This window comes from Alligator mississippiensis, chromosome 3, assembly GCF_030867095.1.
Source record: "Alligator mississippiensis isolate rAllMis1 chromosome 3, rAllMis1, whole genome shotgun sequence".
Taxonomy (NCBI): domain Eukaryota; kingdom Metazoa; phylum Chordata; order Crocodylia; family Alligatoridae; genus Alligator; species Alligator mississippiensis.
Window position 1 is genome coordinate 99,903,076 of NC_081826.1, and position 72,089 is coordinate 99,975,164.

Below are 72,089 nucleotides of genomic sequence, written 5' to 3' on the forward strand. Positions count from 1 at the left end.
GCTGCAGTCCCTGGTGCACGTGTAAAAGCTATTCTTGGGCAGCTGACTCTGGTGTAAACTGCACTGGAGTTTATTGTTGCACCTTAATAGCATGTATAGATGCACCCACTGAAGTCAATTTTAAGACTCCAATCAATTTCAGTGAGAGCAAAGTTAGGTCGATGTGGAAAACTTATGGAAAGCCTGGCCACTATTTTCAAAACAATTTGAGCCTCCATTTCTGATACATATAAGCTCCTATTGACTTCTTAGACCCCTTCTCCCCCCATGCTAAATTCTAATATCCTGGAACAATGCTTGCAGCTTACTAGTATAGGAGACAGAGAGTTTCAGCCAAAGTGTGCTCTTGGGAGAGAGTCCAAGAAATGGCACTGGTTTCTGCTGCCTCTTTCCTCAATCCAAGAAGCTGAACTGTAACTTCAGACTTCCCTATTTAGCTAATAATTTTACAGGTGTTATAGGCAGGAGGTTTTGATTTAGGGTTCGCATTTTGAATGGATGGATTTTATTTTATTTTATTTTTTGCATTTGGTTTAACTTGGATATATACAATGTGGGGGAAGACTGGTTTTGCCTTTGCTTTCTTGTAGTTTAAGGCAAAGGTCAAGGACACCTAGGGACAAGTATTTTCTGTCTGTTCCTAAAATGAAAGGATTTACCATTGAAAAAAGGGATTAACACATGTAACCTACCCTCCCCACCCTCTTCACATACATATACATGCAAGGAACAAATACTGTCAGTAGAAAAGGAAAAGGAAATAAGGTATATTAGGTTGTAGGTTTCCAATGTACTCACATCTTAATATATTTGGTTTCTCATCAGTTCTAAGCCTTTTTTTTTAAGTCTTTGGAAACAATTCAAAATCTATTGGGGTCAACAGAAATCTTTCTATGGTTTTCAATAAGATTTGGATCAGGCCTTTCAGCATGAGGCAAAAATGAAACAAAATATTCCTGTATTAAGGAGGTATACTAGTGACATGGGTGTGCTTGTCCACATAATCTCAACTGATTCTCAACTGACGTATGCAGGGACATGCATCATTTCCACATCCTGTCTATTCTTTCAACTGTCATAATGAAAGAGGTAGCTGACTTCCAGACAAAGCCTTGCACAGGGATAAATAAGAATCAAGAAATTCTAATCGAATAAAAGGGGCTGAGGGGAAAAATAGTAACCTGATTTCCTTTATATCTCTACAACATATTTGCTATATATGTGTGTAAAATACAGGTCAGAAGCAGCTATAATTTCTGCCTATGTATGTAGGTTAATTCTTCATGTTGTTTACTTGTGACCTTCAAAAACTGCTTTGAATGCTCTAAAGGGAGCTTCATTCTGGAATATTCAATGTGCCCCAAGGTTTGTATCTCTATTAAAGCACTGCCTGCACTGAATCCAGTCAGATCAAATGCTTACAGCACTTGCTGATGCATATATTTTAAAGACAACAATGACAATGAATTCATAAATATTTTTATAATGATGTTTAGCTTCCTTTAAACCTTGCAGACACCAAAATACTGATAACAAGCTAACATTTGTGAATGAGAGCTTTAGGAACAGGAAACAATTCCATTTTTTAATAGTATGCTATTTCTTATTTAATATTATAAGGCAATGTAGTATTAGGACCTTTTATACTGAACTGGACAATTTTTTACTACATTGTTATACATCATAATGAATGATGCAGAATCACAAAATAAAAGTTTCAGACAGTATTTGGAAACAGTTATGGTGGTATTCTCTCTCTCTTATCTAAGTAATTCAGTATCTAAAGCCATTATCAGTGCTAAATGCTACTGTGAACCATTCAATAACTTAGTCATTAGACAAACTTTCATCACAAAGCAAATCCCAGATAATCTCTTCACATCATTTTGTCAAAGGGCCAATCCTTATCAAATCGTTTAAGCGCAGAGGGATCTTTGCTTTCTATGTGATGAACAGAGAATATTCTAATGCCCATTTGATTTTGAATTTGTTGCATTTCTGACTAGCAACAGCTTTTCCCCTTTATAATCAAAACATCTAACAACAGAATCCTCAGGCAAGAAACCTATTGCAGGAACCTGGCTTGGATGGACTGAACTGGGTGGAGATCAATTCTATGAGAAAATCCAGTAATTTAAGATTTTTTGAATAATATAAAAATAACATGTCTGAAAGATACCAGCAGAATGTATTGTTCCATTTTTGTATATCTTTTATAGTAGGTGAGGCATAGAAAAGAACGGGGGGGGGGGGGGTGTGAGTTGCATAAAGATAATGGGATTACATTGAGTAATTAAAATAATTTGATATATTTTGGAGGAAATTCAGTCTTCTCTGTAGTGTACAGATGTTATAAATAGAGGTTCAGTGATCTAAAAACTCTTTTGCTATATTCAGTGGAGTATGGACTTGCCTAGTCTTAAATTTTAGCCAATAGCATATCTGAACCATGAGAAGCATTAGTATAGACAGCAGAGTTATAAAGAATTATATAACTTGAATAATAAAAGGAATTAACACCAACAGACAAAACTTGTGGCAGCATAAGTTTCTCAAAAGGAAACAATATTTTTATGTTCCTGTTTCTGAGTCTCTTATGTACAGGATCCTACCTTTTGCCCTTGACAGACTAACAAGCATGATCAGATCTTCATCATTATATACTTCCTACTATTTTCCATGCAAAATATCAGTGCATAACATCAGGAGAGATGTGTAGGGGGTGCCCATGGGTGCATGTGCACTCCCTGAGCATGGCAGTGCACCCCCTACAAAAAGGCACCACCGGGTGGTTGCTGCTCACCATCCTGCTGCTGACACAGCTGGCAGCACCTGCAGGTGGTCTGCGATCCTCAGTGGCCACCTCTGCCGCTGTCAGCAGTGTCTCCGGGTGGTCACCAACCCCTGGTCGGTGCTTGCCAACCTCCCCCCACTGCCAAAAGCACCAGCGGGTCTGTGGGAGCTTCCCTGCTTACCACCACCATGATCGCACTGCCACCACCATGCTCCCACTGCTGCTGTGCCCCACCAGCCATCGGGAGCACCCATCATTCATGCAAGACATTGTGCTTTCTCTTTGAAAGTAGATGTAAAGCCTTCTGTGCTTTGTATGATGTATACACCTGATAGTCATCTTCTTGGCCAACATCAAGGACCAAACATGATACCTCCAATTAAAACCAGATACTTTAGAAGCTTGAACTAAAAAAAAAAATGAGGTGGGAGTGGGGGGAGGGGCTCTAAAGATGCCAGATTTAATGGGATCACATCTTCAATTGATCACATCTTCAATCTTCAATTGATAAAGTAGGGAGAGAGACACAAATGCAAAATGATTAGCTGGTTATAGGGAACTCAGAATTTATTCCCATGCTAATACAGGGTCTTCATAAAGTCCTTGTGCACTTTTAAACTTTAATAACTTAGGTTGTAGGTATGATAGAAACAATGTAAATGGCATTTAAAAGCAAATTTATTAAAGTTTTAAAAAATCACCATATGGCACACTACAGTGATGTAGCAATCATGTGGGTCTACGTGTGATCAGCAGCTGTGTCACCATTGCAGCGTCCTCCCCCGTTATAGTGCACTGCTATGGCTTCATAGCACCGAAATCTAACTGTGTGTTGTACGCACGGCACAGTAACTACTGGCTTCCAACCAGCTTCTGTAACCAACCACTTCCAAAGAGAAATACCAATGCACATCACCATAGCAATGTCACTGTATGGCGATGTGTAGACACACCCACAACGTAGGAAGTCAGTCCATGGGTGACCTATGTTAGTGTCCTGCTAACCTGGAAAATTGGCTATTGAATGGGAGATTGCAGTCAGAAAATATGAGCTATGTTACACTTTCTCAGTGCTGTTGGTAATTTTTTTGAGATGCATAAACATCCCTAGTTTTGTCACTTTATATCTTTGCTATGGTTGCTATCAGGTCCACTATATGGAGCACAGGGGAATGGTTTATTCCCATTTCTCTTTCTTACGGAAAGCCATTGCATTTCTCTATCTGTCATCAAGCATTCAACATACAAACACACACAAATAAATTGGCAATAAAAATACTCCAAATGAGTACAAGTTACCTTGCAGCTAAAGTGTCAGCAGCAGCAGCAGCTCTTGCTATTCCTTACTGTCACGTTTTTGAAGGATGAAGAGGAGAAAGCTAACACAACTAAGGGACAATTGATTCTCTATATTCTATTTTTCCAGGTAGCTTTCTGCAAAAGAACTATTGATCTACACTTTTTGGTATATTTATCAAAGCTCCTTCTTTGCAGCATCAATAATATTTTATACTGTGAAATCAAAAGGAACTAATACCAAGAATGGACCAAATCCAATTTCCAACCTATGACTGCCCTGTGAACACAGCAGTGAGTATGTTTTGAATCCTTGAGACAGTTTTACCTGTTGTATAAGTAGTCTACCTAGTTCATGAAACAGTACCAGAAACCTCCCTATAAAAGGTCCCTTCTCAAAATTTTGTCTTACACCAATATATCCAAAGAAGATATCAAAGCCTTAACTGGTATTGATGTTTTCAGACTTCAATAATGTACTTCTATAAGTAATATTGAAATGGTATCCTGGTAGCAATGTGGTATATTCCAGTAACTAGAGATTATCTAGCTTTAAGGAAATTAGTTATTTTGGAACACCTATGGGCAAAAAAACCAAAACAGGTAAAGTGGAAAAGCTAATGTTATATCAGATGAATCAATAAATTAACTGAATTTGCAGTCCTGCCTGTGGGATACTATGTGGCTGTATTCCCTTCCTCTCTGAAAAAAGAAATCAGGTAGACTTAGCAATTGGATTTTGTTTATGCACTCTATAAATAGCCTAGTTACTATATAGCAGATAGAACAAGAATATTTTAAAATAATGCAAGGTAAATATGAGTGCCCTAAAAGCTCAGAAGAGAAGTAAAAGCTTTTAGGGGCTTACCTGCACTGTTCTAAATTATGATACTTTCTGAAAACTATCTTAACTGGAAGAGCCAACTTAGCTTGATCTAGAGTAGTGATACTAGCACAGTTATTAGCCCATTCTTGTGTTACAATTAATTTTGTGGAGCAGAGAGTTTGTTAGGTAAGCAACTATATCCCATAATGAAAATCCCAGTGTGTTGCTACTCAGGCAGTGCACATAGAAAACAGAGAATTTACAGTTGTTTAACATCTTAAAGGCTTGTCAAAAGTCACGGAAACTTCAAAAGCATCTGTTTTCTAGCAGTACACTTAGCAGTATAACTTTTTGTTATTTTTTCCTTTGTAGTTTTGCTGACTGTTACAGCTTTTATTCCTGAAAAATATCAAAGAAGATAGATAACATAAGCCAAAGGAAGTACATTTAGAATGGTATTTAAATGTCGTGTACAACACAATTTAAAAAAAATATCTCATTCCTTCATTCCTTGCAAATGAATTTTATATCTTTCCCTAAAATACAGTTTTCTTTTAATTAGATAAAAGATGACAAAAAGCGGACTCGGTTAGATAAGAGTCAGGGAAAATAAAATCAGAATCTCAATGGAATAAGTGTCTGTATAAAGTTATCTCCTGACTTCAAGGGTACTAAATCAAAGTGTACAGAATAATCCTTTCTGTCTCTCAATATACATAGGAGGCACCCAATATACATAGGGGATACTTTTCCAAACTGCAGCTTATGAACATTGATTACCATCTATAATGCATAGGAACAAAATGGTCAAGAGTCCTCAAAGTGACATTACAAACACACTGTGGAGAACATGGTAATGCTTTCCTATACATGTACTTCAGGCTACTGATTGCAGCTGGCACAATCACATGCCTCATTGTATAGCTATAAATCCAGCCAGTATAGGTCCAGTTGAAGTGAACCGGACAGCTTAAATGAACAAATGGCTTCATAGTCAGGTCTCATATGTAGGTAGCACTGAACATTGTCACCTTGGGGACACAGTACTGAGACTTGTGAATTAATCTCCCTTGTTACTTCACGTTGTTTTGAAAGCTCAAGAGACCATAACGTGTTACAACAGAAACTGGGACAGATCCTTAATATATATGAACTGACATAAGATTGAAATAGATAGAGTGATGCTTACAAGGGCTGTTCAAAAAGTATCGAGACTGATGCTATAGGAAACAAAGTTTATTTACAGGGGGTTTGGATCAACCTCTGTTAAAGTATGCTCCTTCAGCAGCCACACACTTCTCCCAATGTTTGTGCCACTGTTGGAAGCACCTCTGATAAGCAATTTGTGGAATTGCTAAAAGCTGCTCAGTTGCATTTTGTTTAATGGTTTCCACATCACAACATCTTCTTCCTTTCCAGGTTTTTATTAGTTAAGGGAAGAGAAAAAGGTTGCATGGGGCCATATCAGGTGAATATGGAGGCTGCGGCACTTGTGGGATATGGTGTTTGGCTAAAATTTGGCTAAAAATTGCTTCACAAGCTGTGCTGAGGGGGCAGGCGCGTTGTCGTGGTGAAGCATCCAAGAGTTGGACACCCAGTTTTCTGGTCATTTTTCTGGTCATTTCTCCCAAATTGCTGGTTAGAATTGAATGACATGAACCAAGAGAAATTCCAACTTCTGCTCTCTCTCAGATAGTCAGTCGCCTATCATTTTGAACCAAACTGTGAACCGCTGCCACATTTTCATCATTTTGTGATGTTGAAGGGCGTCTGGACTGCTCATCATTTTCGACTGATGATCGTCCTTCTTTAAACCGATGATACCACTCAAGAACTCTTGCACGGCTCATAGATTCATAGATTTCATAAACATTAGGGCTGGAAGGGACCTCAGGAGATCATCGAGTCCAGCCCCCTGCCCCAAGGGCAGGAAGTCAGCTGGGGTCAAAGGATCCCAGCAAGATAAGTATCCAAACATTTCTTAAAGGAGTCCAGAGTAGGTGCTTGCACCACCTCTAGAGGGAGCCTATTCCAGACCTTGTGGGCTCGGACAGTAAAGACATTTTTCCTTATGCCCAGCCTAAGACGGTCTTGGAGGAGTTTGTGACCATTGGTCTTTGACATCCCAGGGGGCGCTCTGGTGAACAGACATTCTCCCAGATCCTGATGCACACCCTGATGTACTTATAGGTTGCCACTGGGTCTCCCCTGAGCCTGTGCTTTTCCAGCCTGAAGAGTCCCATTGCTCTCAGCCTCTCTTCATAAGGCCTATTTCCCTGCCCTCTGATCATGTGCATGGCTCTCATCTGGACTCTCTCAAGATTTTCCACATCCTTCCTGAATTGTGGAGCCCAGAATTGGGTGCAGTACTCCAGCTGAGGCCTCGCCAAGGCCAAGTACAGTGGGAGGATGACATCCTGAGATTTACTTGAGAATTATCTATAGATGCAAGCTACAGTTTGGTTTGCTTTACCAGCTGTGATATCATATTGGTGGCTCATGTTCATCTTGGGGTCAGTTGTGACCCCCAAGTCCCTTTCAGCCATGGTGCTAGTGAACATAGCACTGCCAAGCCTATTAGCATGCTGAGGGATTTTTTTCCCCAAGGTGGAGCACCTTACATTTGTCAGTATTGAAAGTATTGAAGTTTGTATCCGCCCACTTTTTCAGCCTATCCAAGTCAGCCTGGATCACCGGCCTATCTTCCAGAGTAGACTCTCTACCCAGAAGTTTGGTGTCATCGGCAAACTTGGCAAGTCCACTTCTGACACCTGTATCCACTTTGTTGATAAAGGTGTTGAAGAGAACAGGTCCAAGGACAGAGCCTTGGGGGACACCACTGGTCATAGAGCTCCATGATGATTCACTTTCATTGACCACCACTCTCTACGTCCGACCTCAGAGCCTATTCTCCAGCCATCAGACTGTGATGTAGCCAAGACCACAGTTGGCCAATTTTTTCCAAGAGGAGATCATGAGACACCAGATCAAAGGCTTTTTTGAAGTCCAGATATATGACGTCAATCTCTTCTCCCTTCCTTAAGTGCTATGTCACCTGGTCATAGAAGGAGATGAGATTGGTCAGGCAAGACCTACCTGCAACAAACCGATGCTGGCTGTCCCTCAGGATGTTGCCATCAGCCAGCTTGTTAAGAATGGACTCTGATTTTTTCCAGAATCTTTCCAGGGATTGAGGTCAAGCTGATTAGCCTGTATTTCCCCAGATCTACTTTCCTCCCTTTCTTGAAGATGGGCACCACACTGGCCTTCTTTCAATCTTCAGGTAATTCACTTGAGCACCAAGAGTTTTTGAAAATCATGGCCAGTGCTTGGTCTATGACTCCAGCCAACTCCTTAAGTACTCTGGGGTGCAATCTGTTTGACTTGAAGGTGTCCAGCCTCAAGGTGTTCCTTTACAAGGTCTACACCAATGCTGGGTATAATTTCACCCTCCCCCTGGCTGTTCCACATCTTGCTAGGCAAGGCGGACCCTTGGGATTGATGAAAAACTGACACAAAGTACCCATTAAGCAGGTTAGCTTTTTCCTGGCAGTCGGTTGTCAGTTTAGCAGGGGTCACTTGTCAGTTTAGCAGTTTAGCAGGGGTCCAATGTTACCCTTGCTTTTCTTCTGACTCCCCACATATTTAAAAAAGGACTTTTTATTGTCCTTGATATGTGTAGCCAGGTGGAGTTCGGTTGTAGCCTTGGCTTTCCTGGTTCACTCCCTACTGGTACAGACCAGTGCAAAGCAATCCTCCTTTGTGGTGATTCCTATCTTCCATCCTTTATAAGCCTCTCCTTTTTGGTGTAAGAGGTCCATAAGTTCTCTGCTGAGCCAAGGGGGTTGTTGTGCCCTTTTTCTACCTTTCCTCCAAGATGGGATGGACATCTCTTGTGCCTCCAGAATTGCTCCCTTAAGGAGTGACCACTCCTCTTGGACTCCTCTCTCTGCTGACTCTTGTTCCCTTAGTACCTCGACAGCAAGCCTCCTGAAATTATCAAAGTCAACTTTCCTAAAGTTGAGAACTTCTGCATTGCTGACTGATTTGCCAGCTTTGCAATAGATAGTAAAAGTGATCAGCTCATGGTCACTGTCTCCCAGCTTTCCTTTGATCTTTAGGTTGCTGAATACATCATCCCTTTTAGCTAGTACCAGGTCCAGCAGCGCTTTACTTCTTGTGAGTCCATAGACTTCTTGGGTCAGATAGAGTTCATCCATGCACATGAGGAAGCTTTGTGACTATTCAGATTTGGCTGAGTGCTCTTCCCATGAGATGTCTGGGTAGTTGAAGTCTCCCGTGACAACCATGCACTGACAGCATGTAGCCTCAGCCAGTTCCCGGTGAATTCCTGGTCAATCTCTTGTTCTTGGTTAGGGGGTCTATAGTAGACTTTTACCGTTATGTCCCCTGTGCTATGTTCCCCATGCATTTTAACCCAGAGGGTTTCGAGTCACCCTCCTTGGGTGCCAATGTCAGCTTGCAGGGATGTGTAGCTATCCTTGACAGAGAGAGCTACACCTCCACCTCTTTTATCTGCATGATCTCTCTTATTCAAGGTATAGCCATTTATATCTGTGGCCCAGTCATAGATGGAGTCATAGATGGAGTCCTACCAGGTCTCCGTTGTCCCTATGAAATTATAGTCTTTCTTGTCGGTCTTTCTTATAGTCTTTCTATGGTTGGTCCTTGGCTCGGTCCTTGGACCGATACTCTTTAATGTCTTCATCAGCGACTTGGACGAGGGAGTGAAATGTACTCTGTCCAAGTTTGCAGATGACACAAAGCTATGGGGAGAAGTGGACACACCAGAGGGCAGGGAACAGCTGCAAGCAGACCTGGACAGGTTGGACAAGTGGGCAGAAAACAACAGAATGCAGTTCAACAAGGAGAAATGCAAAGTGCTGCACCTAGGGAGGAAAAATGTCCAGCACACCTACAGCCTAGGGAATGACCTGCTGGGTGGCACAGAAGTGGAAAGGGATCTTGGAGTCCTAGTGGACTCCAAGAAGAACATGAGTCGGCAGTGTGACGAAGTCATCAGAAAAGCTAATGGCACTATCGTGCATCAGCAGATGCATGACGAATAGGTCCAAAGTGGTGATACTTCCCCTCTATCGGGTGCTGGTCAGACCGCCGTTGGAGTACTGCGTGCAATTCTGGGCGCCGCAATTCAAGAGGGATGCAGATAACCTGGAGAGGGTCCAGAGAAGGGCCACTCGTATGGTTAAGGGCTTGCAGACCAAGCCCTATGAGGAGAGACTAGAGAACCTGGACCTCTTCAGCCTCCGCAAGAGAAGGTTGAGAGGCGACCTTGTAGCTACCTATAAGTTCATCACGGGGGCACAGAAGGGAATTGGTGAGGATTTATTCACCAAGGCGCCCCCAGGTGTTACAAGAAATAATGGCCACAAGCTAGCAGAGAGCAGATTTAGACTGGACATTAGGAAGAACTTCTTCACAGTTAGAGTGGCCAAGGTCTGGAACGGGCTCCCAAGGGAGGTGGTGCTCTCCCCTACCCTGGGGGTCTTCAAGAGGAGGTTAGATAAGCATCTAGCTGGGGTCATCTAGACCCAGCACTCTTTCCTGCCTATGCAGGGGGTCGGACTCGATGATCTATTGAGGTCCCTTCCAACCCTAACATCTATGAATCTTGTTTAATAGGAGGACCAGTTCCTCCTGTTTGTTCCCCAAGCTCCTGACATTGGTGTACAGACACATAGGCATCCTATTGGGAGCCCTAGGCTTCCTCACATTCCCAGGAGGACACCGTTCCAGGGCTGGGGTAGGAGTGGAATCCCTTGAGTTGGTTCTGTAGCTATTGCCTAGTCGGCTTGCTTTGGTGGTTGTCCACCCACCCCCTGGTGGGCTTAGTTTAAAGCCTGGTTGAGCAGGTCAGCCATCATGGCTGAGTAGAGCTGCCTCCCCAGTGAAGTGAGGTGGAGTCCATCTCTTCCCAGCAGACTGCTGCCTCTCTCACCAAAGAGTGGACTGTGATCGTGGAAGGTGAAGCCTTCATGTTGACACCAGTGCTGCAGTCTTTGATTGACTACCTTGATCTGTCTCTCCCTCCTCAGCCCATGACCTGTAACCAGGAGGATGGAGGAAAAAAACATCTGCGCCCCCAACCAGTGTCATCACTGTTAGACCCCGACTCCATGCAGCGCCCAACAACTAGGGAGACAATGATGCAATTGCTCATGGACCCTGTTATTCATTAGCCAGAGCAAGTAGGGAGCAAACACCAGCACACATTGCTTGCAACAGCTTTATTCCGAATGGAGACAGCTTCGGAACAGGTCCCAAAAAAACAACAAACCAGGGACTTGCTTTGAACAATAGTTATTTCACATTTTATACACCTTAGTTCATGCTCGTTAACACTTATTTCACCCTCACTCCTCCTTTGTTCTGCCCATATCTCCTCCAATCTCAAGTTATGCCTCTGTTTACTGTTTGTTTCATTAACATGGAATTGCCTATGCATTTCATTCATTTGTGTGTCTTTTTGCTATGAGCACATGTCTAAAACCTTGACTTTACTTCTTTGGTCAATGGGCGGACTTTGACCAAAACCTGGAAGCTTCTGGAGGCTTCTTCACCAATCACCATTCACCTTTTTGCATATGTTCATCTCGGATTCTGTTACCAGTTATGTGTTGTTTTTTACATTCCAGTCTGTTTTCCTGTCCCACATTATACCATCTTCCACATTCCTAAAGCTTCACCTCATTCACAGCACGCAGGCTTACACAGACTCACTTGCTGTTTTTTCAGAAAAATGATTGACACAATTAAGATGGTTACTTAGCATAAGCAAATGGCTGGCTTAGCTATCATTCTGCCTTGTGATTAACAGCTTTTGCTAGGCCACAGGTAAAGCCTTTATTATTCAGCTGCAAATCCAGTGCTCCCCAAGATCCAAATATTGTCACCCTAACAATCACCAAGTGCCATTTTAAGTAATTCAAATGCACACATGTTGTTCTGGACACTGACATAACAAACAGGTATGCAGGACACAAACAATCTTACTTCAACCACTGGCCAGAGAAAACTGGGGAAACACCATGAGCTGCAAACCTGTCCAGAGGAGTACTAACATGCCCAGACATGTTCAGGAAAGCCATGCCCCCACTCAATACTTTGTACCACAAATACATGTTCAGTCTCAATACTTTTTGAACAGACTTTGTATTTACCCCCAACCTTAGTGTCCTTTGTGGATAAATTAAAAACCGCTGCGAAAAAAAATCTATTATTAATTTATTGTTTGAGATTTCAGCATAGAAAAGGTTCTAGGAAAAAACAACCTATTTCACTCTTTGCAGTTTTCATAATGATGTCTTGGAATGGGAAATTAGACAGAAATGCCAGAACTGAAAAACTATTTAACTCCTAACTCTAGTCTTATCTGAATTGCTCTAGTAGCAGGTGCTACACTGGATTTAGTCTCTGGGCAAGTGAATACTTGAATGGATTTGCATCATCTTATACTTGGACTAATTTTGCCCCATTGCCTTATATAGGGTGCAAGCAACATCTTAGTTAGTGTCCTAATAGCTGAAGTTGAGATCAAAAAACAAGATTTGTAGTGTAGGAGGAAGAAATTTTTCATCTTAAGTGGATTCCTGATTTTCTTCTTCTAGAAATGTAGACCCCCAAGCATTTGTAGTTCAAGAAATAGAGGAAGCCTCAAGGGTTTTATAGTTTGCTGCCTACAACTCTGAGGTCTTTTCCTTTGAACATACTTCAATCTGATTCCTTATAACTCTACTTTGATATTTTGCATGCCTTTAGGGTGAGTGGGGTTTAGAACATATAGGACTATAATACAAGGCTAGATGGGCAGGGGACATAACTGTTTTGCTAGTTTCAAAATAGTTTTCTTAGGTGTCAAAAATAACAAGAATACTTTTGCCATCTAAGGGCATATTGAAAGGGGTTTTTGCCATGAAACAGGAAAAAATATATATATATATTGGCCCATCCTGACATGTGAAGTTTTGCATAAAACTCTTGCTGTGTTAGTTATACCTCTGGCTATGTAAGAATGGCTTGTAGATACATGACTCTGTTACAGTTTTTTTTCTCCAGATAATAGTGTTGAACTTTTACCTAGGAAGCAATTAGTTTTGTATAAATGTGGCCTACACATTCTTTTTCTTGTCAGTGGACTATTTCAAAGTAAGAGATATCCACAGTATTATTTCTTAAAGAGGAAGCTACATTCCCATAATGGACTTTGGAAGAGAAGGACTTCAACTCAATGAATTGGCTGGCACAATAGATTCTGCCTTCTCCTATGAATAATTGGATTAATGTCCTATGTGCTATATCTATCCCATGCTAGTGACTAAGTAACAACAGTCCTTCAGTGACTCTACCTTTCATCAGGGCTAGGGCAGACTGTTCCTCACAATCAAGGGGTCTTATCAACAGGGATCTGGGTTTTACGTTCCTCATGGAAAAATTGAGTAAACAATGGATTTTGCCTTTTACCAGAGGCAAATGCAGATTTCTCATTTTACAAAAGAAACCTATGGATTTTGCCATTTTTCAATGAGCTCCCTGCAGGCTAGCAGAGTTCCAGCCTGCAGGAATCTGGGAGGAATCAGGAGGAAGGTGGAGACACAGGGTTCACCATGTGCATGGACATGCACATGGCCCCAGGCATCCTGCAGGGCAGCTTCAGTAGGTAAGTGGTGGGGGAAGGGAGCTGGGCAAGGCTGAGACTGCTGACCAGTTGGGTGGGGCTTGGGGCCAAGGGCCACAATGTGCGGCTGTAGGGCCCCAGTGGGGAGCAGGCTGGGTGGGTGGCTTATCTGGAGGAGGGGGAGGGCCAGCTCTGCACTACCATGTGCACTCTCAGAGGACACAGGGGACCCCTGGCCCCCAGATCTGTACCCAGGACAGGCACAGGCTGCAGGCTCAGTCTTCCACCCTGCTTCCTTCCCAAGGGGTCTCTAAAGCCTGGTGAGCATGACCGAGCACAGCTGGGAACAGCGGGGCCATGTGGGCATCTCCTCGCCACTGCCCCTCCCCCCCTGCTGCCCTGGTGATGCACCTCCAGCACCTGACACTGCTTTGTGGCGTGCAGCCCCACACCACTGCTCTCACTGCAGTCCTGCATGCAGGAGGTATGTCACTGGGGCAGTGGTGGGGGGTGTGGAGTGAGCATAGGTGGGGAGATCCCTGTGTGACTCTGCTGCTGCCTGCCAGACTGGGTCATGTCTGCCAGGGTCCATAGGCCCCAGGGGAGGGAAGCAGGGTGGCAGGGAATAGCTGTGTAGTAAAGCTGCTAACTGCTGTTCCCTGCCACCCTGATTCACTCCCCTGGGGCCTCTGGAGCCTGGTGGGTGTGGCCTGGCATGGCAGACAGCAGCAGAGACATGGGAGGGATCTCCTTGTTGCTGCTCTCCTCCTCCCCTCCATTGTCCTGGTGATGCACCTACTGAGCATGGGGTGGCAGTGAGGGCAGTGGTGTGGGCTGCACCCCTCAAAGCAGTGGCCAGGACAGGAGGCACATCACCAGGGCAATGAGGGGGCAGGGTGAGCAGCAGTGAGGAAATCCCCATGTGGTCCCATTGTCCCCAGCTGTGCCGGGTCATGCCTACTGGGCTCCAGAGGCCATGCGGGGTGGAAGCAGGGTGGGAGCTTGAGTCTGCCCCATGTACAGATCTGGGGGCATGGGTGCCCTCCCCCCCATGAAGTGTGTGCAGTGGCAGGTGGTTGGCCTGCCCAAGCCCACAGCAGGGGAGAGTGGCAGCAGGGGACTGCAGACCCAGATCTGTAGCCCTGGCAGCTGGGGGCCCCCTCCAGCAGGGATGGGAGAACAGAGGCTGTGGGTGGGGGGCAAGGGGCACCAGCAAGGCTGTGAGGGCTGTGGGGTGCACCAGCAGGGCCAGAGGAGCCATTGGGGTGGTTAATTTTAATCACAGATTTTGGGTTTTTTAGCAGAGAATTTGGCATTTTTTTATCAGGGAAAACCAGGATCCCTGCTTATAAAACTTTCTGAGACAGCTCCACCACTACTACTGTGGTGAACATAGGTGGAAGCTGTGGGACACAATCTGGCCCAGCACATTCAAAGCATAAACATTTGCTGAACAGTTCTTGTCAGGTAATTAATTATTAGTATTTTGATTTTCCAGATGGGAAAACAGACACAAAAGTGTATATATATCCTCTGAAGCCAAAACGTGATTAGCAAGCAGAGCCAGAATTAGTACTTGTAACAGGGGACTGCCCATGGCCCCTGTTCCAAGGGCTAGAGGAGAAGGGAAACTTACTTACTGGAGGCAAGCCCATCTCACTTTTTTGTGGCCCAATGATGTCAGATACTGAGAGGAGGATTCCAGTGACAGAGGGGTCCTCCACTGGAGCCATCGCTGATTGGCCACCAACCACAAGAACTTGTTGAAGAGGCAACTGGCAGTGGGTTTTGCCCTGGAGAGGGGAGAGAGAGAGGCAGTGAGAGGGAGCTGCTGAGAATCTGTGCAGAGGCATGGAGGATTCATACAGACTAAGGAAATGCCAGTTGAGCAAGACAGGTTCAAATGCACCTTGATGGACCACTAGATGTGGTGAGCCATCTGGGAGTATGAACCTGGGGAGGGGTGATGGGACAAGCTAAATAGGCAACAATCCCAAATGCCTAGGAAAAGGACTGTTAGAGTGAAAACTTGGATACTTAATATCAGAGGGAAGAGGCCGGAGGGCCAGGGACTTACCCAGATTTAGAATTGATGGTGACCCGGTTCCCAGTCAGGACTGTTACAGGGGAGACAAAGATCCTAGACAAGGATATTCATGTAAATATGAGACCCAGACCAGGGTGTTCCCTTTGTGCCTGAGAAGGCAGGGAGAAAAAAGATAACCCTTGTCTGGAGAAACTGGGGGAGGATGTACCCAGTAGGAAAATAAGCAGAGTTATTGGCCCTCATGCCTGGGGAAGAGAGGCTCGACTGACTAGGATCACACTAAGTGGACACCAGTTGGGACTGGACAGGGTGTAGGGAAGGTGGAGCCCTGTGGTGGTGGCCAGAATACCTACACCTCTCTACCATGCTAGCAGCTGTCAAGCTCTTTTCACAAGATCTCTTTCTTCTCAATAAAGTGTAGCAGGTGAGTGAGAAAGACAGCAACAAGAATAGTAGGTGGCAGGAAGGCCCCGACTACAAGTACTCAATGTAGTCATTAAACTAAGCTGTCTATAACCTGCCTATTGGTTTATATAAAGAGTTGACAAGCTTTCTGAAGCACCACTAAATAGAAAACTTAGATATAATAAGGTTAAGAACCTTAGAATGTATTTGTATCTACTGCAGGTTACCAATGGTTCCAAAGACAATGTGTGCACACTGCTGATGACCAACTTGCTTCTAAATCTGTGAAGCATTAAATCTTAGAACAGCATTACATGGAAATTTAGAAATAAAACAATATTTTAGATATACTATCAAAACCTATTTAATTATTTTAATTTAATTTATTTTATTTTATTTATAACAGTGGTGTTTATGTTTTTGGCCCTGCCAGCCAGATGCATGGCATGGGACCAGTTTGCAGGCCAGATCAGGTTCTCTGCCACCTCCTCACACTGGGATCAGGTCCCCAGGCCCTGCATTGGCTCTTCCCAGCTAGGATTGGTCTCTGGGGTCCCACACTGCCCTTGTGCTGTGGAATTGCGCCCTGCATTGACAAGACTATTACAGATCCTTGGGGAAGCCCTGCTGGATGACAGGGCACTGGAGGCTGAATCTGGCCCATGGGCCAGGGGTTGAGCACCCCTGTTTTATAAGACTTTGAGCTGCTGTTGTAGATTAAGTGTTTCTTTGTCCGGCGTGTAAATTATACACCTTATGGTGTGTGGAGATTTAATGTTCCAATTTCCTCTGCATCAGCAGCTACATAAAGAAAAGAAATAAAGTATTTTTATTTGATGGACAAGTCCATTTTGAGCAGTCTGAGTCTTGAATCAGCTGCCAAGTCACTGCATAACCCAATATAACTTGAGGTACTTGCACAATTCATTTTGTACACTGAAACCTCCTAGAAAGGCAGTAGACATGCTGAGTTTTTTTTCCAAAGGATAAAACAAAAGGCTTGTACTCTTCAATGGAATGGTGAACAAGCACTTTGTTTACACAATACTTAGAGAACAAAACATATGACAAGTCTGTCAACAGTCTTTACAAGAAAACTTTAGAAGTGAATAATATATAAGGGGGACAACCATAAACACAAAACAAAAACTGCCTCTAGACACCTTTAAAAAAAAAAACCCTCAGCAAAAAAGCAATTTTAGACTCAGAATGTATCCATAGCATACCAGTCTGGATAGGTGGGTGTTCCCTGTCCTATTCGATAAGCAGAATAAACAATATTTCAAATGTCATTTGACTGTTACAGCCTATTTAGCTGGACATATTACCTGCTGAGTTCAAATCCAATAAATGCAGTTGTATAACTGTATATCGGTTCTATGCTTTTTTTGTTTGAGATCTACAGTTGGCCTGCAGTATCTGTTACAAAAACCCTTACAAGCCAAAATTGTCTGCAGATCAGTAAAAAAGGGCTCCATACAACCATTGCTGACTCCTTTTGCAAGTTTTCTGTATGTGGGAGCAGTCTGATGTTCCCTGAGATTCTCTTCTGCTCAGGAAAGCAGGAACAAAAGGAACATTGGAAGGCAATTGTTTTATTATTAAAGACAATATCTGAATGTTCACCTTCCTTCACCCTGTCTTCCTTTTATAATTGGGTCACCTCATTACTGAACAGGTCAGGAGGGCAAGAATCCATAGGACTTTAGTGGAACTTGTTTTTACAGATGGAAACCAGTCTTTTCTGATGAAATTATTTTTCCTCTATCGTAGGATATATTATAAAAAAATAAAAGGTACTATTAATTTGGTGAAGTATTGAAATCACTTAATGCTAATTCAAGCTTTATTGTTCAAATTACATTTTCAGTAAATGTCATTTTAATCATGGGGGGTAGATGAAAGCAGGCTGAGGATCCTGGTCAAATAAGAAATGCCTTTGATTGCAAACTCTGGATCTGTTCTGGAAAGATTGTCAGGAAATAACAGAATAGGATTTCCCATAAAAGTAATGTTGTTGTGGGGCAGGGGGAGAGGAGGGAAGAAACAGATGGCAAAAAAGGCCAGCATATTAGACAGCTCTCTTTTTTGGAGGTTCATTAGTTAGAAGCAGAAGAGGAATGGAGAAACCTGGGTTTGTTAATCAATTCCAGGATGACTGTGATGTCGTTTTGAAAAGATTAAAATGATCTGATGGTCAAGGCATTTCCATAAATATGAACAGCCAAGCTATTTCCAGCAATGCTAGGGATGTGTTAATATAATTGTGCAGGGCGCTGCTGCAATATCATCTGGAATACTATGGATAATTTGTGTCATCTACGTACATGACAGACGAATTCAAGCTGCAAGGGAAGAGCTACTAGGATTAGCAGGGGGGAAAAGATGCTATTTAAAGAGGAGAGTCTAAAAGAACTTGTCTTGTTTAGTCTTGCAAAACAAAGGCTGATAGCAATTATATTTCCTCTCAGATAATGCATTAGGAAGGTAAACACCACAGAGATAGAGAGAGAGAGAGACAGGGAGGGGAGAGCTATTGAAACTAAAGGACACTGTTGGCACAAAAACAAATTAGTATGAACTGTCCATGAATAAATTTAGTCCAGAAATTAAAAGAAATCATGTAACCAATAGATAGAACTCACTAATGTCACAACCCAAAGTTGTGATTTTTTGTTTGTGTGTGCGCTTCGGCACCGCTAAATTATTATCCTGCCAATTTGTCGCTTTCTTTGCACGGTAGAGTTCTCTGCTGCAAGAGAGAACTCTGGTGCAGCGGGGGATTTCCCGCCAGATTATAGCTTCTTTGCAGTGTGCATCTCTTTTGTATCGTAGTGATACACGCTGTAAAGAAGTTCCCGCCATTTGTATTAGGATTTGCGCCACATTATTGGCCAATTCCTAATGTAGTCACACGTGGCGGCCAGCGATTGGCTTGCTAGCCGTACAAAAGGCTTGGGTAGTTTCTGCCCAAGTCGGAGGAGGGAGGACGAGAGAGATTCTGTGTGAAGATCTCCAAGCGCTGCGGACCCTCGCGGACCCAACACGCCTCCCCTAAGCAGGCAATAGAAGCAATAGAACCGAGCCTATGGAGCTTTAGCTTCTTGCCTCTCCCCGTTGCCGAGCGCAATCCTAAACATATCCCTTTCCTGTAACTTTGGACCCGCGGAGCCTGAGTAACTCCGGGGAAACTTTTCGAACCCAACCGAACCGGACCCGCGGAGCCTAGCAAACTCTGTGGGAGCAATCGATTTGTCGTGTTCCTCTAGTGAGGATCCAAGCGGGAGCTGTGCCTGGAAACCTATCCAGCCTACACCAATACCATCTTTGGGTGTAAGTAAACAATCTTTTCAATCAACCATTACGCCTCCGTAGCTAATTCTAACTTGCGTGCGCTAAACCGCCCCGCGGTTCTCTCCAGCCCCGCGTGCCTGGGCTGCTGGCCACAGCCCGTGTGCAACGAAGATGGGTCCGGTTTGCCCTGGTTCGCCCTCGGCTCGCACGTGGCGGCAAGAATAGGATCGGAATCACCGCCGTACATGGCGACGAAGGCGGGATTGGGGCCTGGCCCGCGCAACTAAGTGTATGAAAAGGTTAGTAAGATGAGGCTGCCTAAGATAGCAGATTTGATGAATCTTTATTTCCTGTGTCTCTTGCAAACTACTGAAAACAGTGAAGTCATCCATTGTAGGTGACTCCAAATAAGCACTCACAATTTGAAGAAGTGGAAATCAGTGGACATTTTGGGTGTGTATACACATACTAACTTTCTGACAGTTAAGACAACTTAACTTTTTTTTAAAGTAAACTTAACTATCAGCATGTAAACACGTACATGGAGCAGAGTTGACTTAAATGCTGCACAAGATAATACACTTCTGAGGTGTATTACCTTGAGTCACATTACTTAAGTGGACTTAGCTCACAAGATGGTTGCCTCTATGTCAAGGAGCTGCACACTTCAGTGTGGCTTAACTTAAGGTGACTTAAGTAACTCAACTTAGTATGTGCGTATGCACCCTTTGGTTCCCATACTTCAGAACTTCTGACGTCCAGACCTGGGTCTTAACTACAAGAGAATCTTTTCTCTGCCATACATTTTGAAAAGTTATTGTATGCTTTCTGAAAGTGGTGGAACTTTTCATTCATAGGTGCTGTAAAACCAATTTTTTTTTTCATTTCAATGGTCAAAGTAAACAAAAAAAGGAAAAAAGAAAGTTTTGATTCTCTTTAAGCCAGAGAGAGAGGCCAGAATGTTTCATTTCAGGTACAACAACTATATTATTTTGATTTGAAACAACACATTTCAGTTCAATTTTATCAAATGCAAAGCAAAGGAATTCAAAATCTATACTTAGGTAGGAGTTGTGTTGATATGGCTGTGTTACCTGGTGCATGCATGGAGAATTTCCCTGACAGCTGAGATACCTGGATTCTTGTCTCTGGTCCAACGAATTAATCAGATTAATTATTCTATTACAAAGTATCACTCTCAAAAAGAGAGATTAAGAATATTTGCTCCATAATATTCTCTAGTGTGGTAGTTTAGGCACTTTTGTAAAAAGTAGAAAATGTGGATTTAAACCCCTTCCAGACAGGGGAGAAAACTGAACCTGACTAAATGCTAGGGGATTATTGGGCAAAAGTGATAATGTCACTGTGCAATACAATATCATCAGAAATATTGTGACTGCCAACTCCTCTATTCTGCCACTAACTTCTCTGCTCTACCTAGTGAATGGTGCTGAGGTCTAGACCTTTAATACCATTGGCTGTATGTCAACAAAATGAGAGGCATGTGCATACGACATTTTAAAGTGGGCTAAATGCTTTTGCATCGCTTTAATGGTGTTGGTGCTTGCACGCCTCGGCAGCGTATTGTGCATTAATTCCAGCCACTTTAGGAAATTCAGAAGTGTAATGCACCTTAAATGACTTGGGGTGCAGAAAACTAAAGCTCCCTTGGGGAGTTTTAGTTTGCTGCCCCTACAGCCATGGAGCAAAGCACTGAGCTCCGTGCAGCTGCATGGTTCTGCAGAAAGCCCTGCAGGCAGCCTGGCAGCAGCCTGGGAAAACAGCTCCACCCAAGAAAAGTGGCAAACCTGATTTTTTTTTCTCCTCCCTGGAGCCTGCCTGCTTGCCTGAGCTGCGCAGGGGCCTGGTGCTTCCCTCTGTGGCTGCGGTGAGCCCTGGGACCCTCTGAGCCGGGTGCCTGTGGATGGGTGCCACCTGGGGGTGGGAGAGGTGCAGCTGCCACTGAGGGAAGCACCAGCCCCCCACTGCAGCCCATGGACCGCTCCGCCCAGCAGCAGCTTGTCCTCTCTTCCCTGCTGGAGGGGCAGGTAATTCAGTGGGGTGTGTGCATGACATGGGGGTTTAATTAGCCCTAAACTGAAGCGATGTATTTTAAAACCAATCACTTCAATTTAGGGCCCCTGTTTCATCTACACATGTCCATTGTCTTTTCATTGCTACAGAATCCAACATGATGCCAGAACATTTTGTTTTTAGTCAAGTGACATTTTTTGTTCCTCCTAAAACACATTTCCAGTTTATTTCAGCATGAAACACAGACGCACAAATTCATTTCAGTTCAGTGGCTGAACCAAAAAAAAAAAATAGAAAAAATATCCATGGCAGTCATTTAATATAAGAGGGTAGTGACTGGGGTACTGGGAGATGGCTGCAACTAAAACACACAGGCAGCATTACAAAACTGAGAAAAAAAAAATGCTGAAGTACCTCATAAATCCTTGTGTCATAATTTTAATTGGGAGACAAAGGAAGGAATTAGGATTCCCTTCACCTTCCAGCCCAGGAACACACACCCACTAGAGATCTCACAATATATGAAAGGTTAATTTCACTGTCTCAAGAGGCATGTATTCAAATTTTAGGAGAGACAGCAATCCTAGAGATTGTGTACTGAAATGGTTGAAGTAAAAGTTACCTCTATGCATCCCTGTAATTTTATATGCTCTATAGAAATAAAAAAAATGTGTGCTCTGTACTCAGATTTCTGATACAAACTGAAATGTTAGAAATAAGAGTGAAAGCTGGTTCTTGCCTGAGGCAGTCAAGCAGTAGGGAGAGCAGTGGGTAGGGGCTAAGCATCTGGTGTATAACCCTCCTTGCCACTGAAGAACAGGACGGTGCAGGGCAGATTGCTGCATGCATTGCCAGGCACTGTTTACTGCTTCTCTGATCAGGAGCAGCTTGCCAATTCCTGCTGTTCCTGCCTAGATCACACTGCTGACTGGAGGCACTGACACACCCCTATAACCTTTTCAGCTTGGTAAAATTAGCTGTGCTAGTCAACAAATGGCCTATATAAAGCTCCTGATCTGCAGAATGCTGCTTTCTCTAAACTTGAGATGGGGGTTCACATTTTGGAGTTAATATTACTTTCTTGGGTTTAATACAACCTCTACTGATGTAAATGAAATGACTTTCACAACTTAAAAAACTTCCATTGAGGACCATAAATCCAATAAAAGTATCATGCTCAGTTACTGATACTAGGGAAAGAGGCTTCTTATTCTTTCTTCCCCGCATCTCGTTCTTTAGCACAGAATGGGAAAGAAGTTTCCACACATGACAGAATAAAGGGGCAAGATTTTATCTTATTTTATATGATATTTCTGCTTTAAGATAAGGTGTGTTAAGAAACCTTAGAATGGATAAGGCAATGATTTTTAAAGTGATTGATATCATTACTGGGGGGAGAGTGGAAAAGGGGAACAGTACCATAATGTAATTATAAACTATTAGTTCCAACAACTGCAGAATACTTCAGAGAAAAAATAAGATACCTCTATTACAATAATTTATAATTCACAATAAGATGATATCACATGACAGTCATAATATTCAAAATATCAAAGAGGAATAAAAGATGAATTTAGGGAAGGTTCCTTTGCTTTGTGAATAAAAGACAAGCTTTACAAAGAGACGCTAAGAAAGTACTTGTTTCAGATATTTGTAAAATATGCTGAAATTATTTATTTATTTATTTATTTTTGCTTTGAAGAGGCAAAGTATATAATCATTTTACTTAAATTTCGGATTAAATTTAACATCTCAGAATTCCACATAAAATCTAAACATCCCTGCATCACAAACAATGGCATATTTCAGGCACTTCATTCAAATAGTATTCAACCAAGCCAATACCATGAAAATGCCATGATGCAATTTAGTGAAAATTTATCCTTCACTGGGAATTGTTCAATTACAACAGAAATGAGATTGGAAGTAATCTTTTCTTCTATAAACCTTACACCTGGAAGACAAAACGTCTATGCAATATCTTCCTATTTTTATCATTCTGAGCTATACCTACAAGTCTCCTCTCCAGCAGTCAAGTTGCTTAAGGTTTTCCAGCTCTTTTTCTAAAAAAGGTAGTTTAATTATTATGAATAGCTGTCACCCATTTATTCCAATTACCATATTTCCAACTCAAAAGACATATGCATTATGGTTAGTTTACCTCATGCCTGAATACATTTACGAGTAAGAGAAGTGCAATTCCAGTTAACTCAAGACTAATAGTAACATGCCATTTTCCATCAACTAATCCATCTACTCTGTGTATTGCTCCTAACCATGCTCAGACTGGCATTAGCTATTGCTACCTTTACTAATGAACTATAAGTTAAGGGCATTTTGAGATAAGGTGTGTTAACTTGCCTTAACAAACTTAACTGACACTTGGATCAGACCCAAAGTATTGGAACATCAGCAGCATCCATCCACAGAAAACACCTTAACAAATAGGCCCAGGCCAAAAGAGCTGCATAGCATACCAGAACATTTTGCCACCCTCGGAATGTAAAACATTTCTGTAATTATTGAAATACTCCTAGCTACCTCTAAAATACAATTTTAAAGAAAATTATATAAAAATAATCAATTATGTACAATAGAGATTGAGGCAGCATAAAAGTAAAAATATCTACATGGAAATACAACACACAATTTTAGGAGTACAGAAAAGAAACAAAAAGAAAATGAGTATTGATTCATAATTGGAGTGCCCAGAAAAGAGTATTTTTATTTAATAAATTAAATGAATGATTAGACCTTTGCTTTGTTTACAAGGTATATTTTCTATTTTCAAACTGGTATATTGTAATTGCAGTTGCTCCCACCATAACCTCAGATAGCTTCAATTTTATAGAGGCAGTCTCTATTTATATCAATCTCTACCAGTAATACTTTATTGTTCACAAGATCAGAAGATCAGAAGAAAGTAGGGCTGGAAGGTTAGTCCACTCCATGCTCAAGAAAGGAATGTCCATTCCTGTCAAGTGTCTGGCCAACCTGGTGTTGAAAATTTCCAGGGATGGAGATTTTGTAACTTTTCTAGGTAGCCTGTTCCAATGCTTGACCATCTTTATAGTCAGAAGGTTCCTCCTAATCTCCAAACTAAATTTCTTCTGCTGCAACTTGAGGCTATTGCTCCATGTCCTGTCCCCTATGGCCACAGAGAAAAGCCCATCTCCATCCTCTCTATAATCATTGTTCAAGCATTTGAAGACTGTTATCAAATCCCATCTCAGTCTTCTCTTCTCCAACTAAATAACTCTAGCTCTTTCAGCCTTTCCTAATAAGTCTTGCTTGCCAGGCCCCTAATCATGTTAATCTGAGCTGAACCCTTTCCAAACTGTCCATGTTGTTCTTGAAGCATGGGCCCAAAACTGGACCCAGTACTCAAAATGAAGCCTCGCCAGTGCTGAATAGAGTGGAAGAATCACTTCCCTTGATTTGCAAGTGATACTCTTCTTAATATAACCCAGTACAACAAGATTGCACTGTTGGTTCATATGCCACTTATGATCCGTAGTCTCCTGAAATCCCCATGTCCTTCTCTGCAGCCCTGCAGCCTAGCCAGTCATGCCCTAGTCTGTATTTGTGCATGCAATTATTTCATCCCAAGTGCAGGATTTTGCACTTGTACTTTTTAAATTTTATCTGACTGATTATAGACCATTTCTCCTGTTTATCCAGGTCATTCTGGATCCTAGCACTGTAGTCTGGAGTGTTTGGAACTCCACACAACTTGGTGACATTCACAAATTTGCTAAGTGTCATATTCATCCCATCATCCAAATCATTAATGAGGATGTTGAACTATACTGAATCTAGGACAGACCCCTAAGGATTCTATTTGATACCTCTTCCCAACTGGACGTAGAATCATTAACGTCTACTTGTTGAGCACAATGATCCAAAAATGTATGTGTCCACCCAATTGTCCTTTCATCTAGTCTATATTTCCTTACCTTGTTCATGAGAATGCCATGTTAGACAGGGTCAAAAGCCTTGCTAAAGTCAAGTTATATTACATCTACTATTGCACCAATTCACAGAGCCTGTCACTTTAACATAGAAGAAAATCAGGTTGGGCAGGCATGACTTGCTCTTGATGAATCCACTCTGCCTGTTCCCAATAACCTCATTCTCTAGATTCCTTGAGGACATGCATCATGATCTTTCCAGGTACTCAGGTCAGGCCGACTGGTCTGTAATTCCCTATAACCTCCTTTCCTTTCTGAAAGCTGGGCACTATATTTGACCATTTCCAATCATCCAGGAGCTCTTCTGACCTCCATCCATTTTCAAAGGGGATAGCCAATGGCATTGAAATTACCTCAGACAATTCCTTCAGTACCCAAGGTTGCATCCCATCCAGCTCCATTGACTTGAAAGCATTTAGCTTGTCTAAGTTCCCTAACCTGTTCTTCTCCTATTCTAGGCTGTTTGTCTCCTTTCCTGTCTTTGCTGCCAACCTCATTCATCATCTGGTAGCTGCTCCCATTTATGAAGACAGGATTATTTAGTTTCTGAGTCAAATAAATACATCTTTCAGAAGCAGACTAACTGAGAAGTTTCACATTAACAGTAATTTAGCCATCATTTGTTGGATGGATTTTTGATGTTTACACCAAATTTGGGAAATACAATGCCTGGCACACTTCTTTCTGATGCAGCTTTAAATTAATAACATAATTATGGAATCAAGGAACTGAACTAGTACAAGGGTCTCATAAATGAGTTATAAAAAAATCAGAGTCTTGACCTACCGTGGTTTGTAAAGATGCATGGCACTTTAAAAAACTGGTCAGGATGTTAACTCCATTCTTTTTATTGACTTCTTGCCTCCCTAAAGTCTACTTGCAATTTCAGTAGTATATAAGACATCCTTCACTCTCTCCCAAACTTTCCTCTCTTTTTTGGAAATTTAATCAAAACCTTCAACAGATTAGGATGAAATGATAGCCTCAGTATTTTATGTCTACAGAAATAAAGTAGAGTAGGTATCCAGAGTTCATGGACTGAGCTGCGTTGCCTTCCAAGAAAAAAAAAATCTATAAATTATGTTTGCTTCATGATGACAAGATGTCCATTGCAAACACAGTCAGGTACCTGTCATATTCACTCAGAGGTACATTTTAGTACATTGCCTTAAACTCTGTGGGAAATTACTGTATTAGTACACTCAATAAAAGAGAAAAGAATCTTGACAAGACACTATGAAGCCAGTTAACCCAGGGTCTGTGTTGGCAAGGCCAGGGGCCAGGTCATTTACTTAAAAAAAAATGTCTGGAGGGTACAACAGCTCAAGGTCCACAACCACAGATGTGGGTATTACTCAATAAGAGTCAGCATTGCCAGGTTGTTGAAGAGGCCTTTGACCATTACCTAAAAGCACTGCTCCCCAACAAAACATACAATTAAAGTGGCATATGGTACTTCACCCTTCCCTGTCTCAATCCATCCTGTTGAAGCTGGAAGATATCATTGCTTTAATTAAATATTTAGCAGACCAGAAGGAAAGTAAGTATGACTTGGTGAATGGTGATGGCCTGGTGATTAGCATGCTTGTTTGGAGAAGAAAAGACTTGGTTCCAGTCCCTGTTCTAATGAACACTTAATATAAACAACAATTGGAGCAGGGAATTGAACTCAGCCCCCCCCCCCCCCTTCAGCCCAGCAATGGTTGCCTGCCCTCCCTTGCTCTCAGTACTTGGAAAAAAAACCTTGAACACACCGGGTGCTCCTGGGTGGGGGGACAATCCCTGCTGCTCCACACTGCCCCATGCTGCATGGGGGACTCTGCAAGAGCCACCCCTCCCAGCCCCACCCCTCCCCATGGCTGCCCTGCCCACCACAGCTCTAGCCCTTTAAAGAAAAAAAAAAGAGAAAAACCCTTAGACTCACTGGTTCCTGCCCGGTGGGGGCTGATCCCCACTGCCATGCACTGCATGGGGGGCTCTGCACAAGCCCCTGAAGCCTGGAGACCCTTCCAGGAGTGGTGAGACCTGCGTTTTTTCTCAAGTTTTTTTTCTTAAAGGGCCAGAGCTGAAGCGGGCAGGGTAGCTGTGGAGGAGGGGCTGAGGGAGCGGGGGGGGGGTCAGAAGGCTCATGCAGAGCCCCCTATGCAATAGTGGGCAGTGGGGATTGCTCCCCCGCCCAGCAGCACTCAGTGAGTCGGGGCTTTTTTTTAAAGCATGGGGAGCTGGGGTGGGTGGAGCAGCCATGTGGGGGGGTGCTGAGGGAGTGGGTGGGGGTTGGGAAGCAGAGAGGGGATGGGCCCTGGCAGGGGTTCCCCCCCATGGTCCCCTCCTCCCTCCTCCAGGCCCACCTCATCCCCCCTAATTACCAGCTCCAAGTCCAGCTGTAGCTCCCTGGTGCAGTGGGCAGGGACTGTCTGAATCATCAAAGCTCTCCGAATCTTTTCCGAAGATTTGGAGAGCTTCAAATCAATTCAGACCTTTTTATTGGTCCCCTGATTCGATTTGGATTTGGAGATTCCACCACCGAATTGGGTCAAATTTCCTCCAAATTGAATCAGCACCTGAAACATTGTACAGCTCTAGTGCTTGACCCTCCCTATGTGTTGTATAGAAAGTACCAGTGCCGAATGGTGAGATATAGATTTCAGTAGGTTCAAGTCATTATAAAGTAAGGTGCTGAAACCTGGATACTTTTATGGAACTAGCCTGGTCTACAGCACTGCAAATCACATGCGTATGCTCTTGTGGATGCACCCTTTATGACCATTTATCTAATCTGGCTTTTACTATAAACTTTTTTATTTTGTTGTGTAACAATGCCAAATCAGAACAAGGGGAGTGGGGAAACAGCAACAGAAATGAAGGATCCTGGAGAAAGATTTGGTTCATGAACAGTTGGAAGAAAGGAAAATTCTGGCTGAATCTAACTTTTTCTCCATCCCAAAGTATAACTTTGTTGATAGTTTACTCTCCTGCAAACTGCATGAGCAGCATTACTAAGCAGACCAAAGAATCACTCTCTGAAATATCAGTTTCATTATCAAGAGTAATTATCAAGGAGCATTTCTAACACATTTTTGGTTCATCATAAATATAACAAGGCCTATAGAGCTTGTTATGGTAGTCTTAATTCAGTCTAAGTGACAAACGCAGCTCATTATCATAATAAGAAAATATAAATCTAACAACAATTCATCCCTATTCTGTACTTTAGGATGCTGAGTTATATATTCATACATAATAGTTTTCTCGGGAAAAAATATGGGCACCTACAGCAGAATATAGCTGCAAGTAATTAAGAAGAAATTCTTGGAATTAAGGTGCTGCTCAAAAAATAATTAGTATTTTAACATTTTTATTTGGAAAATATTCCAATTCTCTTTTTAACTAAGACTGAAACCTTCCTAGCTGCTTTTTAAAACTCTAAGCCACATGCAAAAACTAAAAAAAATGTAATGACTACATCAAGCTGAAAAGCTAAAATGAGAAAACTTATAGAAACCAAAAATAAAGATTCCTCTGACATTAACTCAGCCATACAGCATGTAGTCATGATTTCCATTTTAAAACACTATGTCTTTATGAAGCCTCCATTCAGGCAAGCATTCCTATTTAGGGAATGTACTTTTTAAGCATTTGCTTGATTTTAACATTAGCCTGCAATCTCATCCACCTGAAATTGATGGGGAGAAAAAGTTCACACTTAAAAGCTTTCCTAATTAGGGCTTTAGAGGTTAGACTGAAGCAAACCCACTATCCATATACCTTGAACTTCCCCAAAATGTGCGGTCTCACCAGTAATGAGTAAAGAGGAAGAATCACCTCCTTGGTTTTGCTGGAGATGCTTAGATAGATGCATGCCAGTGTATTATTTGCCCTACTGGCTACAGCATCACACTGCTGGCTCGTATTCATACTGTAGTGTATTATACCCCTAGGTCCCTTTCATCTGTGGTGCTAGTCAGTTTGGTGCTGCCAAGCCTATAGGTGTGTTGGGGGTTGCTTGTCCTGAGGTGGAGCACTTTACATTTCTCATCATTGAACTTCATCAGGTTTTGATCCACCCAACTTGCTAGCCTGTCTCGGTCTGCCTGTAACTGTAGCCTATCTTCAGGTGTGACCACGCTTTCACATTTACTTAGTGTTGTCCACGAACTTGGCCAGTGAGCTCTTCACCTCCACATCCAAATCGTTAATAAAGATATTAAAAAGTACAGGACTGAGTACTGACCCCTGAGGGACACCACTGCCCACTTCTCACCAGGATGAGACAGATTCATTCACTACGATTCTCTGGGCCATATCCTTCAACCAGTTTCTCACCCACCTGACTGTCTCAGAGTTAAGCCCACGATCCTCCAATTTTCTCATGAGGAAATTGTGGGATACTAGATCAAAGGCCTTTTGGAAGTCTATATATACAATGTCAACCTGCTCTCTCATGTCCTGGTGGCTCTTTTGGGTCCAGATTTGGGCCAAGCTATATATTAAGAGAGAAGGGTCAAACTGGCTATATAGAGAAGCTGACAAATATATATAGAAACTTGTATATTTATTTCTGTTAACTTATTTCAGATATAAAACTCTGAGTTGTAACATTAGAAGATAAAAAAGTGTCCAGAAACAGTGGTTTTCAAGTTGACTATTGTGGCAGGCCTGTGCTCACCGTGTCACTGCTGCACCAGGGTCTACTCACCTGCCACAACTTGATATTACTTGAGGTTCCACTAGAGGGTGTTGTTTAGTGTCTTCCCAACCCTGGGTGCCTTGGCTGGTGCTTTTTCTGTGGGGCTTCTTGCTTACCCAAGTAGAAAGGGGTGGGGTGAAGGTTGTCTGGCTTGGGTCATGATGGGATCTGGATGTGCTATGGGCACTGTCAGCTCCTCCTGGGCAGTCTCTCTCCATCCCACTTACCCAGCTGGTGGTACAGATGTCTCCAGTTGGAAAATGAACAACTTAACGATATTCAAACTGAAATTCTCCCTGGGGTGTGGGCAAGCAGGGCAATCATAGAATCATAGAAGTAGGGTCGGAAGGGACCTTGTAGATCTTCAAGTTCAACCCTCTGCCTGGGCAGGAGGGAAACTGGGCTCAAGTGACCCCAGCCAGGTAGGCATTGAGCCGCTTCTTAAAGACCCCCAGGGTAGGAGCCAGCACCACTTCCCTTGGAAGTTGGTTCCAGATCCTAGCCGCCATGACTGTGAAGTAGTTCTTACGGATGTCTAATCTAAACCTACTCTCCAACAACTTGTGGCCTTTATTCCTTGTTATCCCGGGGGGTGCTAGGGGAAACAAGGTCTCCCCCAAACCCTTCTGGTCCCCCCTACTGAGTTTATAGATGGTCATAAGGTCCCCCCTCAGCCTTCTCTTATGAAGGCTGAACAGGTTCAGGTCCCATAGCCTCTCATTGTAGGGTCTGCCCTGCTGTCCCCGGATCATGTGGGTGGCCCTCCTCTGGACCCTCTCAATGTTGTCCACATTCCTCTTGAAGATGAAGCAATAAAGCTTGTTCCACCTCCTGGGCCACCTCCATCCCACCCCATCCACCCTGCATGTACCTGTGGACTACATCTGGCATGGGTGTGGTCTCGGCAGGTTCCAAGCCCCTGGTTCTGTGGGTGACTGCCTCCCTGCTGGAGCCCAGGCCCTTTCTTTCCTTCGTCTGGTCTGCATTGCCCACCTCTGATTTGGGTGGACTCTGTGCCTTTAAGAGATGAGAGCTCAGATGTGGTGGGAAAACTCCTTCCACAGTTGGAGCTGCTGTACTGCCTAGTGGTCTATCGGCTTGTGGCTCTGCTGGCCTGTGCCAGGCATGGGGAAGGTGTCTGGAGGTGCTGAGGGTGCTCTCTCCTTCCTGCTCCCCCTCCCCCCCCCCCCCGTGCATGGTGAGTCAGCTTCTTTTGTCTTGGGAGCCTTGAGGAGCCAGACCAATCTACATTCCATCTTCCAGCTGTGGGGTGCTGGAACAGCCATGTGCAGACTGGCCACTTGCAGCCTGGTGGTTTGGTGAGTGGGGCACAGACCTGCCGCAACTGTTATCTTCTAATTGATGCAACTTTAGGGTGCATTCAATTTATTTTAAAGGAAATTAAATAGGAGGAAGAAAATAGGCTTAATTGATCTATACATGAGCCTGCTTGTGCTTTTAAGCTCTGATAATTTCTGATTTAATTGTAATTAGGAGAGGCATCATCCACATTTCAATGAGTTTGGAGCCCTGGTTAGGCAAATTCTCGCCTTTCCCATCACTGGACCCAATCCAGCAAGCTGTGTGATTTGAAAGGTGGGACCCATTCTTTTGTTTCAGACAGTGTTTAGCACCACCACAATAACAACTATAAATCTATTTACATTGTGATGCCACATCTTGATAACTGCTCCACTCAAACACTGCAGTGCTGATTGCCATAGAAATAGCTATAAATAAATAACAATGTAAATTTTGGAGTGCAGAATGTAGCAAGAATTATGGACAGACACTTTAAAATCAGGATATTTGCTATTATTTCATGTGCAAAATGTCAATGTTTCTTATGTCAAAACAATGAGCTTTTGTTTGTCTTTTGTTCCATGGAGTGTGTTTCAATGCAAGACATTTAGAGTCTTCCTCATGCAAATTGTTTCAGCAGCAGCACCTGTGCCTGTCAGGCTGTGCTGGGAGCATGTGAACTGGGGTGTTACAAAATAACATACCCTGACAGTTGAGATCATCCAGTGTATTCAAGCTAGCAGCCCCCTAGGTTTAATCACAAAGGGCTGGAGTCAGGGCATAATCAGTGAGGGGTCCTTTACAACAGGATTTGCTCCCTGCCTCGGTCCATTAGACCTGGAATCTGCTGACTTCACAGGCACACTGAAAGGCCCATTTGTTCTCCCCGGTTCTCCCTGAAGGAAAGAATAAAATATTCTGAGTTTCTGGGTGATTTGGCAGGATTTGGAGTCACTGTCAGTTTTGTTTTAAATATAGTGTACTGCAACATTTGTAAATGTGCCATCCCTTTGGTGTGGGTACATATTTTCAAATAGTAGTAATAAAAATATATCCCTATGATTTGAATTAAATTGAGTAGTGCTTCAATGGACCCTACTAATAAAGAACCTCATCAGACACTGACCACACTCAGATGTAAATTTTCTAGTTACCATATGTTCTTACCACACCCTCTGAAAATAAGACACATTTTTTTAAGGCAGAATGTAGATGGGGAAGAGGAACTTTCACGAGGCATGGCCAAAAGCTGGCTTTTTCATAGAAAGAGAGTGCTGTAAGATGTCTCCTGGCTTCAATCTCAGGCAGCCAGTGGGAGGGCTGAAATGCAGTGTTGACCTTTTCACAACTCTCAAATTGGCTCAAGCAGTTGAAATGACCAAAGATTCCATGGAAATCAAGAACCACAAAACTAAGACTATAGATGTCTGAATTAAGTGTGTGGGGGGAAAAATAAGACAATACATTGGTAGTAATGTATTTTTTTTTAGCCTTTTACCACTTACAAGAAAAAATTGCATGGAACTTGCCTAAACTCTAACAATCTTTGGGATCATTCATATTTGTTTCTGATGTCTCTCCAAATGTGTTAGATGCTGTACAGACACAGAAAATGGTAAGTGCCAATAGTGAGGAGTTCCTGCTGCTTAAAAGAAATTAGATGGTCAAGTAAACATTATTATTATTATTATTTCTGGAATGACCGTTACAATCAAGAAAAAATGGGGATACGTAAATGGAACTATCATAATTTTGCCACTGATTTCAGGGAGTACCTGGTCCGACTGAATATAAGTTGATTCCCAGCTCTGGCTTTATTGTCTCTCTTACAGCATTTCTTTATTCATCTATTCCTTATTCTTCCTTTAAAAGGCAATGCAGAAAAACATACCACCTAAAAGGAAACATGTAGGAAATAGCTATTGCAAAGTATCGGTCTGGTTTCCAGAGGGGGACCTCTGCTTACTTTACTGGGCTTCTGTGTGAACTGAGTGATAACCTGGAGCAAATCCATTTGCAAGATCCAGACGACGTTTGATTTCTTACTTCTTGCTAAACATTATAGCAAATAGTACAGCCCAACAGGGATCTGCAATTCTTGCGAAGTACATGGTATGTGCTGGAATTTTCCATTTCATACATCACTCACAATTTGCTGCAGTGCTTCCACAAAGTCAGAAGTCTTTAAAAAGTGTTAATGAAGAAGGGAAAAAAATCCTCTCTCTCTCTGTCTCACTCAAGTTTGGTAGATTCAGGTTTAGGTGCATAACAAAATAGTGCACATTACACCATGCTGCCTGCCACCATTTCATTTTTTCTCACTGTGTTGCTTTGACAGCAAGGTCATTCATCTTTCTAGTAAGAAATAAGAAGTAAATAGAACATTAGACATCTATTTTATTTGAAAGTTGTGTTGTATATTTTAGAGAGGGCACATTTCTGCAGTTTGTGCTGCTGCCCTGTTTTCACTGTATCACAACAACCTATACTACTTCAGTTAATAGACACAATTGGCAATCTTGTTGAGGCTAAGCAAAGAAGCTGTGGAATCAACAAATTTCTGCTGAATTGGGGTAGGCTGTGAGAGCTTGTATTGCTACTATTTGCTCTGTGACTACATAGAAGACTTAAGTAGAGTGGAAGACAGAGGCCTAGCAAGGCAACTCTGTACTCTGGGCAGTGTTGGCACACAACAGCTATTTTTTCACTCTCTACCCGAGTTATGTTACTGCTGAAGAGATACATATTTCTACACTATAAATAAATTATTAGCACCTTTTATTTGTATACAGTTGAGGCTGGTCTAAAAGTTGCACTTTCAACATAAAACAGTTTTTACTAAGGATGCATTTATTAGCTTTATTGCAGAAAATCGTTTTGATGTGGCTAACTTGTGGATATGTGGAAAAGCTTAGGTGGTGTTTTGTATGTGCATTAGCAGAAAGTTAGATGCCTGTGGAAGTTTAATCACCAAGGCTAGGGACAGAAGTTATATATAAACTGGTATAAGTGATTGGAAACTGGTTCAAATCTGTAACACAACAGACATTCAGGGCACAGATGACAGAACAAAGAGCGGCAGTCTCAAGTTGCAGTAAGGAAAGTTTAGGTTAGATATTAGGAAGAATTTTCTTATTAGGAGGGTAGAAAACACTGAACCAGGTTACCCAGAGAGGTGGTGGAAGCTCCATCCTTGGAGGTTTTCAAAACCTGGCTACACGAAGTTTTGGCTGGGATAACAACCCCCTGATGCCTCCATTTCCATTTTCACTGACTGGCTTTCTTGCCTGCATTGCATGTCAGCCTTTGGCTTCTTTACTATTCCTTCCATCCAGGAAGAGCACACACACCAAGTGCAGGTGCGTCCTTAGCCTGAAAAAGGGTTTTTCAACCCAAAAGCTGGCATCCCAGGCAGCTAAGCTGAGCTCACCTGGAGCTTCACAACTCTCCTTCAACCAGCAAGCCCCAGGCCTGTCAAAGATGTGATGGCCCTGGGCTTTCTCCACCGAGGACTGTGCATGTGTGTGGTGGCTGGAGGTTCCTACCTGCCTTTCACCAGGGAAATCCTCAGTCCTGGCATTTCCTGGGGCTGTTGCACTGCCACAGTCCCAGCAGGCCTCCTGACCCTGGCAGGATGCAGTTTTAGTGGTTATGCCCAGGACCTAAGGCCTCCTCTTTCCCCACAACCCCTGTCCATACCTCCAAGTTCATTCTGGCACAGGAGCTCAGTAGGGACATGTTCTTCCCCTGCTGACTGATGATACAGTGAGTGCCCCCTCCAGCTCTGAGAGTGGGGCAGTAAATGATTGTGAAACCCAAGGGTAAAAAAAAAGAAGGAAATGAGGACAGAGTGAGGAGGGTGGCACTCACTCCATCCGCATGTGGAGCTTAGAGAACCCCAGGAATGGGAGGTTCACCTCCAGGAACACCAGCTGCTCCACCAAACCAGGATCCAAGGACGTACAGTGGGGTGCCACTACATTACTAGCAATGTTGAACACCCTCTCGCTTGGAACACTGGTTGGTGGACAGGACAGGCAACTGTGGCCAAATCTGGCTACATCTGGCTATGGCTTGCCCAGTAGGCCAAGGGGTCACACAGCAGTGGCCACTAAGGCCTGTGCGTTACCTGCCTGATGGCTGGGTCTGGTACGTCTGGACTCCACCATGGAAGCCATGCACTTGGCCCACATTGGCAGTGCCTATGGTGGAGGAGGAGACTGGCTGGTGGATGGTGTGATGGCATGGGACAGTGGATCTCTCTCTTCCATGTCCCCCCACCTCCACACTTTTGCCTCCCTGACTGTCTTCACCAGCACCTCTGTCCTGATCCAGGGTTTTGCTGCTGCATACACTGACGCTCCCCTTCACCCTTGGGTCACACATGGTGGCCAGCACATGGAACATACTGGACTGGAAGGGATGAAGCCATTTCCTGATACACTCCTTCACCCCCTCACCTCTGCCTGCATGTCTGGTGACAGTGGCTTGCCCCAGCAGGAGCATTGATCCCCTGGATCTGTTGTTCCACCAGCCTCTTGAGTATCAGGTATGTGGAGTTCCACTGAGTCTCCACATCCTGCATGATTTTGTGCTGTGGGATGTTCAGCTCTGCCTCTTGTCCTGCAGCATCTTACCCCCTGTGATGCTCCGATGGAAGTAGCCTGCCACTTTCCTGCATTTGGAAATGAGCTTGCTGATTGTACTGGTGCTGTTACCAGCTGCCCTGTCCCCCTCCAAGGCATCCCTGACAATGAGGTGGAACTTATGTGCCATTCAGCAGATGCCAACAAAGTTGGCATCACGCACTGCCTTGACCATATTGGCCCCATTGTCAGTGACAATGAACCCATGGAAGAGCTCATCTTGCCCAACGCGTCACCCCTGCACCAAGTGGTTCATGGCCCCTATGATCTTGGTTGCTATGTGGGACTTATCCATCACCTCGGCTTGAAGGAGACCTGACCAATAGCCTGACTGGTCACACCAGTGCCCTGTGAGGGAGAGGTATGCATGATCTCCATCCTGGCTGCTCCAGATGTCCAAGATGAAGCGTAAGGCCACCTGCAGACCTGTCTTGTGCAGCTCCTCTCTCAAGTACTCCCTGCATACCTCATACAGAGAGGGAACCACCATCCTGCTGAAGGTGGTGTGTGCAGGCACTTGGCATGATGAGGCCACGAGCACAATGAGCTACCTGAACCCACAGTGAGCTACCTGAACCCACAACAAAGGAAAAGGGCTGGCCATTGATAGCATCTGCCCAATGCTCTGGGTGATCGTGCTCGCCTTTGCAATGCGTCCCCCTTTCTGTCCGCCTTTCCCCCACTCTTCCAGGGTGGCCTGCTTTAGGGGGGTGGGGGCTTTGGAGTGAGAGGGGGATTTCTTTCTGGGCACGGTTCCACTGGTGTCAGACTGAAGAGTGAAGGGTCAGACTGAATGGCAAGTGGGTTGTGTCCACAGAGATGCATCAGCGTCCCTGTGGTGCTGATGTATTTTGTTCCCTTTCCCTGGCTGGTTTTGGCTCAGCAGTGCAGGCAGATAGCATATGTGGGATCATCTGCCAGCTCAAAATGATCCCAGACCACACTACCCCCTTGCTTCTAGGGTGCGGGTGCATGTGTGGATGCTGCCTTTTCCCCCTCCTCAGCAGGCAGAGGCATAGCAACAGGAGGAGTGGACTCAGCTGAGCCACTTGCCTCCACAACCTCTACCTCAACCTCCTCTGAAGTGTTTTCTGGGGAAGGAGACCTGGATCTAGGAGAAACTTGAGGGGTGTGGACCACAAACTCAGATGATTTCCCCTTCTTCCCCAGAATTTCCCTTCCTATGGCACTGAGATCCAGATCCAGCTTTTCCTCTGGCACTGGACAGCTCAGCATGGGAAACGAAATGAGGTGGAGGATATTTTCATGCTGGTGCTGTTTGTTGGCATAGTGGTGGTAGTGGGGGGTTATGGCCGGTGCTCTTGGAAGGGATGCAGACTCAGGCAGTGGTACTGCTCCCCTCTCCTTGCTTCCAGTAAAACTAGAAGCCTCATGCATGCTAGTTGTAGGAAAGAGGCTGTTTCTCAGTTTGGTGGTAGAGGGGGAAATTAGAGCTCTCCCTCTACCCCCTTTTTCATCCCTCCCTGAAGGCTTGCCAGCTGCCTTTCCAGCATGTTTCATAACGTGTTTCACTGTGTGTTTGGTGTGCTGGAAAGTCTGTGTGTTCTTCTGCAATATAATTTGTATTTATGTAATATATGTAGATAATTGTATGTATGTATGTGTTCCTTAATAAATTCTATATTATATTTGTGCTGGCTGGGCCCCAATCCCGCCCTCGTCGCCATGCGCGGCAGTGATTCCGATCCCATTCTGGCCACCATGGGCAAGCCGGGGGCGAACCGGGGTCATATCGGACCCGTCTTCGGTGCACGTGGGCTGTGGCTGGCAGCCTGGGCACGCGGGGTGGGAGAGAACCACGGGGCGGTTTAGTGCACGTGAGTTAGAATGAGTTACGGAGGCGTAATGGTTGATCGAAAAAGATTGTTTACTTGCACCCAAAGATGGTATTGGTGTAGGCTGGACAGGTTTCCAGGCACAGCTCCCGCTTGAACCCTCATTGGAGGACTCTGACAAATCGATTGCTCCCACAGAGTTTGCTAGGCTCCGCGGGTCCGGTTAAGTTGGGTTCGAAAAGTTTCCCCGGAGTTACTTAGGCTCCGCGGGTCTGAAGTTACGGGAAAGGGGTACATCTAGGATTGCGCTTGGCGACAGGGAGAGGCAAGAAGTGAAAGCTCCGTAGGCTCAGTTCTATTGCCTGCTTAGGGGAGGCGCATCAGGTCCGCGAGGGTCTGCAGCACTTGGAGATCTTCACACAGAATCTCTCTTGTCCTCCCTCCTCCGGTTTGGGCGGAAACTACCCAAGCCTTTTGTACGGCTAGGAAGCCAATCGCTAGCCGCTACGTGTGCCTAAATTAGGAATCAGCCAATAACATGGTGCGAATCCTAATACAAATGGCAGGAACTTCTTTACAACATGTATCACTATGATGCAAGAAAGAGATGCATACTGCAAAGAAGCTGCAATCCGGCGGGAAATCCCCCGCTGCACCAGAGTTCTCTCTAGCAGCAGAGAACTCTACAGTGCAAAGAAAGCAACAAATTGGCGGGAAATAATTTAGCGGTGCTGAAGCGCACACACAAGCAAAAAACAAAAAAAACAAAAAAAAAAAAACAATCACAACTTTGGGTTGTGACAATATTATGTAATATATTCTGTGCTTCCCTGCACAGTGAATGGAATACACACTGTGAGAGAGCACAGGTTTCTTTTCTGATGGAGAAGAATCAGAATAGACTAACAAAAATAAAAAAAAAAAAAAAAAAAAAGGATTTTGGGGAAGGAATAAATTGAAAAGGAGTGAATGTAATAAAAGGGTATTAGGAAACCAAAAGATATTTGATCTCACTCGCTAGGAACAGACTAGCAAGTAGGAAGTGATAGCCTCTCTCTGACACTGCTGAGCTGCAGGAAGACACAGCTCAGTAATTGACTTGAAGGCACAGAGAAAGCTCAGTTCAAACAATGCTTTTATGCTGTTTTTCCATCTTTCCCCCAGAGCACTGGGATTGGAAGGGACCTCAGGAAAGGACCACAGTCATTGGCCAGCTACACAGTCAATATCAGAACAGTTTTTACTCACTCTTCCCCTCCCTCTCCTTAGTTTGTGTTTAACTGCAAGCAAGCCCAGCTTTGAAACGTGAAACATTTTCAAACTTTTGAAATGTTTTGAGTGCCCTCATTTCATTTCAAGGCTGTTTTGAAGCCTTTTCTTTCATTTTGATTTCACTGTTTCTAGTCCAAAATGAGTCAAAACAGCGTCAGACTGAAACATCTGTTTAATTTCACACAGCCCTAGTTCTAAACTGCAGAGCACAGTGGCAGCAGCAGCAAATGGTAAGTTTGCAACTGAGGGAGTGTGGCACCTCTTCTTAACACTCCAAAATTTTGGGATAACTTTCCTATTTGTTATAATTGCCAGTGCCATTCCAGAAACACGATGAATAGTGGCAGACACTGCATGCCAGACCTGCCCACCAGGATATGCAGCAGCTCAGGTGATATATAGGTAATGTCAAAAATATCCCACTGACTAAGGGGGAGGTGAAAAGGATGGTGTTTGGACTGTGGGCCAAAACCTGTCCTCTTCTTCTTTCTTCCTTTGCAGAAGACTTTCAAGAGAAGAGATTGAGAAGAATGAACAACTGAAAGAAGAACGGAGTAAATAATAGTAGAATAGAAATAGATAGAACAGAAATAGAATAGAAAGTAGAATAGAATTAGATATACATACAATAGTTAGTTAATGTTTATTTAGTGTATAAGTAAATAGATAGTGAGTGTGAAATATATATATATATATATATATATATATATATATATATATATATATATATATATATATATATATATATATATATATATATATAGGGTGCAAGGAATATATATATAGGGTGCAAGGAAGGAAATTCCACATTCCTTTTTTTCTACTTTTGTATTACTTTACAATTTAAAAAAAATAGAGACTCCTTTTTTATGAAAAAAATCATGTACATGCACCCTCATATTAATTTTGAAATAAACTTTTTGAAATTCAAACAGTTCCTTCTGGATGTTGTGTGTTTTCTTTCATAGGCAGCTTGGCATGGCAGTCCGTGCAGTTTGGGTGTGGGTGGAAGGGAGGGGTGATCACCGTGCCTTAGCGTGGGGATCCCTGGCTGGGGGGTATTTTGTGAATGATGGGATTACGGGAAGACAGCAGTAGGGTGCATGGATTTGTGCAATGCTTGCACAAATACAATGCTTGTAGTACCCCCAATCCCAACATACAGGGATCCTGGCAAGTCAGACTTCTGAGGGGGCAGCACCTTTTGGTAGCATTGCAAGAAATATTGTGCCCCCCCCGCCCCCACACACACACACACACACACACACACAAAGCTCCCCATCCCAAACCCAACAAGAAAGAGTGACAATACTGTGCCAGGGGAGAGCAGGAGAGAAGGCTTAACATTTGAAAGAGGGCAATTAGTAACTTCTCAGGCTATCATGAGCCTATTCTTGGGTTTTGTTTTTTGCATCACCTCCACCACACCCCTCCCCCACCCTGTGAGGCCTACCATCTACTTGTGGGCAGGCTGCCATGTGTGGGTCCCTGCCCAGGTGCGAGTGGGGGAGGGGGGCAGTTCATCCCGCTGTTTGTGCACTGCCGGCCAGGTCCTCTGCTCCCAGACCTGTGTGCAGGCATGCTGGGCAGTGTGGTGGTCACCAGGTGGGTGGTGGAGTAGGGTGCTTCGTGTCCCTGCTAGGTGGGGGGGGCAGCTATCCTGGCCACAGGGAACCCCAGGACCCAAGGAATCTTAATCTGCCTCTCTACCACACCCCACCGCGGTGCCCCAATCTGCCATGCTGCTGCTGCTCAGTGTCATGGGACGGGGAACTTAAGGATGGCCATGATTTCCCAAGGCCCCTTGACCATGCCAATTCAGCCTGATGGGCACCCTAAGTTCTTGCCAGCCCACATTTTTGATGGAAAATATAAATAGAGAGGCTGCCTTTAAGCCCTCTTGGGCATGGTATGATGGACTATCTGACCCCGTGGGCTCCTGGACCCCTTGTGGGTCCCATTTTACCATGGGTGTTTTGTGGCACCATAGCCTTATGGGCTATATGTGTGGCTCCAACTGCCCCTTTACTATGCCCCAAGCCTTGCAGATGGTAGCAACATTGTCCAGTCTGGGCCTTGTTGTAATTTGGCCCCCTTATCCTCACTGGGTTCTCCGCAGCCCTGTCTCTGCGCCCTCTCTGGTGCTGGGCTCTGTCACCCTCCCTCCCACCAAGTGCTGCGCCCTCTGGCACCAGGGTCTATCCCCCCCAAATGCCACGCCCTCTCTGGCACCGGGGTCTATCCCCCCCAAATGCCACGCCCTCTCTGGCACCGGGGTCTATCCCCCCCAAATGCCACGCCCTCTCTGGTGCTGGGGTCCCCACACCACCATCAGCCCCCAATGAGGCCTCCTTATTCCCCAAATAGCCTCACCCAAACCACCAATCTTATAAAACAGCAAACAAAACAAGTCCCTGGGCTATAACATAACACAAGCTAAATGAGGTGTGCTCAGCCCCTCTACATTACCTGGAATAGAACTTAGTCAGGCCTCTTCCCTTCACATGCTTCAGGAAGGCTCCTTCTCCCTTGGCCACCAGCAGAGAACTGCCTCCTAGTCCCCGTCCTGGGGTTTATATGGGCTCAGGGCCCTGCCCCTTCTGGCCAGCTGACCAGGTGCAGGTGCAGGCTAATTTCCTCATTAGCTGGTTGCCATTGCAACCTGCACCTGGGCTCCTGTCTGGCTCTTTGGGCTCTTCCCAGGCAGTTTCTGCCCTTTGAGGAGTAGGCACCTAAGTGCCCTGCGACACTTGGCTTGGGCATTCATCCTTTTCTGCTGTTTTATGTAAGGATTCAAAAGGCAGGAAGCAGATCATTCATTCTTTTTTACATAAAAATCCTTTAACGTTTTATTCACCCTTCTATTTTTTTCCATTAGTAAACACATGTGTTAGTTACATTTGTAGAAATCCAAGTGTAAAAGTATTCATAGTTCCACAACTTAGTAGCTACGCTGACTGGGGCCACCCAGTTCCCGCTGCTACAGGACATTCAGCAAACAGAGGACCCCAACACCATTTGGGCAATGTTACCCCATGGTTTGTGACAGGCACCCCTGCAGGGCAGACAATTAATGAAGGTTTTTCTTTTATGAGAAAAATACATGTAAATGGAGCACCACTTTAATGTTGAAATACAGTTTAGAAACACATACAGCTCCTGAATTGGCGTCTTTGTAAAAACACTAAGCCACCCAGGGCTGATATAAGAAACCTGTCACAGATCATATAACACACAGGTCAGAACAGCACCACCTGGTATATGTGAAGGAGTGCAGCGCCCTGCATGGAGCTCTGTCAGAGCTTTGTAGCCCATGGGAGTTTCCAGAGCCTCCTAGTTCTTCTGTTTCTGCATCCCATCACCTGCCTAGAACGTTACCAAATTGCTGGTAGGCAGACAGTCCTTTGGGGGGTCTCTGCTTTGACAGGGGAGGAGGATGAGGAGGAGTAAGAATGGCAGGCATCAGGGTTTGGGGGTGAGTAGGGGACTCCTGGAGGGGGGGGAAACATGGTTAAAACCATTGCTGCAGTCAAGCAGGATTGCCAGCCTAGGAACCCTCTTTTAATAAATTATAATCCTCAAATTTTTAACTGACAACCAGCCTTTTTTTTCTATGGTTAGTGTTAGCTCTCTAAACTGAAACCTTCCTTTGTCAAGGGCCTAGTGGAAGGATTATATGTACATTATAAACACATAGGTAAAATATTTGGACATCAATAAAAAGTTTGCAGATTGCCAGTAGAAAAAGTTTTCTTGGGTGAGCAAGCCTTTAAATCCCAGAGATGTACTAAAGCAGCTAGGACAGTCATTTTAAAACAGAAAATCAAAGAAAATTAGGTTTGGAAGGGACTTATTCCAACCCCCTGCTCAAAGTGGGACCATCCTCAATTAGATCACTCCAGCCAGGGTTTTGTCGAGCCAGGCCTTAAAATCTTCCAAGGATGGAGATTCCACCACATAAGGAACCTGTTACAGTGCTTCACCACCCTCCTCATGAGAAAGCTTTTTCTAATATACAGCCTAAACTTCCCTTGCTGCAACTTGAGACCATTGCTCCTTGTTTTGTCACCTGAGAACAGTCTAGCTCCATCCCCTTTGCAAATATCCTTCTGGTACTTGAAGGCTGCTATTAAATCCCCTCTCAGTCTTTTCTTCTGCAGACTAAATAAGCCCAGTTCCCTCAGCCTCTCCTCAGAAGTCATGTACCCCAGCCCCTTCACCGTTTTTGCTGCCCTCCATTAGACTCAGCTCCAATTTTGCTTTGGCCTTCCTGAGTTGATTCTTACATGTCCAAGCAATATTCTTATACTCCTCCCTAGTCATAGGTCCAAGCTTCCACTTCTTGTAAGCTTCCTTTTTGTGTTTAAGCTGACGAAAAATTTCTTTGCTGAGCCAAGCTTGGTGCCTGCCACGTTTGCTGCTCTTCCTGCACATCAGAATGTTTTGATCCTGTGCCCTCAGTAAGGTTTCGTTAAAGTACAACCAGCTCTCCTGGACTCCTTTCCCCCTCAGACTGGCCTCCCAGATGATCCTGCCCATCAGTTTCCTAGGAACCTAACTTTATTTATTTTGCCTAAGACTGGATGTTCACATAGTATCTAGAAAAATATTTCGGAAAACTGATGATAAATATGTTTGAATTGGCAAAAAATGGAGAGCAATTCAACACATGTTGGACAAATTAGAAACTGCAAATGATGATAAATGAAAAACAAATTCTGGCCTTCAAAACTATGTCTCTATATGCATGTATTTTAAATTGGACATTCAAGTCCTTCTGCTGTTTGAATATTATTTTCTTTTAATACCTGAGAATTTCTGTACCTTTTCTGTGTGCACGTGCACAGACATATACACAAAGGCAAAACAATGGTGGAAATCCTTTCCTGTTTCTCATAGCAACTCTATTATTTATCTGGTTTACTACAGTTGGTTATTTTTTAAATATTAAAAAAATCTAGATTAAACTGAAAACTTGGTAATGGATGCACTTTTTTGTCTTCTTTTCCCTTTTTTTCTCCCTTACTAAAACAACAGAGACAGGAAATGCAACAGTAAATATTAAGGGACACTAGATGTGCATACATCTAGGTAAAACTTATAAGCATAAGAAGTGTATTTGCAATAAGATATTTTAAGGAAATGAAACACCCATTGTGTTAAGGGATATGGTGTAGGATAGTTAAGGTTTCTTGCAATAGGTTCAGATTTTGAGCCTAACTTTGGACTTGCATTGAGACCGACCTTGATTGACCTAGCTGTAAATAGGTACTGGTAAATTCAAGGCCGTTAGACAAAGTGCTTTCCATATCATTTTAAGGCTACAGAAAGCGGTGTGCCTTAAGCACAATAATTTGTGAAATATTGGTAAAGATGTTTAACTTGTAACTTAAAACTGTAACATAGTATGCCTCCTCACATGTTCATCACTACTTTCTGCTATCTGTTTTCCTTACTGTGCACTCTTTAAGAACTCAGGCTTTCTGCATTTAAAAAGATACTGCACTATATCACAAAATGTGTGATCTAATACTATAGAAACATATATTTTATGTTGTTACTGTATCTGAAAAGCATTAAGTGATCAGATTACATAATTCCAATTTATCATAATGCTTGCATACCAGGCAATTACACATTGGCATCACTATTGCATACCAGAAGGAAAAATAAAGTACATTTATATAAATTACACACAAAAATACTTAGAATAGGAACTAGGAAACGTTGATATATTCTTCACTACATAATTCTACTTCTGGACTTTCGCAGCCAGTCTCTCTCTCTCTCTCTCATTACTTCCCCCCATTCCTTACCATTGAATTTTATCTCTTATCCAGTGGAGACCCAATAATGACCCTTTTGTATTGTAGCTGGACTGCTGGCATCTTCTGCTCAGCTCAGCACTGATATCTATCAGCACATGTCTCACTGGAGCTCTCATTAGCTGAAACATACTCTATTTTCATTGGCTTTCAAACCACATATACTGAAATTTGCCTATTCATTTACATGCACTCCTGGAGTTTGTGCACATATATATCTTTCTATACAGTGAATGCTAAAATCAAAGACATAATAAACAATAACCCCTAACACAGGTAGAAATCCTTCCCATGGCAAGAGCGCAGTATTTTTTTTTGTATGTACATATTATCCCTTTTAAGATACTAAAGTGCTTGAGCTATCAAAACTGAAATTGGAGGGATTACCTGTAATCCTCCAACATTCATCCTGAGACCTGATGACTTGCACTCTACCTAATAATGTAAAACTGAAGTAGGGCTAGAAGATGACTGACACGGTCGTTTGCTCACCCTCATTTCAACCTTGTGCTTATTTGATTCTACAAGTGTCATACTGCTATTTGAAATTATTCATCTTTGCCAGTAGCTTTTAAGATGAAGACATAAAAAAATCCTTTCTAGCAGAACTTTTGAAATTATCTTTCACCTTGTGATTCACCAAGCTCTAATGTATCCGTTTAGAAGTAGTGGACTGATTCAAGAACTTGTTCAATCAGCAGCTCCACTGATGAATATTCATCTGCCGCTTATTTTCAAATTGGATCTTACAGCCATCTGTTGCCCGCTGCTTAGAAACAGTCAAGCACCTGCCATAATCTTGTTTGACATTTTAACATTTCCTAGGGTTTAAGCCTACTTTTTTTCCTCCAGAGTCAAAAGAAGCATTGTCTAGAGCTGATCCTATGGGGTTCTACTGTACTCTGGAAAGGGTATGATGTTAGAATCATATACAACAGAGGAAAAAGTCCTGCAGTGGTGCAAAGATTATACGTAGGGCAGAAGCTGACACAACTAGAATGGTGACAGCATATTCTGCCACTCATTTCACCTTCCCAAAAGAGAGATGGGTCAAAACAGCCACAAGTTGTGTTATGGCTCAGATTCTGTTGCTATTACCAAGTAATTATTCTCTTGACTAGTGGTAGAATTCTTATCCTTTTCGTACATGTTAGTCTCAAATCAGACAACTCTTGTTTGAGTTACTCAATGACGAGGGTTATGTCAGCATTTTTCCTCTAGAAATTTGACAGGGAGAGAGGGGAGAGGACTAATGCAATGATGTACATTTAATGATAAATGCAATTTCTATGGAAAACAAGTAGCAGAGCAGTGAACCATAAAATTATCTGTAGAGACTTACCTAATTCTGCTCAGTATTTTGTTGTAGGATGAGATGGTTTTGGAAATGTCTTCTGAGCTTGTTATAAATGTTATATATATATATATAACACATACACACACACACACACACACACACACACACACACATACATATTTGTATGTGTGTGTTATATATATATATCAGAGAGCTCCAGGAGTGTTATGGGCAAACAGACAGATAGGCTAAGCCCTTTATTATCTCTTTCTCTCTCCCTCTCTCTCTATATAGGATATCTATATCTATATTGATACCAGACCACATACAGACTTCTATCTATCTATCTATCTATCTATCTATCTATCTATCTATCTATCTATCTATCTATCTGTATAATATATATAATATGTAATATACATATATATCAATATATGTATATATATTGACATAATAAAGGGCTTCGCCCATCTGTCTGTCTGTAACACTCCTGGAGCTCTCTGATTGGTTACTGAAATATGTATATATATATATGTGTGTGTGTGTGTGTGTGTGTATAAATCTATATATATAGATATATAGATATAAAGATATAAACTATTCTTATAAATCTCATGATTGTACAAAAATGGTATCTTTCTGTTCAATAGACCTGCTTTTCTGTACACCAAATGATGTGACAACAGACCATTAGCTGGTGTAAATTGATGTAACTTGATTAACTTGTAATACCTAAAGATCTTTCCTTTCTCTACTTCATTCTCCATGTTTTCATATCAAAATTTGGAAGATATATTAGCTCTGCAGAACACTACTGTGAAAGGAGAGGAAGAATTCAAGCTAGATAATTTTATAGCTCAAATTATCAGTTATCCAGTTGCAGAATATTCATTACACACAATTATTCATATGCCTGAATGAGTCAGATCCCTAGTTGATTTTTCAGGACTGACATTTAATTAGATTTTAATAGTAAGTGGACCATATTTTAAATTTAAAAAAACTCACCCTTTTATGGTACAAAATGTGGAATCTCACAATGATATGAAGATTCAGTAATGATTCAGTAGTTTTTGAGAATGAATATTCTTCCAGTTAACAGTACCTGTTATATTATTTTTATTAATCACCTTATAAAAGAAGGGCACTGTTACCCATGGAAGAAAACTGTACTCTGTATTTATATGAGCTGGTCCAGATCTAGTCAGGACTTCAGTTAGTTCCCCAATTTTCATAGAACTGGTGTGCACAGTTGGTAAAGCAAGATAATCTAAGCAGAGTAAAAACCAGATGGCTTTGTTGGTGGCATTTGAGTTTTTTATATTATAAAATCCATAGCTATATTTTTGGACAGTAACTTTTTTTTCCTCTGCTGTACTTAGTCACTATTTCCATTTGTCCTACTATTATTTTGAATGTATGCTGTTCCTTAATTCCACAGAAAAAGTAAGCACAGCAAAAAAGATTTTCCCTTGGCTTCTGTGAGACTTACTCATCATAAAACACCATCAGAGAAAGTTGGCTATGAGTATGTTGCCCTGTGGGGTAAGGCCAAGTTTCAGGATCTCAATATTGCGCTGTTAGACAGGAGGGTGTGACACAATTGCACATATACAAACACACAGATCAGTTGGATGCACACACACACACACACACACACACACACACACACACACACACACACTACCAACTCAGACACATACATATCCAAACTAGCCTAGGCACATGCATACCTATCACCAATTCAAGCACATACAGTATACACCCCAAAAGTGAGACAAAAATCAATTGTCCATACCCACACACAGATCACTAATTCATATATCATACACACAATGACACACACATATATATATATATACACACACACCCTCACCAGTTCACACACATACAACCCACCTACACATAGGTAAGTTCCTAACTTGGATGGCACGGTATGTATGTGTGTGCTTGGGGTACCTGGGATATTTGGGGGAAGGTTAAGGTAGGAGAGGGAGAGTTAAAGTGTAGGAAACGAAAGTTACCAGAACTGAGATTAGACCAGTGGACTACAGAGAAACTGGCTGAGGAACTGAGGCTTGGGGTTACTTAAGGTAGACTGGGGCTGGAAACTGAGGCAGACAGCTGAGATATTGGTGGGGGGGGGGGGCAGATAAGTGGTGGCAAGGAGAAGACAGACAGGAAAGAGAGAGAGGCAGAGACCTTGGAGCTTGGGGCTGGAAACTGGCTGACAGCATAGGGACAGGGGAGCGGGGTGCAGATAAGTAGTGGCAAGGAGGAACCAGTCAGGAAACAGACAAAAACCCAACTCGGGGTTTCAAAATAACAGGTTTATTAAACAGACAACAAACACACTACACAGCCCCATGAAGTTCTTGGTTCACACACGCACACGCACACACACACACACACACACAAGCAGTCACAATGGCAGCAGGAGAAAGAGACTCAGTGGAAGGGTTGGAGTCCAAGTAGGGAAGAGAAGCAGAGTCCAAGTCCTTGGTTGAAGAGGGGGTGGGGGTGATACCTACCTATCCAGGCTGGAAAGGGGTCCTTGTTCAGTAGGTGTTGTCCAGAGCGGGGTCGCCGGCAGGGCTCTGGGTGGATAGGTGGTGTGGTGTGGTACTGGTCCAGATGGAGAGGGCATCCCAAGGAGTCAGTCTTCACTACCCCTTTTATGGGGCAGACTGCCTCTGATCTCCTATGGGGAGGGCCTGTCCAGATAAGGTCAGCCCTATTCCAAAGGGCTCCAGGTGTTCTTACTGAGCATGTGCAGCTTGGCACAATGGTGGATTGCTTCATCTTTTGTTTCTTGAATGCTGGGGGTGGCTCCAAGGGCTGGGTCTTTGGTCCAGATATTGGTGTTGATGGTTCGGTCATTCAGAGGGAGCTATTTTTAGACCTACTGCCATTGTCTCTCAAGCATCCTCATTCATCCCTATTCATTCAGGAACCAAGTTACATAGGAGGGGTAGGTGTGAGTCATGGGTTACACAACTGGGCCTGGGGACAGGATGGAGACTTGACAAATAAAATGGAAACTTGACGTGATTTATGCTAACTTACATATGTAGGCCTAAATCATACAGTACCAGTAAAACAGTAATACAGAACAGTAGCAATCAATATAAGCATGATAATTATACAATATAAAGAAGGAGAAAAAACAAAACAAATACAGCTTGCTACCAAAATAAAATGCTGAAGCTTATCCCATGTCTAGCTCACTTATACTTATCTATAGGGAACAGAGCGGGAAAGAAAAAGTCAGAAATGGTTGGGGAAGGGGAGGGAATGCATTTTAAATGAAAAAAGAAAAAAGAAAAACTGGGGGTTTTGCTACAAGTGTATGCATCCACCAGATAAAAAGGCTCATCAAAAACACTCAAAAATCTATGAGTCCCCAGCATATGGGGACTCCCCTTTATGGGGAGACCACATTTGTGGTCTCCCCATAAAGATTAAGTTTTCATGCAATGTTTACAAGGCTCATTGCCTAGGTTACATAGAATTAATCCTCTAGAATCTAAGTATTTAAGTATTGGGAAATCAGAAAGTCCATTCCCCCCAAAAATCCAACATTTGCTTCTTCATGATTGGAATGAAAAATTTCAGAATATACTGATACTGATCAGTGGAACAGACATTTAAAAAATATATTTAGAAATTGATTTTTTTGGTATTTATTTTGAAGAATTACAAAGAAAAAAGAAATGGAAATGTTCTGAATCATTTAAAAACCTGTTGAGAGAATTTTGAGGGTACTTATAGGCATACTTATGTATGTAATATATGCACTTTAAAAAGTGAATATTGGTTCTGAAGAAATTAATAGATCAATAAATAATCCTCATTTTAAATATAGGGATATCCCTGGAATTAGAAATCTTTTGCCGGAGCAAGTGCTCAGAAAGAAGTGTGTGTATATCCACTCTAGCACAACCTAGATAAACAAAGCAGCATATTCTCAAAGTGATCAAACATTGCATCTGTAAAAGTTTCATTTTCATTCTAACTTTTCTTGCTTGAGAACACCGTGTGTTATACAAGTTAGGTCAACATTTCAGTCAGCCATCTTTAAGCAAACACCTTTGTTCGCAGACAATCCCTCAACATATCAAAACAAAAATAGTTCATTTTCAAATGTACCAAGTTGGAGTGGTGACGAAGGGTAACATTTCAGCTCAATAACAGAATAAAATAAATTGCAAGTATCTACAGACAACCACCTGCTGCATTCCTAAAATATTAACTATATGCAGAGTGCACAGTTAGATACAGACTCTTTCTGCACTATGTGACACTATTACAGCATATGTATCTTTCCTAAAGTGCTTAAAACCTATACTATGAAATAAAACATGGTTAATGAAGGTTATGTTTTTAACATCACTGAGCCAGTCTTTGGTGCAGTACATCTTTGTAAGGAAGAAGTTTTAATATAAGTACAATTCTTCTTTTTTAGATCATTAGAGTCTCATACCAGTCATAATCAATGACATGTAAGGAGGGCTACCTAGCTGAATCAGGCACTCAGCATCAATCATTATTCCATCTAAAATTGAACATGCAATATTAATCACTAGTAGAAACCATGCACATTTTTGAGCATGAATCAAAATGGTTTTTTTTTAACAAATGCCATGTCAAGGCCCTGACATAACAAAGAAGAGTGTCTTGTTCAGCTCTCTTACTATTTCCACATAATAAGGTTGTGTAGACATGTGATGTGTAGTCAAAGTATTGATGTTTCAGAAATTGATGCAATTGATGTGTGAAATGGCATATAAAAATAGCATAATACAAGGCATACTACTATATATGTATTAGACAGACTCTTATGAGGAGGTTAGAATAGGAAAATATAACAGCTAGTGATACTTTCTCAAACTGAGGTTAGACACAACTCTATCCACTAATGACCTGAAAATAATATTACCCACAATGGATCATGTAGCTTTTTAAAATATGTCTTTTTTGCGATATCAGAGAAGAAAGGGTTAACAGTGTTGATAGTTAAACTTTTATCATTTCACCTCAAAATGAATGGCAAATCAAGACGAGTGGGGCAATTTGATCATTTTACAGTTGTCCATTGTAGTTGTTTGTGTATCACTGCATTGATCTGTGTGCAATTTGCATTTGGGAGATTTTCCTTGAAAACACAAGGGCTAACAACTGTATTTTTTTTAATGGAGCTAACTTGCCTATCTACCCACTGCTGCTTGAAGTGGTGTAAAGGGATTATTAATCAAATTATAGTGCTAAGTTAAGCAGGCTATGCACTGCTACCAATTTTGCAAAATTGTGTTTGTGATTTGTGAAACTAAAAGGGTAGACTGAATTTGAATTCCTATTTTACTTGTGCCACAGCATGACAGTGAAAAAATAGAGCTTTGGAATGTGTTAAAATAAACAAACACCCCTTAAACAAGCAAGAAAACCTTTTTTCTTAATAGCTTTATTGTATGTGGCCCCAAAAAAGAATACTAAACAGAATACTACTGGATAGTCAATGTATTCTGTGTGTACAAAGATCATTACAGCAAAAAACAATTAAAAATAAGATAAAATATAAGGAGAATAGGTTCATTTGGCCATTCCTTCTGCAAGGAATTATGAATATATCTTAAATACCTTGTTTCTCATGTAGTTCTGGAAGAAGGATGATGTTTATATACATCTCCTATTTCCCAGTGGACCTTCTCCGAATAGAATTCTGTAAGATACCATGCTTTACTACAGTCTGCTTCATGGATTTCCTAGAGACCCTATTTGGGAATTAACAGAAGCCAGACTTTTCTATCAGCCTTTTAAGGCTTCTATCCTAGCCTATTTATGTGATTCTTGCCTCAAGCCTTAGAGTCAGAAGTGGCTATCAACCACAGCCTGCTTCCAAAAATACTTTCTTTGCTTCATAGGCACAGGCCAAGTGTGGACATTATACTGTTTCAAATTTAGGTGGTGAGAAATACACATACAATATACCTGTAACAAAACAGAAATTCAGGGGATATAGACTGGTTTCAAAATGGTGTATCTTGGTCTAAGATAGACCTAGATCAGTGGAGTATCAGATTTACTTGATCTAGGTTATCCTGGTCTATCAAACATCAGTGCCACATCCACTCATGAATCAAGGTAGGTTGCTATCCGCTGGTATCACAGGGGACTTTGCGGGCCCCATAACCCCCACTTACAGGGACTTGCTGCTTGGCTGGTCCACCTGAGTGCCTAGCTAGCCGCAACCCCAGATCTCTGTCTATCAGTCACAGTCTCCAGACAGAGGCTGGGGAGAAAAGTGATGGGAATGAGCTGCTGAGGGGAGGTGTTGCCAGCAGCACACCCCACATTCCCATCTTTTCCCTTTCCTGCTGCACCATCCCTTGCTAGCAGTCAGGCATCTGCCTCCCCTCGCTGCCCTGTCCTCTGTCAGGCAGCTGGCAGCTGCAGGCAGCCAGCAGAGGAAAGCATGCTTGCCATGCTCAGTGGCATGGCGGTCCCTGGGCTTTGTTCAGGGTAAGGGTACAGGGGTCCAACCCAAGGAGGATACAGGCAGGAGGTGTGGGGGGAGCAAACTGCTGGTGGAGGCAGTGCCAACAGCATACCGTGCATTCCCAGCCAGCATGGCACAGAGTGCCTCAAGACTTGTCCCAAGCCTCAAGACCCTGCATTGCAGATTTGTCCACTTTAATTAAGCAAATAAATGAAATTCGGGGTCTCCTGACAGATCTCTTCTTCCCATTTTTTATGCAGATGTTGTGATGCTGAGACTGTGCCAAATTTATCCCAGCAGTGGGATCTGACCATTAATCCATGCATTCATTTATATAACCTTTATTTGTCCACTGTCTGCCCTCAGTAATTTACAGCATGCTGGGAAACATGCACAAGCACCCCAATCCTCTGGCCTTAGCCAATGCAGGCTTCTGCCTCCCTCCCCCAACACAAGAGTGAACATGCGTTTCATTGGCTAATGGTCTAATCTACCCAGTTTAGAGAAACCTGAATAGATTGGACTGATTCCACCCTTGGGCTTTTGACTATGGGTGGCCAACCGGCAGCACAGAGAGATGCCACAACTGTCAGAGGCAGCCTCTGTGTCTGGCACAAAGGTGACTGAGGAGGAGATAGGCATCACAATATAAGACAGGGAAGGGAGTAGAAAACAGAGCATCAGAAAAGGCAAGAAGCACAGGGCAGAAGTAGAGAGCTGGGTGCATCTACGTATGTCATTAAGGTGGAGTGATAAACTCTACTTGGTTGAATTCATTGTGCTGGGTATTGCCAAATATTAATTGTAATGTTGGCAGGATTATCCAGCAAGTGCTGCAGGATAATTCTTAAAAAGTATTTGTCTTGATGTCCCACAAGCATTGTTGGCTATGTGATAAAATCATCTGCAGTTCACACCAGAGAAAGCTTCTCCCAGAAGCAGTGTTTACTTGTGTATCTGGGACTGCAACATTTTTAGCCAGGATGGAGCAGCCCTGGGCTGGCAGGGGGCTTCGGGGTCAGTCTCAGGTTATGGATGGTGGCACTGGCTTGCAGAGGGGCTGGCTGGGGCATGAGGGTGCTAAAGTATAGGGCTAGGTGACAGGCAGCCCCTGCCCTTTAGCACACTCATACCTCAGCTAGCCTCTGTCACTGTCTACACATGTGTTTCAGAAGAGTAAATTACTCTGCCATAGGATAGTACTGTCCCCAACAGTACTATAATATGGCAAAGTTGCTTAGTTTGCTGTGCCCTAATACTGGCACAGGTGTAGACTGTGACACTTTACTGCAGAGCTAATTAGTGAGCTCCACATAAAGTGCACATGTAGATGTACCCACTCTGAGTGCATCTACATGAGATGTTGACTGTGCAGTAGCCTGATACTACTACTCAGTAGCATTGTGTGCCAAAAAATAACGCTGAGATGCTACTGCACAGTAGCATCACTTAAAAAGCATTTGCCAACACTACTGCATAGTAAGGTTGCCATGCATTTATTTAGTACTTGCTTATACACTAGTACTTGCCCACTGTGTAGCTGACTAGACAGGGGAAGGGAATCAGAGCAGTGAGGGTAGGTGTGGGGCTAAATTGTGGCATGCCTACCAAAAAAATTTTGGCCCCACTGGACTAGATTATGCTGCTCTGTCCATAAATGTAGCACTTGATCCAAACTTTACCAAAATCAATAGACAGAAGACTCAGAATGTGTGAAAATCACCCTTCAAAGAGCCTAAATACCTTGGTAGGATGGATTACAGTGTATTAAGTGGTCTGTGGTCCCTGGGCATGTACATGCTCTTATCCTAGAGTAAGTTGAGGGATCAGCTGCAATGATTTAATTTTCACTCAGCACAGGGAAAATGGGTGAGTAGGTTGTTACTATGGAATAGCTGTAGGTAGCTAAGTCCTGCTGTGACAATTGTTCATATATCCATACCTGACAAAGGGGATGTGCTTTAGGACCAGTTTTAATTCTCAAACCTTAATGTATGGGGAGGAGGAATATAAATTGAAAAAATTGTATTACTGAAAATAGAGCAGCAAGTGACAGCAGCAGTAGCTGCAAACCAAGTCATGTTGACTGAACGTGAGATCTTCTTTGGTCTCAAGAAACATTAATAATTTTGCTTTAATACTCTAGCAGGTCTTTCAGATGCAAAAAAATAAAAGGAAATGAATTATTCCATCCCTATGGTGTCAGCATGTGTCGACAAAATACTTACAGTAGCATTAATGCAGCCTCTAAATTTTGGCATACACATTTGCTGTATTTTATAAATAAATAACCTTCTCACAAAAAGATTCTGTTGTTCACACTTTATTAAAGGGCACATTTATAAAACAGCTTCCAAACTATTAACAAATATTTTACTAAATGGCTTATCAAATCAATCTTATAGAGTGCAACAGGTCAAAGTACACTTATAAATCTGGTTTATAACCATCTACAACACTTTCTAGTGACAAGCTCATATCCAACTAGAGCAAATTCAGCTCAAGCTGATGACATTATAATCTCTATTAATCATTTATCAATTCTTAGAAATGACTATATAGTTTATGGCTACAGACCCAGTCATATTATGTGCCCTATACTGGAAAAAATCTATAATTGTGGTTTCCATTCAGCACAGGAGTCAGTTGCCAACAGCAGGGTCAGTGGACAGGTTAGCCCTTCTTCCACCCAGAAGCTATGCCTAGGCAACCCCTGCTAGCGAATGTAGGAGAGGAGGGGGTTACCTGCACTGTTAGGGAAAGAGTGCTGAGCAGGGAGGGGAGAAATCTACCTGCTTCAAAGACTCCAAAAAGTCACTGGCAGCCATTGCTATGATGTGGTGTGCCTGAGTGGGAGTAGGAACTGGACACAGGTGGAATCTCCTTACCCCCATTTTCAAGTTCCTGGATCCATTCCCGTCAATAGGATTTTGCCTAACTAGGCAAAAGAGCAGAACTAGAGCAAGAGAATAGCCTTGCTGCCCTGGTGTTAGGTTGATTTATGCTAACTAAAGAATTGGCCCAGAATCTCTCTCTTTGTTATAAACATCTGTATTTCATACATTGTGGTTCAAATTTCAAGGAGTTACATCATAGGTGAATGGTGCCTCCTGAATCAGGGGCGCGCTGCTGACTTCTGGGCATGCTGCTGGCACTTCCATGTCAGTGCAATCAGGCATGGGGGAAACCCCGCCTCTCCCCTCCAGTTGGTGCGATCGGCTGTGGGGGGACTGCGGGAATCGCTTCTCCTGGTGCCCTCACTCCCCGGGCGGCCCTCTCACCGGGGGTATCAGCCCTCTCGCCTTCCTCCCCTGCCTATCACCTAAGCACAGGACAGTACTGTCAGGGGATGCACTAGTGCTCTCAGCCCCCCTGCACCTCCTACGCATCGTCACTAAGTTACATACCTTATTTTGGTCACATGCTATTTCTACTTCCCACCTTTGTATTAGCAGCATTTCAGTTTTCTTGTCAGGACAAATTGTGCCTTTCCCATGAAACTCTAAGTAAGGGACAGTGCACGTTGAGCTATGTGAGGAGCATGAGAGCCTCACAATTCCCTTCCTTACTCTCACTTTGCACAAGACACAGAAAATTAATTTTACCAGACACCTACATGATCCAGATTTCTTCTCTCAAGTTAGCTGCTTGGCAAAAAGCCAAGCTGACAGCCACTCCATTCTTATCCATCTATTCCCTGCTCACTACCTCAGGTACAAGGAGCAGAAGACCTAGAAAGACTAGGGTCCTCTTTCTGCCATTATTGATAATGTGGGTAAGCAGCAGTGAAGACCAAGGGATGCCTTGAACTATCTTAGATAATAAGATGGTTCATACTCTGGCTGATCCTACACAAATACAAATTCACAGTGCTACAAACATGGCACATTAAGACTACAAGTGGGCCTTAAGTCCAATCTAGTCTTCCTTACAGTTGAATTGTAAAACTTTGACTTGGATCACAAAGATAAAGGGCAACTATGAACTTTACTTGAAAATCCTACAGTAAGATTCCTTCCAAATCTGAAAATGTTCAGCCCTCGAATTTTGGTTCAGGTCTATCCCTGATCACATCTTAATTATATCTTCCCAACTAAAATATATATTGTTAATTTAGCAGATGAAAAAGTGCACATCTTTAGCTCCTAAGCTGTTGGGGGGGAAGGGGGAAGCAAACCACAAAATTGTTAGCATCTCAATTGGGGGATTTTCCAGAATGAAATCTGTCAGCTCTACAATTAGAACAAAGTGAAAGTAATATATGGTTAAGTGACTTACTTTTTGGCTGTAGAAAATATAAACACATCCCCAAACATCTCCTCACCAACAATGACATCATCATTTCCATAGTAACTAATGGATATCCAAAAGGAACTTTGAACATGGCCTCATTGTCACAATAACCATGGCAACCTGGTATTACAACTAAAAACTCATGCTACAAATGTATATAAAGATAAGAAAACATCACAAATAAACCATAAAACTGTTAAAAACTTGTAACAACTGTGATCCCAAATGGGAGTTTTTGTTGACATTAATTGGGTAGACTTAGATCACTCTCATGTTTCCAAGTACAATGTGACTGCACTTAACTCATGTAGCTAAAATGAAGTGAACTCATCAGCACATTTTCTAAATATACAGTGAATATTCACACCTGGCTCCTAAAGTTAGGTACTTAAATCCATGTAGAGACAAGATCTCTGGTTTTTCAGAGGTATTTCACATCTGCAGCTTCCTGTGAAATCATGAAACAAAGACAGATGCAATTAAGCCTTTTGGTTATAAATACAGAATAACAGATGTAATCCTTTTAAAGCTGCATGTGCAATGGTTAGAGCCACTTCTGAAATTGTCCTTTTGTCTTTGGCTAGCTCTGCTGGGTTACTCATTATACTCAGGCAAGGTACTTAAATCTTGCTACTGTGGAATGGTCAATGAAACAAATGGCCTGAATGAAACAAATGGCCTGAATTCAGTATTCATCTGAAGGGTAATTTATGTGAACATGAGAAATTAAAGCAAAAGTATTTTTCTCCAATATTTTTCTGTGCAGAGAAAGTCTCACTTACCATGTCTATACATGCATTTAAATGTGGAGTAGACTAATTACCTGTGGAGCTGTGGCCTAATACCATCTACATGTGCAATGGTATTAGGCCGTAGTAAACTAATTAGTGACACAGTAATATAGTATGGTCGGGTACAGTTCTATTTTACACCAAGGTAATTTACTACAATTAAAAACACATATAGATGCTGAGCACAGGCATAAATTGCACCTGGTCAGCCTAGTCAGCCAGGTGCCAAACTCCTGCCTGCTCCCAGGTGCACAGCTCCTCACTTGCAGCACTCTTATGCCCCAGCCACCCCACCCACCAACTGATGCTGCCACCCAGAGCTGACCCCCATTTCTCTTGCCACCCTGGGCCTGCTCCATCTCTGGTTCAAACTGCTGCTATCCTGGGCACATGTGTAGATGCTATGTCTGGCAGTAATTTACTCTGGGTCAAAGTGCTATGGAGTTTATTGCTTTGTATTAATTGCATGTGTAGGCATACCCACTTTGTCATAACTCAAAATAGAAATGTTGCTACATATAGTAAACCATACTTAATAGATGCAGTACACTATGTTTTGAGTATCTAAGTGTATTTGAGAGTAATTTTGAATTAAGATATAGTTTATGCAAATTTCATGAGTATATATTCTAATCCAGGAACATAAAGCACTACCATCTTTATCTGAATTTCAGCTAGCACTATTTTATATTATGCTCCTTTTGTGCAAATATTTTTGTTATTATTATTTAAACAAAGTCTATTTAGTGTCTTGTTGAAGTCTAAAAATTAGAATCCTAGGCATTGTCAAATGACACTTGGGTGACCTGTGTATAAAGAGTTGGTTATCTTTGTTCAATCTAAACTTCAGTTTTTAAAAGTTTCTTCACAATTGCCATGTAATTTAACTTGCATATATGTGAAAATGACATTTAAAATAAATTTTCCAGGGGTGCATAATGCTTACTTTATTGAGACCTACATGCCAGATCCACTTTCCAAATGAGAACTACCGCTAGGTGAAATAAATTGGAAAATGAACTACACAAATTAAGAAATCACCATGCTGTGAGGATACAATCTGTGGTGAAGAAGAATAGTTTGATTCCATACTTCACTTTTCAAATCCCTTTGTAATTTTGAGCTCATGGAATAGAAGAGAATTAGTGTTTTAGTAAAGAATTATGATGGTCATCTGGTATTTCCTTGGTGTACTACTTGTGGTTCACAGCCCATGTTTCATATACTTCTGCAATACTGTTTCCTTTAAGTTCTCATTTAGATTCTGTAACATTGGCATTAGTGCGGTGCCTATGCTCCAATAGGGGTGGGTGGGGTCTTACTCTATTATCTTTAGAAAACCCATAACACTATTCAAAGTGATAAAGACATCATAATCTAATTAAAAAAATTACTCAGAAGAATTCTCTCTTCCTACTGATCACTGTTCACTACTACCCAATGGAAATTGACTTACTTGGGGTCACGGGGAGCAGGTAAGCCTGTGCTAGAAAGAAATTGCAGAGAACAGACTTTGGCATTTTGGAGGGATGTGAAGAACCTGTTTGAATTTACCAAAGAATTCTAAATATATTGGTGAAAATCAACTGGGCAATCTCACCCTGAATTTTTTTTTCTATCTTAACCAAGGATCTGCTCCAGTGTCTAATGAAAGTAGCATTCTCTTTCTATTCACTTCCATGCCCTGCAAGTTAAGTATTAAAGCCAAGATTTTCAAATATATTTAGATATCTTACCCCAATTCAATTAGGCCTATACACGAGCAGCTACTGAGGAGTGGGGCCTCCATCCTTTCATAATTACTTATAACTTCCTTATTTTGAGATTTCCACTCAGCTGATATTTTTTCCACTGGTTAGTTACAGCACCTAGGGATTATGAGAGGTAATCTAAGGTTTGGAAGGTGTTAAAAATACAAGGCAATCTATAGCAAAGATAGTTTGTTCTCCTTCTGCCTTCATCTTTGGAAGTCAAGTATTCTGTCAACAGTTTCATATGCGCAATTTAGGCTTATTGTAATTATCAAGACATACTTTTCTCTTTTATGGACTACAAAAGTGAGTTTTGAAAACCATTTACTTAAAATAAAGGTCATGTATTTGATAAGTTTGAAAAAACAATGATTTTCAGGATGAATCATTCTTTTGCAAATGAAAAAGAATTCAAAATTCTCTTCAAGATCATTCAGAAGTAGACTGCTGAGTCTAGTTGTAGCTCTAATGGTCTGGACTATGAACACCACTGTGAACATTTAAAAATATTTAAGATGTTTAATTTTCTTGAGTCCTTAAACAGATGATGACTAATGTTCATGGACAGATCCTCAGCTGGTGTAGATTGCAATAGATAGGTGAGAATGTCAATGTGATGTTTAACACCTGCTGGGATCTGGCCTTAAAACTTCATCACTTCGGAAATAACTATCACTGTGCTGTCAGCATTTAAAAAAATGCTTTTCTGTTTCCTAAATTTATTAAAACTTCCCCTTGGTCAAAAACCTTTGTCTTTGTTATGTCTTCCTCTTTTCTGAAAATAGGGGGAAAATATAATGGAAGTGTTGGGTTTTTTTGCTGTTTTTTTTTTTTAATTTTGTGACAGTCATTAACAATGGCACTAATGGACCTAGTGGACTCCAAGTTGAACATGAGCTGGCAGTGTGACGAAGCCATCAGAAAAGCCAATGGCACTTTATCGTGCATCAGCAGATGCATGACAAATAGGTCCAGGGAGGTGATACTTCCCCTCTATAGGGCGTTGGTCAGACCGCAGTTGGAGTACTGCGTGCAATTCTGGGCGCCACACTTCAAGAAGGATGCGGATAACCTGGAGAGGGTACAGCGAAGGGCAACTCGTATGGTCAAGGGCCTGCAGACCAAGCCCTACGAGGAGAGACTAGAGAAACTGGACCTTTTCAGCCTCCGCAAGAGAAGGTTGAGAGGCGACCTTGTGGCTGCCGATAAGTTCATCACGGGGGCACAGAAGGGAATTGGTGAGGATTTATTCACCAAGGCGCCCCCGGGGGTTACAAGAAACAATGGCCACAAGCTAGCAGAGAGCAGATTTAGACTGGACATTAGGAAGAACTTCTTCACAGTTCGAGTGGCCAAGGTCTGGAACGGGCTCCCAAGGGAGGTGGTGCTCTCCCCTACCCTGGGGGTCTTCAAGAGGAGGTTAGACGAGTATCTAGCTGGGGTCATTTAGACCCAGCACTCTTTCCTGCTTATGCAGGGGGTCGGACTTGATGATCTATTGAGGTCCCTTCCGACCCTAACATCTATGAATCTATGAATCTATGAATCTAATTGAACTGTAAGGAAGGAGGCTTCCACTGTGAGGCCTTATTCTGTATCTATTCCTATAAATTCAAGTCCTTGGGTTCCCACTCAACTTTATTAAATCAATCTTAAATGTAATGTATAAAGAATTTGAAGGCGGGGGGAGGGGAAGAAAAGATATTTCAAATAGTAGAACATTTCTCCACTGAAACAATTATATAGGCTGCTTTGCTTTGAATTATCTATGGCTGGCATTGAAGCCCTGAACTCTCTTCCTGTTTAATAGCTTTCTATACATTTTTTTAAAGAAAAGCAAAACCAAACCAAACCAAACTAAACTAAACTACAGTTTATATTGTTGAATAATATTCTCAGAATCATGTAATAATTTGGGACACCCAGACTGACGTGCTTGGAGAGAAGTGATTTTCAGAAAGCAATTAATTCCATACCTTGAAACAAAAATAAAAAAAATCAAACTCACTAAGGTGGCAGGCCCAATCAGTAAAAAAAGTGATTCATCCCCCCCCCCAAAAATCACTAGTCCCTTTAGAAAAATCTTAGTCCAGATCACTATCTAGTCAGAAAATAAAAATGAATGAATGAATGAATGTAGAACATTTGAGATACTGGTTTTTTTTTCCTTTTTTTATAACTTTCATATTATGGACCAGGATCTAGAGTTACCACAGCAAGTGGAAGCAGATGTGCCAAACCAGGAATTTAAATGGCAACACAACAGTAGGCAGAGTGCAGATGTAGACTCTGGACTTGTCTCTGTAGGAGCCTTGCTAATGGAAGTTGTCTGAGAAGCATAGTGAATCAGTGCTTTTCTTGGGTCCTGTGACCACACCTGAAGACTGACAGAGTAGAGAATTGTGACAGTTTGCGTAATTGGTCTCCTGCTCAAGGCGTACTTTCTGTCACAGCCAGGTAGAGAAACTTTTCCTCTGTGTCTTACAGAGTGAGTTGACACAATCTTCTCAAGCTATGCCTCTAATTAGATCTCCTGACTTGCCGTCTTCCTCCTTGTGTCAGATATGCCCTCCACTACAGACCCTACATGTATAAATCTCCAATCCCCATTGTCTATCCAAACCAGAGGCAGTATAGCTAAGCATAATTTTTCCCCTTCTCCATGTTTTTCTGTAGGATCTATTGAAACTGAACTCACAGGGATATGCAACATATATGCATATGATATAGGATATATGTTGGATATGAGATATATATATATATATATATATATATATATATATATATATATAGATACATACACCCCCCCCCCCCCGCCCCGTGATTTACTTGGATTTGTATTGCTTTTATAAGGCTTGTTTTGTTTTGGGTGTCTTGCATTGGAAGGGAGGTAGAAGGGAAAGGATCCCTTTAGTTTATTATTAGTGTACTCAGGATTAAGTTAACATTGTGCTGACTTGCAGCCATTCAACCCTATTGAAATCAGCACAGCATCTAACCCGCTATCATTAAGCTGTTCTTTAAGCTGCATTCTTGACGTTGCCCACTGACAGCGGAAATATGAAACAGCAGCAAATCGCCAAAGGTATTATGCCTGTTCGTGTGTATCTAATAAAGGCATTAAAGATAAAAAATACATTAGGCCTCATACCTTCTTGGAATTCTTAAGAGCCCTGCTTGCTCTGGCTGAAAGTACATTGTTGTATAAAAACCCCTCAAAAAACAAAAATTGCCAAAAAAAAATGCAGTACTGTTATCACTAAGCAGCAAAGGCATCAATGGATCCAGAATGTGTATCTATAGGATTATTTGACTGAAGTCAGGCTTCATTGCCAATAGGTAAACAAACAAGCCTTAGTTTTAGTGAGGCTCTCACAAGTGGTTGAGAAGCGTGAAAAGCAAACATCATTTAGATTGATTCTTAGTTTATCTAGCATCATATTCTTGGTCCTTAAATGTTTTACTGTCTGAATCTTGTACTTTGCCATGTGCTTTTAATTTAGAGATGATGTTTCATTGATAGTCCTATCTTTCCTGAGCATCAATTAAGGTCATATCACAACTGTCATTGCAAATACTTTCATCTGTTTTAAATGAATATTTTCAGTAAGATGTTCTCTTATTTCATTTTCATCTGATTTATACTAAACAGCTGAGTTCCAATTTGCAAGGAACATTTCCCACAGTCTCCAAATATCAGAACAAAAAAAAATACTACAAATCTGCTTTACTTCATTCTCACAGGGTTTGATGTTTTCATATGGGTGATGCTCAAAAAGGATACATATGTGCTGAGTAAAGTTCTTGAAGAGGAAAAAAATATTTTTTTCCCCAGGAGAATAAGAACAACTAAAGGTGGTATACTTGTAAGCTTTGGTTGCAAAAACAAACAAACAAATAACCCTCCTCCCCCTCCCCCCCATCTTTTGGCCACATGGCTTTAGAGTTTCAGCACCAGCTATAACTTTGCACCATATTTCTGTGATCAAAGATGTTAGCAAACATGAATCATTGACAAAAGATGAGAAAAAGATACACAACACAAACGAGCGATTCTTCCTAAGGAGTTTAAAATGTCAACAATAAAATGCACCTATATGCTGATTTTTTTTAAGAGTACAAAAGCTACGGCTATCTTGTATGTACAGGGACGTGCCAAAGGCAGGCTACAGACCAGCATTCTGAAGTTTTGATGTAAAATTTAGCTGCTTGGACTAACACTTAACTTGACTGCTTAACATTAGGCATCAAAATCCACTTAAATAGAAGCGGTCAAGATTTTGAGAATTCACAGTTCTCATTAATGTGAGTATGCAAAAAGCACCTGAGCACCTAATAGATGCTCAAGGTTAGATTTACAGATTACGTTTCAAAAACTTGGATCTAAAGCCATAGATGAACTTCTAATTAAAACCACTTGGTTTAAGCTCTGATTTAGCCAATGAGCTTGATTCAGCTAACCACTTAAACACATTCCTAAATTAAACATCCTTCAGTTTCACTGATTGTAATGTGGCAATCATATTTTTAACATTTTGATGCACAGGAGTATAAAACTAGAGAGGCTGTCTAGGTCATAGAGTCCAGTCCATTGCTGTTGTAGGTAACCATGTTAAATCATCCCTTTCATAAATTGATCTCATTCCATCTTAAAAAAAAAATAAAAAAAAAAATCCGAAAAATAGAAGGGGGACTAAGCACTTAAAATGAGATGTAGGCAGAATCTGGCATTTCTGTTCAAAATGATGATCCAAAAAAACCACCAAAAACAAAAAACCCCACCTGTTCTTAAACTCTGTAGGCTCCTCAGTTTTTAATTTTGAAGTGTTTCAGGTATGTAGTAGCATACCCTGAGTATGCTGGATGATCAAAAACCTGAATGAAAGATGGGTCAGTTACAGGCCATCAGTATGAAGTGTGGCCTCAGAACAGAAAAAAACCACACATGGGGGTGCAGGGAAATGTTGGGCAAGCATGCAAGGTATTGAATGTGTACCTGAAGAGACTTAGAATGCTATGGGAAGACAGGTGGATCGATTAGGTAAATAACAGGGGGACAGGAACTGGAACACATTAGTGGAGCACCTAGAAAGGAGCCTGTCAGGGAAAACAGCAGTCTCCAGATATTGTGGGGAAAGAAGCAATACAGGTAAAGAAAGAAAAAAAAATATGGCAGGGTCAAAACCTTTACCAGCCTCAGACCTGCTTCTAGATTTTGGAGCTCTTGTATGGTCTCTGTTTGGAGAAGCACAAACTCAACCATGACAGTGTAAAGAATCTATGGAATATTTTCCAGAACAACCTTGCCACCATATACTCTCTGTATCCAGATGGATCAGCACCACCCTAGGCTCCAGGTTCTTTCAGAAAGTCATATCTAGCAAACAAGCAACAGTTTCCAGGATGTGAAACCCATTCCTGAGGACCATCATTCCTCAGGATGATCAGGATTCCAGACGGACTCGGGAGAAATGCCGCCAGGCCTAAGGTTGGGAAGGACCAGGTTAGAGAGCTTCTGAAGGGGATGGACATGTTCAAATCAGCAGGTTCAGATGTTCTCCACCCCAGCATGTTGAGGGAATTGGCAGGGGTTATTGTGGGGCCCCTGGCATGGCTTTACAAGCACTCATGGTGCTCTGGCCACATGCCAGATGACTGGAAGAAAGCCAACGTGGTCCCCATCTTCAAAAAAAGGAAGAGGGAGGACCCAGGCAACTATAGGCCCATTAGTCTTACTTCAGTCCTGGGGCAACTGTTTGAGATGATCATCAAGGAGCACATCTGTGATGGGCCTGCAGCAGGGATGATGCTCAAGGGCAACCAGCATGGTTTCATTAGGGGCAAGTCCTGTCAGACCAACCTGATTGCCTTCTATGATCAGGTCACAAAAGCATTGGATGCAGGTGTCACGATGGATGTAGTCTTTATGGACTTCAGCAAGGCCTTTGACACTGTCTCCCACCCCATTCTCATCAGAAAACTAGGTGACTGTGGCATTGATGCCTACATAGTCAGATGGATTGCAAATTGGCTAAAGGGTCATACTCAGAGGGTAGTGATGGACAGGTCTTTTTTGACCTGGAGGGAAGTGGGCAGTGGAGTCCCCCAGGGCTCGGTCCTTGGGCCTGCACTGTTCAATTTCTTTATTAGTAACTTGGATGATGGGGTAAAAAGCAGCCTGTTTAAATTTGCTGATGATACCAAGATTTGGGGTGAGGTGGGCATGCTAGTAGGCAAGGACAGATTACAGCAGGACCTGGACAGGTTATAGGGGTGGGCTAATGAAAATAGGATAGGTTTCAATACTGACAAATGCAGGGTGTTGTACTTGGGCAGTAGGAACCGGCAGCACACTTATAAGCTGGAAAACTCCCTTCTCGAGAGCACAGTGGCAGAAAGAGATCTTGAAGTCATTATTGACTCCAAGATGAACATGGGGTGACAATGCAAGGCCATGGTCAGTAGGGCTAACCGTACCTTGTTGTACATCCACAGATGCACTTCAAGCAGAGCCAAGGAGGTGATCCTCCCCCTCTATGCGAAATTGGTCAGGCTGCAGCTGGAGTACTGTGTTCAGTTCTGGGCGCCACACTTCAGGAGGGATGTGGACACCATTGAGAGGGTCCAGAAGAGGGCCAACCACATGTTCCGGGAACAGCAGGGTAGACCCTATGAAGAGAGGCTATGGGACCTTAACCTGTTCAGCCTTTGCAAGAGAAGGCTGAGGGGGGACCTGATGGCCATCTATAAACTCACCAGAGGGGACCAATAGGGTTTGGGAGAGACCCTTTTCCCCCTAGTGCCCCCCCGGGATAACAAGGAATAACGGCCACAAATTGTTAGAGAGTAGGTTTAGACTAGACATCGGAAGGCACTACTTCACAGTCAGGGTGGCTAGGATCTGGAACCAACTTCCAAGGGAAGTGGTGATGGCTCGTACCTTGGGGATCTTTAAGAGGAGGCTTGATGTCTACCTGGCTGGGGTCATTTGAGCCTGGTTTTCTCTCCTGTCCAGGGCAGGGAGTCGGACTTGATGATCTACAAGGTCCCTTCCGATCCTACTTCTATGAATCTATGAATCTATGAAACTCTGATAGCCCCTCTTGCCCCCGCAAGATCCCCTGCTATCCCTCCATCCTGACTTTTTATAGACTGAGTGGCCATTTTTAACTTGATCTAACCTCCCCCTAACCTCCCTGAATGTCTGTATGAACCCTAAGTGCTCCACAGATCAATGGAATGAAATATTTGCCTGTTGGCACATTCAGCAGTACAGGAGATACATTTTAGCTCGTAGCTGCAACAATCTACATAAAGTTCTGTACCATAACCATTAACAATGTTCACTGTTCATCAACAATCAGAAGATGATCAAACAAGTGCCATTCAAATATTTTTAAATGGTCAAAGAAAGTCAAATATTTGTAACTGATAACCTAGTGTAACAAGCAAAATAAGCAGAAAAGAAGCAGGTAGCTGCAAATGCAGGAGAGATGTGATTTTTTTTGTTTTACAAAGAACAGGTGAGAACTCCTTTCCTGGCACTGTGAACAGTAAGAAAGTATGGAACTGACATGTAGTGACTGTGAGTCACTGATGGCCTATGTATTTATATATCCAACATCCTCTGATTTACAAGTGTTCGAGAAAGTGTTAACATTTCTCAAACTGCAGATTACATTGCTTCTCAATGCTCCAGCCAGTAGAAGTCCTAAGGGACTCCTGAAATGGTCAAGGACAAACATGCATTGTATACTACTATCATGCTTCTAGATATGCTTCCTGTTTTGGCTGCACTCACAGACACAGACATGTATGCATCAGAAAACCAAAACAGGAAGCATATCTAGAGGCATGATAGTAGTATACAATGTCCGTTACTTCCATTCAAACATCTTGGCTTGGGGTCATTCCACAATCAGCAGGCACCATCCCGCCATGTGGAGATCTGCAAAAGGCAGTCTGTCCCCAAATGACCCCACAGGACAAAGGAGCTTCACCTGGCCCTGCAGGAGGAAGGAAGCATGCCTCAGGTCTAAGGTGGAAGGGGACATGTCCCAGCCCCAACATGGACCCATTGGGAGGAAGGAAGCATGGCCGAGCCCAAACCCAGCCCTGTGGGTGGGGGGGGGGGGCAAAAAGAAAGGAGCATGGCCCAGCCCCAACCTGGCACCTCAGGGAAGGGGTTGTAGCCTGACACCAATCCAGAAGTGCGGGGAAAGAGGGCATGGACCAGTCCTGAAGGGGCAGAAGTTCAACTGGGGCTTGGAGTTTAGGAATTTGGTAGTGGGGCAGGGTGGGCATATTAATGACCACTACTCCCACACCACCAAATTTTGAGACCTATGGGGATCTCAGTGTGCTAGATGAGATGGCTCTGTGGACACATTTGGCCTGTGGGCTAGAGGTTGAGCACCCCTGGGTTAACCCAATCTCAGTGAAGTTAGCACACCCACTCAGGTGAACTGACTTAGACTAAGCATGCCATTCATTTTTTAAGCTTTTTGCATGCCTGTACAAATGGTCAGTTAGGCTGACCTAACATCGGTTAGGTTGATCAAAATGTAAAACCTGTATGTACCCTTTGAGGAAGATGTTTGAATTGCTTGTATCAAAGGGTCCTTTGATTTCCCTTCAAGCTAATGATCCATGCCAAAGGAGATCTGGGTACTGCTATAGTCCCAGGGAGCTTTTTGCTTGAGGAGGCTACCTGGGGGTCACAGAGAGAGCTTTTAGAAAAAGCAGAGGTGGTAGAATAATCTCTTCTCTTTCTAATTTTTGTCCTTGTTTTGCCCTTGAATGGTAAGCTTCTCAGTACTGGAAGGTGTAAAATGGGGATAAGATGATTTTCTACCACTCTGCTAGATATATCTTGGGGTAGCAAATGTGTGATGTTCCAGGTACCTAGTAGCATATCCTGAGAAATACTCAAAGCCAGAACTAATGGAAATAAATGAAGTTGGAGTCACTCTAGGGACTAAGGACCCATTGAAGTTGAGCATTCCTGATCTATTCTAAGATGAGTTTTAGGGTGAGTTCTGGAAGAACAGTCCATGGCAGGGGTTTAGCTACTGTATACATTGGTCCTGTGGGAAAGAGAAATGGAATGTGGGTACTGCTACTGTGTATAAACATCCAGCTGTCCTTTCCAAGTACCTACCAAGGACTTCTTTTCTACTGTCACCCTCCCCCCCGCCCCCCCCACCCCAAGCACAATAATATCCTTCCCTCCCCTAATCTCTTCCACTGTCCACTTCCTTAAGTATTCAGAGCCCTAGGGCTGAAATGCTGGCTGGATCCAGTCCAAAGGAGCGCTATATTCAGTCAGTGAAGGGGTCTTTTTGAATTCTTGTTCTACGTTTCCATAGCACATATATCCATGGACTTTATCAGGACCAGCTCCGTGGAGCTGCTCTTGGCTAAGTTTCTGTATCTCTGTTCATCAAGGCTATTGAAGACTTCTTTCATCTCCTGGTTAGCCTAGGAAGCTTCCTACTCAGTATGCTGGCTACCCTGGACCCCACCCTGACTGTTGCAGCCCTTGTGTTCCATATACATGTCTAAGAAGCCAGATTACTAATGTTGGCAAAAAATAGTTTAAGATCAGGACCGCTCTTTATATTGCCCCAGCTAAATATATATTTAATATTAATTGTTTGCTTCACTTAAGATGGTTATATACATTATTAAAATTTAATTTTAAATTTAAACTTTTAAGGAAAAAATAGGTACATGGGAAGAACAAGGATTCCATATCTGTCCCTGAAACTTTCTGAATTATATATTTACTGAAACTTGCAAATCTTAGGTAGCTAAAATAATTAGCAGTCACTTCTGAAAGTATCTGATTGCTATGTCAAAACTAACCTATGCTTTTTTCTAGAGATGGTAATGAAATATAGTATTTTAATTGAACATAATTTCTATTTTAGACAGAATTTGTAATCAACTAACGTTTACATCCACGAAAAGTAAGACCGAAATATGAAATGTCACATTACAAGAAGATGTACACAATATCATTGACTGAAGTCCCCTCAATTCTATGTTCTGTATTTCCCTTTTGTTTTTCTCAGCCATTATTGTACTGAAGATTTTCATATCTGTTAATATATTTTCATTCATAGGTGAAAACAAAGGCAGAATCATTTGACTTTTAGAAAGTCCTCAGTCACTGATGGATTTTATGGCTTGTTTGACTCTTTACTGACTGGTTTACTTAAATATTGTGGCCAATATTAACCTTCTATCCAACAAGTGTCAAGAAAGTAAATGTATTTAATATTAAACTACAATCATTGCTCACTAAGGACTTGAGCTTAATCCATGGGAAGTCTCACATTGCTGTGAGGTGTGTGAAATCAGGCACTAGAACAGAACAAAAATAATTAAAAACAAATAATTTATCAGCCACCTGAATTCTTCCTTTGAGTATTTTGGTCTATCTTGTCATCTCTGGCCTTGATTCTATTAATACTTAAGCACATACATAATTTGACTCAAGTTAGCATCCACAAATTGCTCTGCATTGCTGCTTACAATAATAAAGTTATGTTTGGATGTTAAGCATTTGCAGAATTGCTGGCTTAGAATATGAAGTCCTCAGAGGCTTGCTCCATTTTACAATCTTAGGAAAAAGAATAATGAATAGAGCTTGAACATTAGATTTCCTCCCATCAAGGACTTAAGTTCTGAAATTGTCTCCATGGATGCAGAACTTTGCCGCCCACCCAGTGTCCAGCTGACTTGGTGGCATATAGAAAACTTTTACAACTAAGTACAAATTGGGAAAGAAATGGGAATTGTGACTTTTTGCTGCCTTATGTCATTCTAGTTTTGCATCACAAAAACAATATTTTTATACACCCATCAGACTTATGTCAACTTATACCAGCTGCCCCTAGCCCCCAAACCCTAAGTTTGGGCAAAATTATTTACACCTAACTTCCCATATCTCAGGGAAATGCGAATAATAATGGCCATCTATTATAATAGATTATAACAATAGTTTAAAGAAAGTTGCTAAGGGCCTGATCCAGTGCAATTAAAATCAATTGAAGGAATTTATTTAACATTTGAAAGAGCTGAAATAGGTTTATTCTTGAGTACAAGTTGTCATTTATACATTGTTGCTTTCAGTCCCTTTTCTGTGTTTATTTTAAATTCAGCATATCTTTCTTCCTTCTGCTGTAGCTGGTCAAACTCATAAAAGCAAGATTTTTTTTTAATGTTGCCACGGGGCTATGTAAATAAAGCAATTGCTTAGAGTTTAACTTCAAGCCTGAATGCTTAATGTGGGAACACGTCTTTGTAGCTAAATTGTCCTTAGGGATGCCACACTGCACTTAGTTGGAAATAGAATTATCACAGAAAAAGTAAGCTTACAATTAAAAAAAAAAATCTTCAGATTTTTTCCTGTACTTTGAGGATAAAAAACAACTATATTGCATGCCTTTTACATGATTCTTTTTGTCCTTTAAATGAGGCTTAAAAAAAGGGAAAAAATCTGTGGTCAGCTTTTAGCTTTGGAAATAATTATAAACAATTTCTCCATCATAGTAGATGGAGATGTGTGTACAATATAATGGTAGATGTCTGTACAATATAATTTATCTTGAAAGGAGCTGCCTACTAAAGAATTCAAAAAATAATATAATATTGTTCAAACATGTAGTCATGCATTGTTTCTCTCCAAAAAGGTATCAAAAGAAAGAAGAAAGAACTGTGCATTCTTGTATTGTAATGATCACAGCACACCAAAGAGTTTCTGAATAAATAAGCTCATTTTGTCCTCTTGTAAAGGGTAAAGCTATTCTGTGAATTTAAAGTTACAACTACTGTTTTATGCCTGAGGCACCATGTAAATGATTTTAATAAAACAAAACCTAGGCAAGATACTTAGAGCTAGAGTTTTCAAGGTACAGTATTTAGCTACCTAACTTCCCTTGGTTACAATGAGAATTAGGCACCTAAATACGTTTACAGCTAGGGACAGAAATTATACATAAATTAGTATAAGTGATTGGAAACTGGGTGAAAACTATAACAGAACAGAAGTTCAGTGCACATAGACTGGCTTCAAAATGACTGAACCCAGTTTAAGATAGACCTGGATGAATGTAGTATCAAATGTAATCAGTTTACCAATCAGTTGGTCTATCTAACTTCGGTTCAAGATCCCATAGTGAATTACCTTAGTTCCCTATCCTCCAGCATCCCAGGATGCCTTGTGGGTCCTGTCTTCCCTCCCTTGCCCCCACAATCCTAGTCTGCTCCAGCTGAGCCAGGATGGCCCCACTCCAATACTATCACAGAGCTGAGGCAGCAAAGCCTCTGCTTCCCAGCCCTGTGTCCTGCCTGTGTGTGTCAGCTCTGTGGGGCAACGGACTGGGGGCAGGGGACATAGAGCCTCCTGCACCAGCCCTGGCCCCCAAGGTTTCTCCCACCCTGCCCAGGGCCCTCCTGAGCTGGAGTCTGCCCAGACAGGTTACCTGTGCCCCGGCCTGGCTGCAACACCCCATCTCCCTCCAGTCTCTGCCTCTGGCTTGGAGGGGAAGGGGTGAAGGAGCCTGAAGTCCTGGTGCCAAGTTGGCATCTCCCCCCTTTCCTG

General features: G+C 42.4%; 1 long non-coding RNA gene across 2 annotated transcripts; it reads left to right on the forward strand.

The window, feature by feature from the left end:
- Nucleotides 1-4,246: 4,246 nt before the first annotated feature.
- On the forward strand, nt 4,247-39,725 carry LOC109283898 (uncharacterized). Of its 2 annotated transcripts, none has more exons than XR_002091220.2 (3): nt 4,247-4,384; nt 39,342-39,428; nt 39,528-39,725. It is a non-coding gene; the product is annotated as an uncharacterized LOC109283898 (long non-coding RNA). The 2 variants fall into 2 exon arrangements; XR_009460488.1 differs by lacking the exon at nt 4,247-4,384 and adding an exon at nt 38,527-39,256.
- Nucleotides 39,726-72,089: the final 32,364 nt, after the last annotated feature.